The following is a 70644-nucleotide window of genomic DNA, read 5'->3' as shown; positions in this document are numbered from 1 at the left end:
ACCCTCCATGGCCTCTGCACCAGTTCCTGCCTCCAGATTTCCCCCCTGCGTGAGTTCCTGTCCTGACTTCCCTCAGTGATGGAGTGTGTCCTGTTGTAAAATGAACTAATCTATTTCCTCCCCAAGCTGCTTTTGGTCATGGTGTTTTATCACAGCCATAGAAAAGTAACGACAACAGTGACTGAACAAGGACTGTAGAGGGGCTGGAAATGCCGCCTGGCCCGGGTGTATCATAGATTGCATTCCTAGGGTGTTCCATGGTCAAATTAAAATGTTGGTGTCTTTGGAAAACCCTGCAGGTCTGTTCTGAATAGCTTAATGCACTGTTGAAACCATGTAGTAAAGACTGTCCCATGGGCTGATCTACCTAGAAACTGCTGCAGACACAGCCTTGGCCCCAGAGAGTGTCAGCAAATTAAAGAAGGGGAAAGAGGAAGGGCAAGTGACAGAAACACTCGACGGAAAGACAGGAAGTCTGAGGTTTGTCAGTTGTTGAGTACTAACACCCAAGGGTGGCTAGTGCATTCCTGTACACACACACACACACACACACACACACACACACACACACACACACACACACGAGGAGGGGGAGGCACATCATAGCAGGCTTTAAACATTAATCCATAGCTGGTCAGTGGCGTTGCACACCTTTGATCCCAGAACACAGGAGGCAAAGGCAAGCAGATCCCTGTGAGTTTGAGGCCAACGTGATCTACAGAGCGAGTTCCAGGACAACCAGGGCTACACAGAGAAACCCTGTCTGGAAACTGTTCCCCCCCCCCCCCCCCCCGAAAAAATATTTCATTTCCAATGTGTTCTCTTTTTTGTTCATTTGCTTTGTTTTGAAACAAGGTCTCACTATGTAGTCCTAACTGGCCTGCTATCCAAACCAAACTAGGGGCTGGAGAGATGGCTCAGTGGTTAAGAGCACTGGCTGCTCTTTCTGAGGACCTGGGTTCAATTCCCAACACCCACATGGCAGCTCACAATTGTCTGTAACTCCAGTTCCAGTGGATCTGAAACCCTCATGCCAATGTACATAAAATCAAATTTAAAAAATAAATAAATAAACCAAGCTGGACTCACACTGTGTAGCTTTGTGCTTTTCCTGGAACTCACTCTGTAGACCAGGCTGACCTCGAACTCACAGAGATCCGCCTGCCTCTGCCTCCCAAGTGCTGGGATTAAAGGCGTGCACCACCACTGCCTGGCCTAATCTACATTTTATAGCATGGTGTTACCTTTCTTGCACCTCCTATTTCTTCTCCTGTCTCCTGTGCATTCCTAGATTCCTCCTCCTCTTCTTTTCTCTCCCTGGAAATCCCACCCACACCTTCTTCCTAGCTATTGGCCATTCAGCCTTTTATTATACCAACCACAATACACCTTCACATAGTGTACAAATATCCCACAACAAAAGATATATGTCTGGAGTTTATGTCACTTTGTACAAGTGCCTCCAGAAGCCACAACAAGACACGGAATTCCTGGGAGCTGGAGTTCCAGGCACTTGCTTCCTCTGTAAGAATAGTTGCACACTCTTAACCTCAGAGCAGTCTTTACAGTCCTATTAACTGATTTTTGCTGTTGTTTTGATTTTTGTGTTTTGTTTTGTTTGGTTTTGTTTGGTCTTGAACTCACAGAGATCCCCTTGCCTCTGCCTCCTAGTGCTGTGATTAAAGGTGTGTACCACCATGCCTGGCCCTGATCTTAACAGTTTTTAACTATTTTGTTTTATTGACTTAGAGATAGAGACTCTTTTGCTCTGTAGCCAAGGCTGGCTTACAGAGATTCACCTGCCTCTGCCTCCAAGTGCTATGATTAAAAGTATGCGCCACTACATCCAACTGTTGTTTTGAGCCAGGGTCTCATGGACTCTCAGTTGGCCTGGAAATCAATATTCTTTCCACCTGGACTTCTCCACTGCTCTACTGCGTAGACCTCTAAGCTCAGCTTGCTATGTTACTTTTAAAATGTTTTGTTGCTGTCGCTGTTTTTACAATTTTGCAGTTTAACTGCACAGCAAAACCTCAGTAGCTGATTTCCCCACTGGGGCCTATGACCTCCTGGTCCTGGTATTCCTTCCTGCGGAGTGGGTTTCAAATCTGAACAGAAAGTGGTTGGCTATCTGAATAACACTCATGATATTACTGTGGCAGTGGGCATTTTTTTTTTTTTGTTTTTTTGTTTTTCGAGACAGGGTTTCTCTGTGTAGCTTTGCGCCTTTCCTGGAACTCATTTGGTAGCCCAGGCTGGCCTCGAACTCACAGAGATCCGCCTGGCTCTGCCTCCCGAGTGCTGGGATTAAAGGCGTGCGCCACCACGCCCGGCGCTACAGTGGGCATTTTTAAAAGACATGTCTGTCTGTTTGTTTGTTTGTTTGTTTGTTTGTTTGTTTGTTTGTTTTTTGAGACAGGGTTTCTCTGTGTAATAACTCTGGCTGTCCTAGAACTCAATTTGTAGACTAGGCTGGCCTTGAACTCGGAGACATCTGCCTGCCTCTGTCTCCCGAGTACTGGGATTAAAGGCATTCGCCACCACAGCCGGGCCTCTTTTTTCTTTTTAAGATTTATCATTGATTCCTGTGTGTGTACACTTGTGTATTGCTGAATGTGAGAGTAGCTTGCTCACTTACATCAAACCTCTCTTCAAATGACTCTGAGGATAGTGGTCAGCAAGTATTTTCCATCAATATTCTAGGGGTTTTGTTTTTGTGGCATCTACTCAATTCTGTGATAGCAAAATCAAGTGGAAAAAATAAGTAAATGCAGAACCAAGGCAGCTGTTTTAACATAACTTAATGTTTGGATACTAAGTGGGACCTTATATAATGTTGCAAAATTTACTTTCTTTTGATTTCCTTCCTCAAAATACAAAGCCTTTCTTTTTCTTTCTTTCTTTCTTTCTTTCTTTCTTTCTTTCTTTCTTTCTTTCTTTCTTTCTTTCTTTCTTTCTTTCTTCCTTTCCTTCTTCCTTCCTTCCTTCCTTCCTTCCTTCCTTCCTTCCTTCCTTTCTTTCTTCTTGTTTATAATTTTTCAAGACAGGTTTCTCTGTGTAGCTCTGGCTATCCTGGAACTCACTCTGTAGACCAGGCTGGCCTTGAACTCTGAGATCCCCCTGCCTCTGTCCCCCAAGTGCTGGGGTTGACGGCTTCATCACCATTCCCGCCATCAAGTCATTCTTAGTGGCGCTATAGAAAGCAGCAGTAGGACTGGAAGGTGTAGATCAGTCAGTAGAGTGCTTTGCCTGGAGACCCTGGGTTCGATTTCTTCTCCGGTGTAGATGAAGAATCGTGGCTGGAGCCGGCCATCCCTGAACTCAGAAGGCAGATCAGAAGGAGGATCACTAAGTTCTCTGGTTTTTTTAAAGGTTATTATTTTTTTGTGTGTGTGGCTGAGTGAACGTGTGTAGTCCTGGAAGAGTCCAGAAGAAGGTGTTGGATCCTCTAGAGCTGGAGAACTGAACTCAGGTCCTCTGGAAAAACAGCAAATGTTCTTAACTGATGAGCCATCTCTCCAGCCCCTGCTTCGAGTTCTAGGCCAGCCTGGTCTATCTAGTGAGACCCCGACTCAAAAGTGAAGGAAGGGAGGGAAGGAAAGACAGACAGACAGACACACACACACCCCAAGTGTGTGGGGGACAGAGACAGAGAAAGTTCTCACTAAGGATACAGTTCAGCAGTAATGCTTTGTCTAGCATGTGGGAGGCCTTGCATTCAACACACAGTACTAGACAAACAACAACAACAAACAAAAAAACAATAACATGAACTGGAGGTGTGGCTCGGGTAAGAGTGCCTGCCTAGCCTGTGTGAAGCTCTACCTAAAATCTAGGCTTGGTGGCATTCCCTTATAGTCCTAGCATTGGGGAGTCAGAGGCAGGAGGATCAGGAGTTCAAAGTCATCCTCAGCTACATAGTGAGATTGGCCTACATGAGACCTTTTCACACAAACAGAGGTCTGGGGAGATGGCTCAGCAGTTAAGAGCAATTATAGATTGTGATCCAGCCAGTGGATCCTTTGGAAGAACATTCAGTGTACTTAACCATTGAGCTATCTCTCCAGCCCTGGTATTTCTTTAAAGATTTATTTGTTTAATCTTTAATTATGTTTATGTGTATGTCCACATGTGAGTATTCTCAAGTGAGTGTAGGTACCAGAGGGAGCCAGAAGAGGGCATCAGATTCCCTGAAGTAAGAGTAACAGGCAGTTGTGAACTGCCCTCTGTGGATGCTGGAACCTGAACTCCCTTCCTCTGGAAGAGCAGCCAGTGCTCATCACTGCTGAGCCATCTCTCCAGCGCTGTACTGATATTTATAAATAGAAGATCACCATTATAAAAGATGAAAATGTCATTACAGTTTTTACTTACTTGCTTTTGGAAAAGGTTTCTATCCCTCTAACCTTGGATGATCTTGAACGCACTACACTGCACTGTAGCCCAGGATACCCCCATTCCTGAGTGCTGGGATTACAGGAATGGACCAGTTCGTGCCGTGCTTGGGAGGAACTCAGGGCTCTGTGCACATCAGGCAAGCATCTAGCAATAGAGCTACAGCCCCGGCACTCAGTCTATCTGTGTTTCCACTTTTCTCACGGTGGTGACTAAATGCCTGACATGGGAAACTCAAGGAAGAAAGGAAGGAGGATTTGTTTTGACTCGCGGCTTGAGGGGTCCAGTCCATCGTGACAGGGAAGCCATGGCAGCCAGCTGCATTGCGTTTTCAAGAGTCAGGAAGCAGAGAGAGATGAATGCTGGTTCTCAGCTTCGTTTCTTCTTTTTGGTGGTCCCTGCATCCCAGCCCACAGGAAGATGACACCCCCATGCACGGTGGATCTTCTCCCATAAGCCTTTGTGTCTAGCAACCCCCTCCTGGGCACGCCCAGAGGTCTGCCTACCAGGAGACTGGCCATACCATGGATGGAGAGCAGTGCTTTTGCAAACCTCACAGCTGGGACATGCTTTACCAATATGATGGTTAGTGTTAGCTGTCAGCTGGGCAGGAGAGATGGCCTCTAGGCATGCGTGGATGGGACTATGTAGCTTGGGTTAGCCTTGGGGCCCGTGAGGAGGGACTGTTTTGATTAGGTTAATTCATCTCAACTATGGGCAGCACTATTCCCTAGGCTGGGATTCGGGACTGTTTGGAGAAATCAGCACATGTTTGCCGTTCTCTGTTCCTGGGTGTGGGTGCAATGTGATCAGCTGGCTCAGGTTCCTGCCTCCTGGATGTTCCCTCTAGAATCAACTGTTCTATTGAACTGTGAGCTGAAATAAATCCTTTGTCCCTTGAATTGCCTTTGCCAGGATTTTTTGTGTGTTTGTTTTGTTTTTGTTTTTCAAGACAGAGTTTCTCTGTGTAGCCCTGGCTGTCCTAAAACTTCCTTTGTAGACCAGGCTGGCCTTGAACTCAGAGATCTTCCTGCCTCTGCCTCCCAAGTGCTAAGATTAAAGGTGTCTGCCACCACCACCTGGCTTGCCAGGATATTTTATCACAGCAACAGGAAAAGAAACCAAGACATCAACTTCTCTTGGGAAAAGAAGCCCAGCTGGGGAGGACTGAGAAGTGAAGAAAATCTCTTTCAGAAGATCTGGGTTCGGTTCCCAGCACCCACATGGGAGCTCACAACCCACTGTAACTCCAGACCCAGGAGCCCTGATTCCCTCTTCTGGCCTCTGCAGGCACCAGGCACATACAAGGTATGCAGATGTACATCCGAGCAAAATTCCCATAAACATAAAATCAATAAACAAGAATTTTAATGAGGGTTCCATAGTGTAGTGGTCATCATGTCTGCTTTACACGCAGAAGGTCCTGGGTTCAAGTCCCAGTGGAACCACAGTAGCGACTTGAACATTGCCGGGCGGCAGTGGTGCATGCCTTTAATCCCAGCACTCGGGAGGCAGAGGCAGGTGGATCTCTGTGAGTTCAAGGCCAGCCTGGTCTACAAAGTGAGTTCCAGGAAAGGCACAAAAGCTACACAGAGAAACCCTGTCTTGAAAAACAAACAAACAAAAACAAAAAACAAAAAACAAAAAAAAAAGAATTTTAAAAAGAAGCCCAACATCCCACATGGTGGTATACACCTTTAATCCCAGCACTCAGAAGGTAGACACAGGACTACACCAGGGATAGTTAAACATTATCTAAAAAAAAAGGGGGGGGGGGATGGTGGTGGTGGTGCACACCTTTAATCCCAGCACTCAGGAGGCAGAAGCAGGCAGACCTCTGTGAGTGCAAGGTCAGCCTGGTTTACAGAGCAAGTTCCCGGATAGCCAGGGCTACACAAAGAAACTCTGTCTCAGAAAAAAAAAAAAAAAAAAAAAAAAAAAAAAAAAAAAAAAAAAAAAAAAAAAAAAAAACCTCTTAATATATTTAGAATCATTTGAAAGTCTGAAGCCTGTGAAATGGCTCAGTTGGTAAAGGCACTTCCTGCTAAGACTGACGATCTGAAGTTGATCCCTGGAGCCCACATAAGTGAAGGAAAAAAACAAACGCCCAGAAGTTGTCCTCTGACCTCCACATGCTCTCTCCCTCCCCCTGCCCCCATACACACTAACCAAGTAAATGATTTTTAGAAGGCTTTCAAGAATCTTCCAAATGACGGTGCCAGTGGCGACAACATGATTGTATTAATTCCTATTTTTCCACATTATGACGAAATGCTTGACAGAAACAGCTTAGGAGAGGAAGGATGTGTTTGCTCTGCTTCTCGCAGTTTCCTGGGTCATGGGTGGGGTGGGGTGGGGCGAGGGGGTGGAGCAGAGGACTTCCCATCATGGAGACAGGAAGGAACCAGGGTTTGCTATAGGCAGGGAGGCGGGCCACTGCCTCCCAGTAATTTCTTCAGATGAATCTGCCTGTGGATTGAAGTGTTCATCAAGTGGAGTACTCGCTGTCACACCCAGAGGTGTGTTTACACTAATCTTCCAGGCATTTCCCAATCCAGTCTGGTTGACAATCAAGACTCACCAATACAAATGTTCAGGCTCATGGCAAGCCTCGCGTTCAGAGACGCCCAAGGAGAGGGAACAGATGTGGCTCACTTGATAGAGTGTGCAGAGCATTCATGAGGCCCTGGGTTTCATCCCAGCACCCCATAAATCAAGTGTGGTCCATGCTAGTAAGTCCCTTACTCAAGATGTGAAGGCAGGAAATTCGGAAGCTCTAAGTCATCTTCTGGCTCCAGAGTGAGTCCAAAGTCAAGCTGGGCTAATTGAGATCCTGTCTTAAAAAAATTATACAAGCCAAACAAAAGACCAAGGAACCTGTAGGACCCAGAAGCTGGTTTCCTCCATATGAAGAAACATATTGAATATTTTCTGCTTTTTCAGAAGTCATCCCTAAAACCTAACACATGAGTGAACAAGAAAGGAAATGATCACAAACATTTTAAAAATAATTAACAGGCCAGATGTAGGGGTGACACACGCCTTTAATCCCAGCACTCAAGAGGCAGAGGTAGGCAGATCTTTGAGTTTGAGGCCAGCCTGGTCTACATAGTAAGTTCCAGAACAGCCAAGTCTGTCCTGTGAGACTATATATAGATAGATAGACAGATAGACAGACAGACAGACAGACAGATAGATAAACAAATAAAAAGAGCTGAGTACAATAGAGTGAACAAGAAATTCCAGCACTTAGAAGGCTGAGGCAGAACAATGGCAGTTTGAGGCAAGCCTGGGCTACAGATTGAAAGTCTATCACAGATAAAGAAAGAAAAATGGAAAGACAGACAGACATGGTACCTCCCACCTCAAATCCTAGCACGCAGGAGGGTGAAGCAGCAGGATTACCTCCAGTGTGAGACACTGTCCCAAAACAAACAAGAAACAAGCAGGCTGGGGAGAAGGTTGAGTTGGTACGGTGTGTTGGCCTTTCAAGCATGAGGAGCTGAGTTCAGATTCCCAAAACACAGACAGACAGACAGACAGACAAACACACACACACACACACACACACACACACACACACGCTTCCAGTTCTGGTAAAGTAGAGACAGGAGGATCCTGGAGTGTGATGACTGGCCAGTCTGACCTATTCAGTGAGCGACCCAAAAATAAGGTACATAGTTCCTGAAGAAAGTTAAATATCCAAGGTTGACCTTTGACCTCCACTCATACGGGCATACACACTTATAAACATACACACGTGCTCACACTTATCCACACACATATCCACAAACACACATACATGCATCCACTCTAGAAAAAAAGAAAAACAGACAGGCTATGGTGGTGCACTCAGGAGGCAGAGGCAGGTGGATCTCTGTGATTTCGAGGCCAGCCTGGTCTGCAGTGAGTTCCAGGCCCACCAGGGCTACAAAGAGAAACCCTGCCTGGAAAAAAAGAAAAGAAAAGAAAAACAAACTATAATAACAATTAGTAGTAGTAATAATGTCTAAAAATAGTACAGACACAGCCTTTGAAGTTAGATGAAATAAATAACTTCTGAAAGATTAGTGTCCTTTTGGAAGAAAGCTAGAAATGAGGGAAAAGTACAAAGCAAAAAACTCCACCTACCGACCCCCCAGAAGCCAAACTGGACCGGTTTCTCCCAGTCTGCTGCTTCTCCTCACCCACCTCCCTTGCTGTTTTTATTTATTTTTTAATCTCCACATACAGCTGGGCTGGCAAGACAGCTCAGTGGTTAAGAGTACTTGTTCTTGCAGAGACCTGGGTTCAGTTCTTAGTATTTATGTGACGACTTACACCAATTCTTTTTTTTTTTTTTTTTTTTTTTTTTTTTTGGTTTTTCGAGACAGGGTTTCTCTGTGTAGCTTTGCGCCTTTCCTGGAACTCACTTGGTAGCCCAGGCTGGTCTCGAACTCACAGAGATCCGCCTGGCTCTGCCTCCCGAGTGCTGGGATTAAAGGCGTGCGCCACCACCGCCCGGCTGACTTACACCAATTCTTAACTCTAGTTCCAGGGGGTCCGAAGAGCACCAGGCATGCATATAATACACATACATACATACATGCAGGAAAAGCAGTTGTAAGGATTCTGACCTTAATACGTCATCAGCCTGCGACGGCGTCCCAGCCTAATAAGCGGGTGGGCCCTCTGTGCGTCCCTCTCTTTCCTTTCTGCGCCTTCCTTTGTCTGTCCTCTCTCTCTCCCTCTCCCTCTCCCCCTTTCTTCTCTTTCCACTCTCTCCTTCCGTCTGCACCCCCCTCTCTCCCGCCCCCTCTCTTCCAATAAAGCTCTAAAAAGGTAACCATGGCTGTGATTCTTCTGATCAGCACTCTCCTCCACCAGCATGCCAGCCGCGAGCAGCAACGCAGATTTAACCAACAGCAGTCACACATAAAAATAAAATAAATAAATCTGTTAAATCTGAGGGGAAAACATTTAAATTATCATTATAAAAAAATTGCACTAGCCAGGTAGTGGTGGTGTACATCTTTAATCCCAGCACTTGAGAGGCATAGGCAATTGGATCTTGGTGAGTTCAATGCCAGCCTATTCTACTGAGCCAGTTCCAAGACAGCCAAGGCTACAGAAAGAAACCCTGTCTCAAAAAAAAAAAAAAAAAAAAAAGCAAAACAAAACAATTGCAATGTTATTTCATATAGTGGGTGCTTTGCTTTTTTAAACGTGTGTAGTAGGGTACATATCTTTAAACATAGCACTCAGGAGGCAGAGATAGGTGGATCTCTGTGAGTCTGAGGCCAGCCTGGTGAATTTGAAGCCAGTCAGGCTACACAGGACACCATCTCAAGGAAAGAAAAAAACAAGTATGTGAGGAAAGCCTACACACAGAAAGTTGTGGTGTAGCTTAGTGGCAGACTGTTTATAAAGATCAAGGCTGTGGGCTTATCCCCAGAACCACAGAACAACAAAAACAAAATAAACAAAAGAAGAAAGATTTAAAAGAACAGGAAAGAGTGTTTGTCTGTGTAAAAGGGAACCTTTTGTTACTCCCTTCCTCTTCAGAGTAGGTGGGGATAAATCGCCAGAAGAGAAGTGATAGTGAGGATAGAATAAGAAGCTTCCGGAACACTATCAAGTCCGTGTGTGTGTGTGTGTGTGTGTGTGTGTGTGTGTGTGTGTGTGTTTCCTCCTGGACTTCGTCCACCAGGACCAATTGCATGGATTCAGAATGAGAACACTACAGGCTTGTAAAGTCTCCACGAAAAATGAAATGTCGATCTGCCTGCAGCTTAGTTGGTTAGCCTCTGACCTCACCTCATAACAAAGAACATTGTTACCATACTGTGGATATTTAAAGATTGAAAAACATTTCTTGTATACTGAAAATGGATGAGAAATATTTACATGGACATGCGAATATACTTTAATATGTCTAAATGTATGAAAAACTAAACAAAACTTTTACAAATTATTTATTTATTTGTTTTCCTGTGTATGTATGTCTGTGTACCACATGTCTGGTGCCCAATGGGGGTGTTATATCCCTTGGGACTGGAGTTACAGGTGGCCGTGAGCCACCACGTGGCTGCTAGGAATCAAACCTACAAGCTTGGTCCTCTGGGTCCTCTACAAGAGCAGCCAGTACTCTTGACCACAGAGCCAATCATCTCTCCAGCCCCTAGTTCCCCATCCTCCCCCCCCCCCAAAAAAAAACCCGCCTTTTTGTTAGTGGCTGAGTGAATAGAAGCTATGATTAAGAGAAACATCTTAATGTTTCTCTGTGTGGCTTTGTGCCTTTCCTGGAACTTGCTTTGTAGACCAGGCTGGCCTCGAACTCAGAGATCCGCCTGCCTCTGCCTCCTGAGTGCTGGGATTAAAGGTGTGTGCCACCACTGCCCGGCTTATTTTATTTTTTTCTATTATCAGTACAAATTCTTATCCTAGTAGTGAAATGTTTCACTGAAGCTTGCCCAGTGATTGAGCAAACCAAAACTTATTCTAAGCCACAGTCATCCTAGGGTCCCCCCTGCCATATAGCCTCCCTGGTTCTGTGGGTTGCAGTCTGATTGTTCTTTGCTTTATATCTAGAATCCACTTATAAGTGAGTACATACCATGTTTGTCCTTCTGGGTTTGGGTTACCTCACTCAGGATGATTTTTTCTAGTTCCATCCATTTGCCTGCAAATTTCCTGCTGTCATTGTTTTTCTCTGCTGAGTAGTACTCCATTGTGTATATGTACCACATTTTCTTAATTCAGTCTTCAGTTGACAGGCTAGGTTGTTTCTAGGTTCTGGCTATTATGAATAATGCTGCTATGAACATAGTTGAGCATGTATCTTTGTGGTATGATTGAGCATTCCTTGGGTATATGTCCAAGAGTGGTATGGCTGGGTCTTGAAGTAGATCGATTCCCAATTTTCTGAGAAACCGCCATACTGATTTCCACAGTGGTTATACAAGTTTGCTGCTTTAAAAATATACTTTACAACTGGGTGTGGTGGTGCACGCCTTTAATCCCAGCACTCGGGAGGCATAGGCAGGCAGATCTCTGTGAGTTCGAGGCCACCCTGGTCTACAAAGTGAGTTCCAGGAAAGGCGCAAAGCTACACAGAAAATCCCTGTCTCAAAAAACCAAATATATATATACTTTACAACTGGGTGTGGTGGTGCCTTTAATCCCAGCACTTGGGAGGCAGAGAAATATAGAGCTCTGTGAGTTCGAGGCCAGCTTGATCTAGGTAGTAAGAGCTCCACGACAGCCAGGACTTCGTAGCCAGAGTCCCTGTCTCAAACAAACACTCATTTCACATTTTTGAAAAGCTTATTTTCTGTTTACGTGAGTGGCTCAAGTGTGTAGGTCAGGGGATGACTTGGGGAGTCAGTTCCCTCCTCCACCGTGTGGATGTGGGTTCTGGGGATGGAACTTAGGTTGTCAGGCAAGTGTCCGGTCCCCGTCCCCACTGTCCCAGCCATCTTGCTGGGCCTCTGTCCTGTTTCTTAATAGAGGATATATAGCTTCTTTTCCGGCTGATCTGACCTGGCTAGAGAACCACGTGAACGTGTGACACAACCAGCTATGGAGTCAACCTTAAAAGAAGAAGAGAAGTTCCGTTCAGGTAGGTTCCAATTCCGTGTTCAGCCTATTTTAGAGTTGACTCTCCCTGACTTCCTCCTACATTCCTGTGAGACTGGGGGAGGGGAAAAAGGAGAAGAGGGGAGAATGATAGATCGATTCTGCCTTTGGGATAAGAATGGAGTGGCAATCCCAGCCTGGAGAAGTCAATGAGTTGAATACAGCAAAGCTTAGCTGTGTGACCCTGGTCCTCTCCTTTGCCATTCCTGGGCCTTGGATTTTCCTCATTGCATTTTTTGTTGTTGTTGTTGTTTGTTTGTTTGTTTGTTTTGTTTTTCAAGACAGGGTTTTTCTGTGTTGTTTTGGTGCCTGTCCTGGAGCTCACTATGTAGACCAGGCTGGCCTCCACCTCAGAGATCCACTTGGCTCTCCCTCCTGAGTGCTGGGATTAAAGGTGTGCACCCTCACTGCCTGGCAAACTGATTAACTTTTTTTTTTTTGGTTTGGTTTGGTTTTTTGAGACAGGGTTTCTCTGTGTAGCTTTGCGCCTTTCCTGGATCTCGATCTGTAGACCAGGCTGGCCTCGAACTCACAAAGATCCGCCTGCCCCTGCCTCCCAAGTGCTGGGATTAAAGGCATGCGCCACCACCTCCTGGCATTTTTTGTTTTTTTGAGACAGGGTTTCTCTGTGTAGCTTTGGAGCCTGTCCTGGATCTCGTTCTGTGATTGAGGACATTCATAGTTTCTGTCCCACTTAGGGTTGTATTTAGGATTAACTAAAGCGTACAAGTGATGCTCAGAAGGTGGCACCAGGAATAAAGAAGTGCCTCTAAGCCGTGTGGTTGGTGACAGTCCTTTTTCTCCCCCAAATGGCCAGTGCTCAGCAAATGGGACCCAGAGAAACCCAGCTCTACAGGGAGGGGTCTGCATCTCAGAGAGGAGCATCATACACCAGAGAATAGGTTTTCTTTCACATGGTTTGAAAATGAAATTGAACAGCCAAACCCCAGGTGGAGCTCCAGGAATCCAACTGGCGAGAGAGAGGAGGGATTGTATGAGCGAGAGATATCGACACCATGATTGGAAAAAGCACAGGGACAAATAGCCAAACTAGTGAAACATATGAATTATGAACCAATAGCTGAGGAGCCACCATGGAACTGGACCAGGCCCTCTGGATAAGTGAGACAGTTGATGAGCTTGCACTGTTTGGGAGCCCCCCCCACCCCCCGCCCCCCACCCCCGACAGTGGGACCGGGACCTGTCCTTGGTGCATGAGCTGGCTTTTTGGAACCTAGGGCCTATGCTGGGACACTTTGCTCAGCCTTGGTGCAGGGAGGAGGGGACTGGACCTGCCTCAGCTGAATGTGCCAGGCTGGGCTGACTCCCCAGGGGAGACCTTGCCTTGGAGGAGGTGGGAATGGGTGGTGGATTGGGGGGGAAAGCTGGGGGTGGGAGGACAGGGGAATCCGTGGCTGATATGTAAAATTAAATTAATTATAAAATAAAAATATTTATAATGAAAAAAAAAAGAAAATGAAATTGAACTGGAAGACAGTCCAATAGAATGCCAGGGGGAGAGGGAAAGGCTGACCCCGCCCAGCCCAGCCCAGCTCAGCCCAGCAGGAGGGCAGGGCACAGGGACTTTTAGCTGAGTAATACAGCAGAGTTCCTCCGCACATAGCCTTCCTCCTTCTTCCCAAGATTGTAAAAACTACAACAAAAATGTCCGGTCTCCCAGGTGTTCTATATACCCACGTGAGATACACCTGCCCCCCACCCCCACCCCCTCCTTGATTGTCATCCTAAGCATTAGCCTGAGTTTGTCCGAGAGCTCTACAGTGTGTTTCCCATGGTGTCAGTACAGCCACCCACTGGGGGAATTACTACAATAATGATCGGAGTTGAAAAGAACAAAATTCTCCCTAAATGATAGGGGAAAAGCTGAAGTCTTACATCATTGTTAAAAATGTGAACTTGGACACACAGCTACCCACACTAAGGAAATTAAAACTCAGTGGGGATCATTAATAAGATGTTCGTGGATGACAAGGATGGAATAGAGAGAGGGTCTCAAGGGGGAGGAGCTGGGATAAAATAATACCAGAATGCACTCAGGGAGAAAAAAGAAAGAGGACGCCATTTCACAGGAAACCCTTACTCTAGGCCACTTCCTCCTCTTACAGGTGATCTGTCTGATGTAAGGGAGAGAGAGAGGGAGAGAAGAGAGAGAACAAGAGACACAGAGGGAGGGAGGAGAGGGAGGGGAACAGGAAGCTTCAAGGCAGAGAGGAAACCGGCAGAAACCTTCCTTGTGGATTCCGGAAGTTACAAACACAGGTTTCATAGGAAAGCAAGACACACAGTCTCCTAGGTTTCCCTTGCAAGATGAGAATATGCAAATTTTGGGAAAGACAAGACCTGAGTCCTGGAATCCTATAGGGCTGATTTTGTCTCTTCTGAGCCACTGTTTGTCGGTCTATCAAGTGGGGCATTCTCCTTCCCTCTCTGCCTTGAAGTCATCTGTGAAATCCTCTTAACACTGTGATGCAAACAGAAGGTGCCATTCAAAGGAGGGATTTTACAGTCCTTCTTGCTAGAAACAGAATACGGAAGCTTCTAGCAGTAGCTATTCAGAAACTTCTGCTGCTTAACTATGCTGGATCAGCCCCACCCCCAGCTACTGATTTTACATAAATTTATGTGGTAGAGGTTTGTTTTAGTCTTGCTGCATAGCCCTGGCTGGCCTGGAATTGCCTCTACCTACCAGTTTCTGGGATTAGAGGTCCATGCCATCATGCCTAGCTAAAATTATATTCTAAGAATAAGTGAGACCTGGCACCTGGGTCTGGTTCCCAGCACCCACACGTTGGCTCACAACTATCTAGAATTCCATTTCCAGTGTTCTGATGCCCTCTGACCTCCCCAGGCACCAAAATGTGCATGAAGGCAAAACATTCAAACACATAAAATAAAAATAATTTTTTGCCGGGCGGTGGTGGCGCACGCCTTTAATCCCAGCACTCGGGAGGCAGAGCCAGGTGGATCTCTGTGAGTTCGAGGCCAACCTGGGCTACTAAGTGAGTCCCAGGAAAGGCGCAAAGCTACACAGAGAAACCCTGTCTCGAAAAACAAAAAACAAAAAACAAAATAAATAAAAATAAAAAAAATAATAATAATAATAATTTTTTTTTTTCGAGACAGGGTTTCTCTGTGTAGCTTTGCGCCTTTCCTGGGACTCACTTGGTAGTCCAGGCTGGCCTCGAACTCACAGAGATCCACCTGGCTCTGCCTCCCGAGTGCTGGGATTAAAGGCGTGCGCCACCACCGCCCGGCAATAATTTTTTTTTTTTTTTTTTTTTTTTTTTTTTTTTTTTTTTTTTTGGTTTTTCGAGACAGGGTTTCTCTGTGTAGCTTTGCGCCTTTCCTGGAACTCACTTGGTAGCCCAGGCTGGCCTCGAACTCACAGAGATCCGCCTGGCTCTGCCTCCCGAGTGCTGGGATTAAAGGCGTGCGCCACCACCGCCCGGCAATAATTTTTTAAAGAATGGACATTGAGGGCTGTATGTGATGGCGCACACCTTTAGTCCCAGCACTCCAGAAGCAGAGGCAGGAGAATCCCTGAATTCGATGCCAGTCTGGTCTACAAAGTGAGTTCTGGGCAGCCAGGACTACACAGAGAGACCCTGTCTCAAATATATATATATACATAAATAAACAATGTTAGGAATACAGCTTAGTTAGGAGAGTACTTCCTCAGCATGTGAGAAAACCTGGGCTCCACTGCCTAGCATAACATAAACCCCCAACGATGGTGCACCTGTGTTCTAAGAAGGGAAGACAGAAGGATCAGGAGTTCAAAGCCTGTCTCAGCTACAAAGCAAATTATAGGTGGCAGCCTGTGCTTTCACAGCAGTTCATCTAAAAAAATAAGTAAATATAAATAATTATTTAAAATTAAGTATCCCCAAACACTCTTCCCTTTAAAAAAAAAAAAAAGACAGGATAAAGCTGTTTCAAGCTAAAAACCACCTTTCTCACATTTATTCCTGACACAAATATTTGTTGACCATCCTTTGGTCAAGATGTGCTAGCCTGAGCTCACACAGTAGTGAGAAACAGATCAAGAAGATGGTACTCCCTAGCCAAACACTCTGTAACCCATCTCTGGACAAATCCTGCAGGGCTGAGGCTGTATGTAAGGCTTCCTGAGAACACAGGCCAGCCTATGTGGGGGCCACGCCCATTTACAGTTCTACATGAAACTTGGAGGCTGGCCAGGAGTATGGCCAAATAGTTACTGCACCAGAGTTAGTTAATCACAGGCCCCGGGGAGATAGCGATAAGCCCCTCCACGGTGGACCAGCAGGCTAAGGAGGGGTTTTGAGCTCCTGCCTTAGCGGAACACCTCACCCACCCTCAGCCACCCCCACTCTGCCAAAACACCCAGTCCTAAGCAAATCTGGTACAGCCTTTCCAGGTTTGGGCTACTGTCTGCTTTTGGCATAGGTAGGAAAGAAAGAGAGGGAGAGAAAAAAAAAAATGGTGTAAGCAGGTTTCGAAAGCTTGATGATTTCATGAGCGACTCAGTGTTTCCCTTCAGAAAAGCGCTGTAATTGGGGCTGGAGAAGACCTGGCTTTGAGAAGCTTTTTAAATATCCAGGAGCTTCTGGAGCAGCCAGGCATCCCCGGCTGCATGTTTACATCCTGCAGAGGGAGTTCATTCACCTGATAACGCGGGCTCGTTGAAAAATAAACTGTCACATACTCTCCTTCAGACTTCCTGCTCCCTCTGACAAGCGCCTTGACGTTGTCCTCCTTTTTCTTTTCTGTTATTTCATGTATTTATTATTTTTCTGTTTTCTTGTCAAAAATTTATTCACTGATTTGTCTTTTTAATTGGCATATGTTAATTATTTATAAGAACGAGTTGCATTAGGACCTTTTCAGACACGAATGTAATGAATGCATTTGGTCCTGGTCACTCACTCCTCCCATCTCCGCCCCTCCCCCACCCCACCCCCTCACCTTCCAAACAGTCCCCCTTTTACTTTTAAAGGTCCATTCTGTTTTGTTTATTACCCAATAGGTTTAATTAGGGTTGTTTGCAGGAGTTTGGGCGAGGGGTGTTTTTCCATCTTCAACTATTCAGCATAGAAAAGTATACTTTTTCCCCAAAAAAACTCGAGTTTTTAACCCCCAAAGAAGAATAGCTGTATTTATGGGAATGGCACACTGTATGCTTCTTTAAACATATAAACTACATGAATAAAACTATTTCAAATGTTACCTTTAAGTCATGTGTCCACATTACCATTTTATATTTTTAAATTTAATGAATCTATTCTTGTGGCAAACAAGGCCAGCACTCTGCTGCTGAGGCACATCCCCCTCCAATCCTCACTTCAATTTTAAAACCTCCTTAAATATCCCCGAACCAATAAGAACTAAATGTCATGACACTGGAAAATGAAAATGCCACAAGGAAACCCATTACTTTCTTTGCTAATCTAGAAAGATTCGTTTTTAAAATGCAAAAATAAAGAAAAATTTAAAAATTCCTTTCTCTTTTGTGTCCCTCCATATAAACAGTCTTACGCTGACACAGAGGACGCCCATTTCCCCTTTGGTGTGGTTGAAAGCAGCCTCGAAGTGATAAATCCAGAGCCATCCTCAGTGACTCAGACATGGAATATTGGTAATGTTATAGGCATGCAAATAAAAATTAGTCTGGTCGCAGGAAGACTCTGTAACTCAGCAAATAAGGTTGAGGACGTCTCTGAGGTTACCCGGAATCTATTTGCATACGGGCTTATCTTGTTTTTAAGGCAGAAGAGGGGTGGAGAGAGGAGGAGGAAGAAGGAAAAAAAAAATCCCAATTTCTACCACATGTTCTCAAAATACAGTCGCCTAAGACGACGGTCACAGGCCCTAAGTGCTGAGTGTGGAGAATCCAAAACACACCAGAAACAGTCTCCAGTGTGACCGGCAAGCATGCCGCTGGCCTCGGGTCATCTTACTGAGAAAATTGCACAACCCCACTTTTGTCCCTAGGGACTGCCGGGTTAAGTCGGGACTGGTTCGGTTTCCACTCGTGAGCTTTGCCTCTGCGTGGAGCCAAGGTCGAAGAGGGTCGTAGCATCTTTCTGCAATTCAGACGCGTGCAGGCGGATGGACACCCGGAAGGGAGGACTCTCGGGAGCCCGCCCCTGTGCGTTTCCCTTTTCACCCACGGCTCCTTTAATCCCGGCAAGGGAAACCGGAATCGCTGGTAGTATGAGAAAAGAAAAAAAACCAAACCAAAACAAAAAAACAAACAAAGCCACAAAAAACATGAAATTGTCGTGTGTGCGTTAGAAATAGTTCAAGGACACACCAGGGTAAGCAAGGGCCATACTTATTCAGGAAGAGAATACATTTAATTTAAACAGCATTTTAAGTTATTCCTATTTATTTATTATTTATTTGTTTGTTTTTACAAAGTGACAAACTGTATTCAAAGCAGAGGCACACACCAGCCTGGTCTACAAATTGAATTATGTAGCAGCCAGGGCTACATAGTGAGACCCTGTCTCAAAAACAAAATAGAAATGAAAGAAAGAAAAAACCTTACCCAAAAGCAAAGCTACAGTACAGATCGGTTATCCGGACTTAGACCCAGCAAGGACTGGCTGGTCTTAGGGCTCAGTGCTCAGGGGGCTTCTCAGGAAGGCAAATGAAGTGCACCCTGGCATCCACATAGCGGAGGGAAAGGGAAGACCTCTGACCCCCAGAGGCTGTGGCACCAGCACCTCCCGCTAAGGGCTTATTTATATTTTAACTTTTGCTGTGTTAGGAATTGAACCTGGGGCCTCATGCAGAGGAGGCTTTGAACTTCTCACTCTCCTGTCTCACCTTCAGAGTGGTAGGATTACAGACTTTCACCACCATACCTGTGTTTTGTTTGTTTGTTTTGTTTATGAGCTTAGGGAGGTCAGGAAGTATGAGAATGGATTGTTTATAGACAGTCTACCGAGTGCTAGGAACATCTCTGATCAGCTTGATAATTCATTTCCACTGTCAAAGCAGTTTTCAATTCTGTGCCTGTGTGTGCTTTAAAACATTCTAAAATAAGTGGGGAGAAAAGACATTTTAATTGCTCTCAAATGTTCCAATAAAGTCAGACCCAGATACTGTTGCTCAGCACTTCCTTGCCAGATTATGACAGGTTTGTTTGCCAAATCTCCCTAAGCTTTCTCCTCCTTTTTCTAATCTTAGGAAGTGTCGAAGATATTAAGTGCTGCTGGCTGGTCAGAAATGTAAATGTTTGCAGAAGACTTAAACCTTCAGATGTCCTGGGAAAGATGCAAAGAACAGATCACTATTCTGAAAACCACCTAAAATTTAAGGAACAGAAAAAAAAAAATCATAGGTTCCCCCCCAAAGATAGAGTGCATATAAACTCCGTGTTCTTGTTCAAATAATTTGTTTATCTTCATAGTTCCTATTGACAGCCTCGCAAATAACTGCCAGTCTGTGACTAAGGAAATAACCCCAACCAATGAAGATTGGTGAAGAAATATCAGCACAGCCAGGAGGCCGGAGGTTGCTATCTAACACTCCCGACAACATCTGCAGTTTCTGCTGCCCGGCGAAGGATCAGGGCTTGAGCCCAAAGCGTGGCGGAGCTGCTGAGAGCCTCAGTGAAGGACTGCAAATGAGCACCCTTCCCACCGGATTCTAGATGAACAGAACGGAAGCTACCAGCAGTGGTAGGTGTTCTTGTGTCCGAGACAGTACAGCTTAGAACTAATTACTTAATTTGGGCGACAAGATCTCAAGTAGCCCAGGCTGGCTTCAAATACTCTATAAAGCAGAGAGTGACCTTGAACTTCTAAATCTCTGGCTTTCAAATCCCTAGCACTGGGATTCAAGGCTTGGATTATTAACAGGCCCCATTTATGTGGTTGGTGCTAAGGGTAGAACCCAGGGCTTTGTGCATGGTAAGCAATAATTCCCCAGCCCCAGACTGCATATTATTATTTATTATTATTGTTTTGCATCGCTTTAGATGGAACCCAGGGATATGAAAGTCTCAAAGCTCTGATTCATAACTGCTATGCTGGCACACACCTTTAATCCCAGCACTCAGGAGGCAGAGGAAGGTGGATCTCTGTGAGTTCGAGGCCAGCCTGGTCTACAAAGCGAGTTCCAGGAAAGGTGCAAAGCTACACAGAGAAACCCTGTCTCGAAAAACCAAAAACAACAAAAAAAAAAACCAAAACAAAACAAAAAAGCTTTGACTGTTTATTATAGGACAGGTCTAAATTTTAGTGCCTCCCTGATGGTTGACATATTCTACCAAGCTTGGAAGTGAAGAGAGCTGTGGAAGTTTTTTAGTAGTTAAGAAAACATAAAGAATAGGGTAAAAATTGCTTTCTGGCTCTTCTCTCTTAAGGAGTCTGTACCCACACTTCTGAGCCACCCCTTTTCTCCTAACCCTCATCCTTAGGTTTACATTAAAATAATTCTAATAAAATCCCTAACTACTTCATTAAAAAAAAAATGAAATGCTTTCTAATCCACAGGGTGGAAGGAGCCTAGTTCTGAGAGTTAAACTAGCCCCTATCATGTTGGTGTTTCTCTGTAGCTCCGGCCCCTCGCTGGGCAGACCAGGCCAGCCTTGAACTCAGAGATCTGCCTGCCTCTACCTCCCAAATGCTGGGATGACAGGCTGTGCCACCACCAACACAGTCTTCTTGCTGTTGCTGTTGTTGTTTTAGATGAGCAAAACTTCTGTTAGATGCAAGTATTATCCCCCGAATATTGATTAGATCAGTTCCACTTCAAGCTGGATTTCTTTGACCTTGAAAGATTTCACTTCTTTGGTTAAGGATTCTGTCCAACAATGTGCTGTATTTTCCAGTGTTTTTATTTTGTTTTTGGTATTTGAACTCAAGGCCCTTCCTGTGTCCTACAGGTACTCTGCCCTTTGCCACCCTCCCAGGACCTGTAGTATATTAAATATGTAAGGTCTATGCAAGGAGTCTGCTTACAAAAATTAATAAGTGATGTAAAAACCCAAGTCTGTGACTTAATGCTTCTACAAAGGTGATAGCTTAGTGGTGGGATGCTTCTTGAGCCTGTCGGAGGGCTGGGATACAGGCATAAACCGCCATGTTTGGCCTGTGATAGTGTCTTATAAGGGAAACTGAGTTAGGGCATGTGACAAACCATGGGTTTTTCACGATCACCTAATATCAAAATTCCAGGATCTGCCGGGCAGTGGTGGTGCACGCCTTTAATCCCAGCACTCAGGAAGCAAAGGCAGGCAGATCTCTGGGAGTTCGAGGCCAGCCTGGTCTCCAAAGCAAGTTCCAGGAAAGGCATAAAGCAACACAGAGAAACCCTGTCTCAAAAAACAAAAAACAAACAAACAAAATTCCAGAATCCATCCATCCATCCATCCATCCATTTATTCATCTATATACCTATTTATTTATTTTGGTGCTGGAGGTTGAACCAGGACCTTGGACGTTCTAAACTGACATTCAGCTACTAACTTACTTCCTAATTCAAGGCCTATTCGACCCACCGAGGTCATTGGCTCTACACAGTTATGTCTGTTAAAGCTTACATAGTTCTTATGTTGAGTACACGTATTTCAGAGGGGCATGGGAGCTCACACCTATAATCCCAGCACCAGGGAGGTCGAGGCAGGACAATTGTTGAGTTCCAGGTCATCCTGGGTTACAGTGTGAAACTCTGTCTCAAAATATATTAAAAGAAAAACAGATAAAATAAAATAAATTAAATGTGTTTCAAATATGTATGTGAAGTATACACATATAAAACACACACATACACATATATGTGCATATAAAATATTTTATTTTTTTGAGATTTGGCCTCACTACCTAGCTTTAGCCTGAAACCTGCTGTGTGGAAGATCCACCTGCCACTGCTGAGATTAAAGGCTCGTTTCACCACACCCAACCTAAAGGTTTTTGTTCTGAGGCAAGATCATCCAATATTTCCCAGATGGCTGGCTTTATTCAGTCCTGTGTTCCTCCTCACCAATAGGCATGTACTTCAATGCCTGGCTTAAACGTTTGTGTGTGTGTATGTGTGCGTGTGTGTGTGTGTACGTGCTTACGTTCTGAGATGTGGTCTTCCTGTGTAGTCCTGGCTGGCTTCCTCCTGCCTCTGTCATTTAAGTGTGGAGATAACAGTAACAAGTCATTCTGTCTTATTCACAGTTAAAACAAATAGAAATCTATCAAGAGGAAAACACACAGTTTGAGGAAGAACAGATCGAAGTGAGGAAACAGGCAATTATGAAGGAGCACACTGTGAGGCAGAGGGGTCACAAGGTCCAGACCAGCCTGAGGGAAACCCTATCTCTAAATAAACAGACAAACAGGCACGGACCATGGAACACAATATGTTGGGGAATTGGGCTCCATCAATGTACAAAATGATATTTTTCAAAATAGTTTATCAGTAAAATATTTTGTCAAGTCTGTTGATTTTCTCCTTAGGGCCATTCTCTATTACTTAAAAAGCTGTAGCCTGAGCCGGGCGGTGGTGGCGCACGCCTTTAATCCCAGCACTCGGGAAGCAGAGCCAGGTGGATCTCTGTGAGTTTGAGGCCAGCCTGGGCTACCAAGTGAGTTCCAGGAAAGGTGCAAAGCTACACAGAGAAACCCTGTCTCAAAAAAACCAAAAAAAAACCAAAAAAAAAAAAAAAAAAAAAAAAAGCTGAAAAGCTGTAGCCTGCCTGGGTATGGTGGCACACTCCTTTGTGCCCAGCACTCTGAGATTAAAGAAACTCTGTCTTGAAAAACAAAAACAAATAAACAAAGAAAAACTCAAACAAAACTCTGGCCAGGAGTTGTGATCCTTTCCTTGAAATACTAGTATAATACTAGTATTTTTGAGGTTGACTGTAATTCCATTTTAGGGGGTGAAGCAGGAGAATTGCCATGAGTTCCACCAGCTGGGGCTACACAGTGATACACTGTTTTTGTTGTTGTTTGTTTAACAAGCCCTCTGAACTCTCTGAAGTAACCGTTGCTGTATTCAAATCCAATATTTACAAGGAAAAAAATGTTCTGTGAGAATGTGATATTTTTTTAGGCTGCAATGGTTTTACCACCTACCTTCCCAATCTGATCACATATGCCACTTTGGATGGTCATGTAATCGCTCTTGGAAATCTTCCTCAAGGCTTTCTCTTCAGAAGACAGATCATAAACTTGATTCCAGTAACTGGTACTAAAACAGAAACTTCTGGACACCACACTTTAGAATAATTTGCCTATGAATAGCTGAGGAAGCTCTTTTGTTGTTGTTTGTTTTTAAATATTAATATTATATTATTGCTATTATTATTATTACTATTATTACTATTACTATTGACTGTGTCTCACTATGTAGCCCTGGCTGGCCTGGAACTCACTAGACTACACTGGCTTCAAACTCACAGAAATCCCCTTGCCTCTGCCTCTGGAGTACTGGAATTAAAGGCGTGCAGCACCACACCCTGCCAAGACAGCTATATTTTCAAATTGGTCGAATGTTTATCTGTTTCTTACTGTGATCTCTAGATACATGGGGTAAGTCTGAAGTCTTGAAGCTCAGATATCTTCATCCGGTAAGCACTAGGAACGAGAGAGTGGTGTGGAACAGAATAGAGCAGAACACAGTAAATTAAGCAGCGCCATCACCGTCCTGTCTGTGGACCTGTAGGGTGTTGAGCGTGCTGTGTGTCGGGCGAAATGGGAACCGCGCTGACGGAAGTGGAGTGCTTCTGATACTGCTAATTAAGGAATGTGGAACCCTTCCTTTCTGAGTCAGCTCCGAGGTATGTAGAACTCTGCCCAGCTCTCTGCTTGCTGCATGGAGGGTTAGAAATAAAACCACAGTGTCTTGCCATTTAACATTTAAGAAGCAGGAAGGCGGTGCAGCGTGTGTGTGTGTGTGTGTGTGTGTGTGTGTGTGTGTGTGTGTGTGTGTGGTTTAAATGGTTCCTGGTCTTTGGAAAGGTTCGCCGGCAGCTTGCCCTTTTATCGTCTGATTGTCTTTACAGCATAGATTCTGATGGCACATGCTGTCCCAAAAGAACATTGCATGCACTGGTAACAAGCACCGGTTTTCAGTCACTCGAGTTTCATAACAAGGAAAACATCTCACTAGGTTGTTAGATTTGAGTTTTAAATTTCTTTTTGGGCAAAGACTTCTTTCGTTTCAAAGGTTGTTACCAGAAGGTTTGTGGAAAATAATTAGAGAAAGACAGGAAGTAGAGAAAAGGTCATTCATATCCCATTATTTAAAAAAAAAAATGACTAGAAGTTTTTTAGAAGTATTCTGAGCAAATTTGGAGCGTGTGTAAATAAGATAGTAAAAATAGTAGAATGGTCTTTCCCAAACCCAATACCTGCTTCTGTAATTTCAATGTGTTAGCAACTGTTTCAATTCTCTTCTTTTATAATTTGGGAGAGTATTATAAATTCTTATTTATCATGTCAGTTTTCTATAGATTTCTGTATATATCTCTAAATACACACACATGTATATAGTTAAGCATGAATTATTAGGGAATTTCCCATGTGCTATATATTTTACACAGAGTTTGTTGGTATCACATATTTAATCTGTACTAAAAATTTCCATAATAAGAAAATGTCTTGAATTACTTTTTTGTTCATCACATTGACTTCTTCATCGGTATGTACATACCATGGGACACATGTGGAGGTCAGAGGACAACTTTTGGGAGTGAGTTTTTTTTTTTTTTTTTTTTTTTTTGGAGACAGGGTTTCTCTGTGTAGCTTTGTGCCTTTCCTGGAACTTGCTTTGTAGACCAGGCTGGCCTCAAACTCACAGAGATCCGCCTGCCTCTGGCTCCTGAGTGCTGGGATTAAAGGCGTGTGCCACCATCGCATGGCTGGGAGTGAGTTTTTTCTTTTTACCTTGTAGGTCCTGGGAATTGAACGTAGGATATGCAGCTTGGCACCCAATGTCTTTACCAGCTGAGCCATCTCCCCAGCCTGATTTATTTATTTATTTTTTTCTTTTTTAGCGGTGGGGGAGGTGTTTCCAGACAGGATTTCTTTATGTAGTCCTGACTGTCCTGGAACTAGCTCTGTAGACCAGGCTGACCTCGAACTCACAGATCCACCTGCCTCTGCCTCCTTAGGGCTGGGATTAAAGGTATGCACTACTACTGGTAGCTGATTTAAATTTCTTGTTTCTTTATTTTGGTTTTCTCTCTGAAACAGAGTCATGTTATGAAGCCAGGGCTGATCCTCCTGCTTCAGGCTCCCAAAGGCTGGGGTTTCAGACTTGCATGGTGGATTTCAACATTTTCATGTGTGCCAACATTCTTTTTTGTTTGTTTGTTTGATTGGTTTGCTTTCTAAGAAAACGATTTGTAGGTTTTTTTTGTTTTGCTATGCTTTTTTGAGACTCAGAGATCCTGCCTCTGCCTCCCAAATTCTGGGATTAAAAGTGTGTGCTACCATGCCTCGCTTAATTCGTATTATTTATTTATTTATTTATATTTTTTTGAGACAGGGTTTCTCTGTGTAGCCTTGACTGTCCTGAAACTCACTCTGTAGACTGGTCTGGCCTCGAACTCACAGAGATGCACCTATCTTTGCCTCCCGAGTGCTGGGATTAAAGGTGTGCGCCACCGCTGCCGGGCTTTGATTTGTAAAACTTAAATAGTGTGATTGCATTTTTGATTTTCCAAATAGTTTTGCTATCAAAACTATTTCCCAGTGGACTATTAAAAATTAAGATAAAGTTTCAGTTAATTAACTTATTAATTAATTTGAGAAAAGGTTTCCTGTAGCTCAAACTGTCCTGGTACTTTCTGTGTAGCCAAGGATGACCTGAAACTTGGGATAGCTTTGCCTCTTGTCTCCTAAATATTGGGATTATGTAAAGTTCTGATTTCATCTTTAAAGATTTACCTCATTTTTATTTATGGGGATGTGTGTGTCTCTGTGTGTATGTGCACAGGTATGCAGGTACCAGATGAGGCCAGAAGATCATGGGATCCCATGTTGCTAGAATGACAGGCGGGGTATGAGTGGTCATTGGTGGGTTTTGGCATCTGAACCCGGGACCTCTGCAAGAGTTGCAAGTTTCCTACTGGCTGAGCCTTTGAGTCCGAGTTTTGACTGGAAAATGGCTATGTACTAGTGTAGGTTAACTCCTTTGACTTGGGGAAGAGTGCATTCCCCCCCCCCCCCCCAGCCATTGTTGCTGGGAATATCTTGTCTCCTAAGAACTCTTCTCCCTTGGGGTCTGTGTTGTTAGCCTCCATCCCAGCATTGTTACTGCTGAATCCAGATGTATGAATAGGTCTGTCTCCCCGTTATGTGTACAAAGGACTGTACCAATTTACCCTTCCATCTACCAAGGCTGAGGGAGGCCCTAGGAAGATGCTTGCAGGCGGAGCCTTTCGGAGTTCCTATAAATCACTGGCTGCAGGAGGCTGGCTCGTGTTAGTCACGTGACCGTGCTCTTCTGAAAGTAAATACACATTTTCTTTGGCTATAAAAACATGGGCTTCTAGCACTGCCAAACAACCACAAAGTAACTTGGATTAAAAGGGGAAACCGGAGGACTTGTTGAAAATGTGGTAATGAAATGCTTTCCACCTGGGTCTGGGAGGGTAGGAGAGATGACCCTGGGGTACACAGGCCACTCAGCAGTGTGACCAGGCCTGCAATACATGGTCCAGCGCCCTCTCCATTTACTTTATTATTACACACACACACACACACACACACACACACACACACACACACACACAGTGAATATCGTATTTGTTCCCATGTGGCTGAGCTCATGATACATCAACACTGCCGAACACTTTTACACCCTTCTGAAAGGAGGCTTCCTCTCCAGCCCCACTGTGCTGGCTAGCAGAGGATTAAGCCAGAGCCATTTAGACAAATTCTCGTTTGTTTTCTTGGGGACACACTGTTTTTATTTGTGGACTTCCAATCACACTGTTTATTCTGTTCCTAGCATTCTTGTTTCCTTCGAGGGATATGTGGCTGGCTTACAAGGTCTTGTAGGAAAGTCAGCTCTATTGGTTTGGAGGTTTATGACTGCACCCCTCCCCCCACCCCTTTGAGGAAGAGAAAGAAAACTCCTCATTAGTGTGGTGTTTATGTGAGGGGGTGGGAAGAGCAATGATAACATACCAAGGCAGTAGTTCTTTGTTAAAAAATATTTTTTAAATCTTTGACATTTTCCTACATATGTATCATTCCTACTTCTCAAAAACCCAGTATCTGAATTTTTAAATTCCCTTTTCTTAAACCGGGCAGTGGTGGCGCACACTTTTAATCCCAGCAGAGGCAGAGGCAGGTGATTTGAGTTCAAGGCCAACCTTGTCTAACAGTTCAGGAAAGTTGGTCCAATGATCAGGTGTTTTGACCCTTCCAGGAAGTACAACAAAACCCAATCTCTTAAAATATTTTTCCAGAAGACGCCCTGGCTTAGTCTTTGTAAAAATGTATCTCCGAGCGGTTGTTGGCGTAGGCCTTTAATCCCAGCACTCGGGAGGCAGAGCCAGGCCGATCTCTGTGAGTTCGAGGCCAGCCTGGGCTACAGAGTGAGCTCCAGGAAAGGCGCAAAGCTACACAGAAAAACCCTGTCTGGAAAAAACAAAAAACAAAAAACACACCAAAAACAACAACAAAATCTCATCCCTCGGGCTGGAGAAATGGCTCAGAGGTTAAGAGCACTGGCTGTTCTTCCAGAGGTCCTGAGTTCAAGACCCAGAAACCACATGGTGGCTCATAACCATCTATAATGAGATCTGGGGCCCTCTTCTGAGCTGCTGTCATACATAATAAAATAAATAAATCTTAAAAATAAATAAATGAATAAATAAATACATAAATAAATAATGGGGTTGGGGATTTAGCTCAGTGGTAGAGCGCTTGCCTTGCAAGCACAAGGCCTTGGGTTCAGTCCTCAGCTCCAAAAAAAAGTAAAAATATATCAACAATTATTTATTTATGTATTTATTTATTTGTTTAGTCAGAGGGATTGAACCAGAAAGTTCTTTGGGTACTGGGCAAGAGGCAGAGATTCATGGCTGACGTTATTTTGCTGGTCGTCATTGCAGGCCCCATCTTATGAGATTTCAGGGCTTGCTGGGAATGTTGCTCAGTGGTAAGCGCTTTTGCCGTCCTGGGTCCCCCACCCCCACCCCGCAGGCCTACAGAAGCTGAGGTATCCACACAGGGCAGTCTCAGTTACACAGTGACGAGGAGGCCAGCCTGGGCGACCTAAGACATTGCCTTAACCTCGCAGTCACCAAAGGTCTCCACCCTCAGTGCCCACCCGTTACCCCTGTTCTTCCAACTAGAGCAAACGGCCAGGCTGAGCAGCAAAGGCAGGATTGAGTTCCGGAAGTCCATGAGAACGGTCGGGCTCATTTCCGGTTGCCTGATCCTAGGGAGGAGCGTGCGGACCCCACCCTAATCTCGCTCTGGGGGTTGGCTCAAACCGTGTTCCTGCAGGCCCATTGGGTAGCAGGTTTGCGGGCCCGCCCTCCTGTTCATATATAAGCTGGGCTCGCTTCTCCCGGGTCCTAATTGCGGAGGTGGTCCTTGGTGCTCCCGAGCGACCGGTGCATCGAAGATTGCCCACACCGAGGCATCGAAGATTGCCCACACCGAGGCATCGAAGATTGCCCACACCGAGGCATCGAAGATTGCCCACACTGAAGCATAGAAGATTGCCCACACTGAGGTATGTGCTGCGGACAGTGGCACCTGCGTTCTTCTTACCGGGCATCTAGCTGAGGACTGTCTGAGTAAGCCAATCTAGGCTCACACCTGACGCTGACCCCCCCCCCCCCCGACACCCTCACCCCTACCCCCGCACACCTCCCCACCCTCCACAACAGTGAACAAGAAGGAGTCGGTGGGCGTCTGCCCCGGTTTGATGTTCTGGTGGAGTCAGTGGTATTCTGTGTCAGTTTGAGTATTGGGGGCAGTGAACCCAATGTCTCCCCGGGTCTGTGTTCATTTTCTACTTTAAGATGGGCTATACTATAAGAGGGTTGGCGTTGAACTAATTCCCAGGCAGGCCTTGAATTTGAAATCACCCTGTCTCTGCCTCTGAGTGGCGGGATTACAGGTCTGAACCACCAGGCCTAGAGTCAGTGGTCTTTACGGTAATGGTGTGTGCCAAAACCCCGATACAGGATATGAGTGTCTCCAAGCACCCTTTCCTTCATCTGTAAAATGGGCGAAACAGAGGCAGCGAGCTCTCCAGATGGTGAAGGTGGCCCAGCTGGGCAGTGAAGTCTTAGTTTGGACCTCAGAAGTTTGAGTCAATATCAAGGGCATGCAAAGGAGGTGTTCTCATAGCGGTGAGCCCATTCTGACTTTGCCTCAAACTGTGTTTGATTGGACCGGGAAGACCTCTTTAGGAAGTGTTTGCTGACTGTGATTGATGCTTTAATGGGGTCTGAAATGCCATACGCCTTCATTTCAGCCAGAGAGGCTTAAATAAGAGAAGTTAGTATATTGGAAAGTTTGGTCATCTTGGATCGCCTCTTTTCTTTTCTATATAAGGTTATTTATTATTATTTTTTTTAAGACAGAGTTTCATGGAGTTCACTTGCTATGATGCAGTCAAAGGTGACCATGAACTCTTTTTTTCTGAGTCAGGTTCTCACTGTGTAGCCTCAACTGTCCTGGAACACTCTCTGTAGACTAGGCTGGCTTGGAACTCACAGAGATCCACCTGCTGTATATGAACCCTTAATCCTGCTCCCACCTCCCTGTGCTGGGATTACAGGTGTGTGCCACCAGGCCTGGCTGGAGAAGGATTTACAGACATCAGTTACTCAGAGAACTGAGCCTGTAGCCCAGGCAAGTGTGAGATTTTCTATCCTCCTGCCTCAGTCTCTTCTAGGATTTTAAGTGTACCCAAGTCACGGAGTTAGCACTGGCTCAGAGTGTGGCCCCAGTACATGCTTTCCTGTTTTCTCTTTTTCTTTTCCCAGGACAGGATGTCTCTGTGTCACAGCCCTGGCTGTCCTGGAACTCACTCTGTAGACCAGGCTGGTATCCAACTCACAGAGACCACCTACCATTGCCTCCTGAGTGCTGGGATTAAAGGCATGCTTCACCACACCCAGCCCTTTTTTTGTTTGTTTGTTTGTTTATTACTAGTTATTGTAGTTGCTGTAAAAGTGACCTGAAAATTGGACACACTTACTTATCTGAGTGGTTGTTAGTGAGTGGTCTGTGTTACTGTCTGAGGAAATGGGTCACTTAATAACTGAGCCAGTTTGTTACTGTGTCCGTACCATGGCCAGGAGGCTCCAGGCAGCTGATACACATAGGTCAGTTTTTCAATGGGTTTCCATGCCAGGCTGGACTTGTCCCTGGAGCTTTTGGTCCTGAAGCCTGGAGTGATCTAACTTCTGGGGCTCCCACTATCATCTTCCAACCTCTGTAGAAAGAAAGAAGACTATAGGCATTCCACCTGTCCCTGGAGGTCCTCTCCAGACTCTGCCTTCAGGCCTTCCCCTGCTTCAGAGCTTTCCTGCCATTCTCTAGAGTGCTATTTCCCTGGCTGTGTGGACTAACCCAATCCTCCGATTAGAAGGTGGGTCTTGAAGGGGAGATCTGTTTACTCCATGTTGTGGACTTTTGGATCTTCTATGTAATTACATAAATATGTCACTCATGCAGGTTCTTCCTACTTAATATGAATGTTAAAGGCCAGGTGTGGCGGCACACACCTTTAATCCTAATGCTAGAGAGGCAGAGGCAGGTGGATCTGAGTTCCAGGACAGCCAGGGCGATATAGTGAGTCCCTTAAAAAAAAGTCACAGGAGGTTGGACCCAGGACCTTTGTATATGCTACACAAGTACTCTAAACACCTACTGTGTGCCACACACTCTTCTAGGTGCTGGAGACCAGCAAGAAACCAGAAATAACAAAGTGCCTATCCCCACACATATTGGACTTTGGCCTCGAACTCACAGAGATCCACCTGGCTCTGTCTCCCAAGTGCTGGGATTAAAGGGATGTGCCACTGCTGCCCGGCTTGGGTTTTTTTTTTTTCCTTTCTTCTTTCTTCCTTTCTTGAAGACAGGGTTTCTTTGTGTAGCTCTGTCCTGGAACTCACTGTGTAGACTAGGTTGGCCTTGAACTCACAGAGATCCACTTGCCCAATGGACATTTGATATGAAGTGTTAGATCCTAACTTGTATTGAGGGAAGAATGGGGGCACTGAAGGGGCCAGGGCCAGTGCTATGCTAAGCAGCCCAGAAACACTTCACTTTTCTTAGGGGCTGGAATTAAACTCAGGATCTTATACAAGCCCTAACCACTGAGCTGCCGAAGCCCTGCACATTGCTTTGTGCATGTATGGGGTACTTGGCGTGTTAGGGGAACTTGGAAGCCGGGGAAGGAGTGAATGCAATGCTCATCAAGTGTTTATAAAATTATATTTCTAGGGCTGGGGTGTACCTCAGTGTCAGAGTACTTGTCTAGTATGTACAAGGCCCTGGATGCAAAGCCAAAAAAAAAAAAAAAGGTATTCTAGGTCTTTTCTAGATATGTGGTGTGTGTGAGCATATTTATGAACATATATACATGTATACACATACACATTTAGAGACAGGGTGTCACTGTAGCCCAGGCTGTTTTCAAACTGGGGATTTTTGCAAACTTAACTACTTTTTGATTGACCTATGATAATTGTGTTTATCTGTGGGGTCCAATGTCATGTTATTTACAGGTATATGCAGTAGAATGAGAAACTGAAGCTGATTAATGTATACATTATCATATATATTTATTTTGGTGTGTTGAAATTTTTCTTTTTTTTAAATTTGATTTTCTTTTCTTTTTCTTTTTTTTTTGAGACATGGTTTCTCTGTGTAGTCCTAGTTGTCCTGGAACTAGCTCTGTAGTGTGAGTTCTGAATTCAGAGATCTGCCTGCCTCTGCCTCCCAAGTGGTGGGATTAAAGGCGTGCGCCACCACTGCCCGGCCCAAAAATTTTTTCTTAAAATAATATATATATATATGTATATATTTAGACAAGGTTTTGCTATGTCGCCCAGCCTGGCCTGGAATTTACTAGATAGTTTAGGTTTGGCTGGAACATCTGGTAATCCTCCTGCCTCAGCTTCGTATTGAGATTACATGCCAGTACTACCATGCTTGGCTTGCTTTTAGAATATTTAAAATCTCTTAATACATCACACACAGACACACACCATATATATATACATATATATAATATATTAGTGTTGAAAGACAGGATCTCTATTATGTATGTAACCTTGGCTGTCCCAGAACTTGCTGAATAGACCAGGCTGGTCTTAGACTCACAGAGACTCACAGAGATCTGCTTCCTTCCACTTAGAGTGCTGGGATTAAAGGTGTGTACTATCAAACCCAACCATGATATTACTTTACACATTAATTCATAATCATCTCCATTCATGCTATTTGGTAGATTCCCAGGAATGTTCTCCAGTCTAACTCACTTTTCTATCCTTTGACACCCCTTACCCCCATTCTGATATCTTTTTTGTGTGTGTTTGTTTTGAGACAGGGTCTCTCTGTGTAGCCCTGGCTGTCCTGGAACTCTCTGTAGACCAGGCTGGTACTTTTCCTTTTTGAGACAGTTTGTCAAATAGTCCAGGCTGGCCTCAAGGTTGTGCTCTACCCTAGGATGACCTTGAACTTTTGATCCTCTAATCTCCAATCTGTATGATGGGTGTGTCCTACCACACCTGATTTAGTTATTTATTTGTATTCTGCTCTGAATTCAATTTTTCAGATGATACAATTTGAGGACAGAGTGTTGATCTTTTTGTGTTTGGCTTATGACATGCAATTATATGTCTTATAGGCTGCATGCCTTTAATCCCAGCACTCGGGAGGCAGAGACAGATGGATCTCTGAGTTCGAGGCCAGCCTGGTCTACAGAGTGAGTTCCAGGACAGCCAGAGCTACACAGAGAAACCCTGTCTTGGAAAAAAAAAAAAAAAAGAAAGAAAAAGAAATGAAAACATTTACCATCAACTGTTTTGATTTTTCATTCAAGATTTAGTAACTTTTGTTGTCTCATGATCTTTGTGGTGGTCTGTTTCGGAAGGGGTACCTGTTTGTTGACACCCATCCATACACAAAGCTGTTTTTGTAAAGGAACTTGGCAGACTTTTGTAGATTATTGTGTCAGTTCTTGCCTTGGTGATGCAGCTGCCTGAGTACTCTGATTCTTTTATTGCTAATAATATAAACTGCTGTTTATATTCTGAAGTTTGTATTCAGCATTTCAAGATTTGTCCTGTTACAATGAAGCTCTGGACCCCTTTGTATTTGCCTCTGGTATACATGAGCTATGACCTGTCCCGGGTAGATACCATGTTTATACACCGTTCTGCTTATTTATGTTTAAATGTGGTGACCATCTACTTCTGTAAAATAGAAGCCTCTGGAAGGCAGGGCTACTGTAATTACCACCTAGCTTAGTTGCTCGGGAGAAAGGAATGGATTGTAAATATTTACTAAGTGAATCAGGCTGCAAGGTTGGCTGGGGCCACGATAGTTTTGCATCCTGGTGTCCAGAGAGTGAACTGAGTCATGTTCTGGAAAATAGATTTTCCTATAGGGACAGAAGTCCCATGGTCTTTGTGTGGCTGGAAGGAAGATGGGGTCAGGAGGGTGAGAACCAGGTGACACAGATTGAACGAATCAAGGATGATGGGAATAAGAAGGAAAGGACCCTGAGAGAGAAGTGGCCTAGGAGGCAAGCAAGTAGCTTTGAGGGACAAGGTGAAGGAGGTATAGGGGGAAGTTGGTCCCTGTATTGGGAATTTTTATTTTGGAGGCAGGGTCTCATGTGGGCCAGGTTGCTCTTGAAGTTGCTGTGGCTGAGGTTGGCCTGAAACTCTGGACTCCTATTTCCAGCTGTCGGTGCTGGTATTATAGGCATGGGCTACCATGGGCTACCAGGCCCAGCTTTTGTTTTTGTCTTTCTTCATAGCTCAGGCCAGCCATCAACCCCCTCTGTATCTCAGGCTGGTTTCAAATTTACAGTCCTGCCTCAGCTTCCTGAGCGCTGAGATTACTGAGATTCAAGGCCTGCATTGAAACACCAGCTCTGGGCAGTTGATTAGTTTATTGAGATAGGGTCTCAAGGAGTCAAGGTTGTTGTGATTTCTTCCTGCCTCTCTTCTCCAAGTGCTGGACTGGACTAACATACATGTCTGCCTGGGATTTTTTTTTTTTTTTTGAAAAAAATTAAATTACATTTCTCTCTCTCTCTCTCTCTCTCTCTCTCTCTCTCTCTCTCTCTCTCTCTCTCTCTCTCTGTGGTTTATATACTAGCATGCATAAGTGGCATGGTACACACATGGAGGTCAGAGGACAATCTTTGGGAGTCAGATCTCTTCTTCCACCATGTGGGTCCTGGGGAATCTGACTCAGGTGGTCTAGTCTGGTTTGGCAACAAGTATTTTATCTGCTGAGCCATCTCCCAGGCTTTTGTTGTTGTTGTTTGTTTTTCAAGACAAGAGTTTCTCTGTGTAGCCCTGACTGTCCTGGAACTCAGAGATCCACCTGCCTCAGCAGGGTTCTCCCCCCGCCCCCATGTTATTTATTTGTTTATTTTACCTTTTTTAAACAAACATTTATATTCATTATTTTATACAGATATAGATATGTAAATACAACACTGAGTTCTGTGGTCCTTCAGCATTTTCCACTTAAATGTTTTGTTTTGTTTTTTTGAACATAAAAACAGGTTATAATTCCAAAATCCAGAGTTATTTGAAACTGGAAAATATTTTCTCTATAGAAATATAGTAAAACTGATAACATTTCCCAATAAGCCCTTTTAAGCCAAATAATAGCTGAATTATACATATAAATATTAATTAGATTCTGGGATAGAAGAAACCTATCTTCATCTGTTAAGAGAGCTATGTTTTACTTAAGTTGTGTGAGATTTCTATTCATCTTCCTCTTCACTGTTTGATTTATGGCAGACATTTTTCTATAGGCTAATCCGTAATCTAAACAGATTTTAGCCTCCCCTCCTGAAAGTATAGCCAGCATATCCTTTCATTAACTTGATATGGTACAAATTCTTATCCTAATAGTGAAATGTTTCACTAAAGCATGCCCAGTGATTGGGCAAAACCAAAACCTATTATAAGCTACAGTCATCCTAGGGTCCCCCCTGCTAGGTAGCCTCCCTGGATCTGTGGGTTACAGTCTCAGCAGGGTTCTTAGCCACTGAGCCATCTCTGTAGTGGGCTAAGGACTGAGCTCTTAACAGTCCACCTGGTCGCACAGCCTTTGTAGATTTTACTGTTATTCTGAGACACTGGGGACTTGAGGCCGGTCTGTGATGGCACCAGGCTTGAATATTGAACCAATTGGAGGTGGAACTATTGGAGATAGTTTTTTGAGCTGTTGGAATGGGGGAGATTACCTGAACAGGAAAAGGGGTACCAGGGACATGTGGAGACCAGGATAGAGGGTTGAGGGGAATCAGGAGGGTGTGGGGGCCACAGACTAAGAGGGGTAACACACTAACAGCTCTGTGGAGTGCTGTTGATGTGCTGAATGAGAAAAGAGAATTGACCTTTGATAGCCTACTGTAATGGACTCAAACCAAGGCTTTGCCATGGCCTTGTTAACGCATTAATATATATACTAATTTTTATTTTTTTGGTTTTTCAAGACAGGGTTTCCCTGTGCAGCTCTGGGTGTCCTGAGCATCACTCTGTAGACCAGGCTGGCCTTGAACTCAGAGATCCACTTCTGCCTCCAAGTGCTGGGACTAAAGGTGTGGGCCACCATCACCCAGCCATATCTTTTGTTCTTCTTTTTTTCATTTTTTTGAGAGTAGTAGAGTTTGACTTTAAACCAGTGGTCTTTCTGACTCCACCTCTGAAATGCCAGGATTACAGGCATGAGCAACCACATCCTGTGCAGTCCATGCCAGGGACCAGACCCAGGGCTTTGTGTATGCTAGGCAAGCATTTTCCTGATTTGGTTATAGCCCGAGTGCTTGCTTATTTATTTATTTATTTATTTATTTATTTATTTATTTATTTATTTATTTATAAGTGTGTGTGTGTGTGTGTGTGTGTGTGTGTGTGTGTGTGTGTGTGAGAGAGAGAGAGAGAGAGAGAGAGAGAGAGAGAGAGAGAGAGAGAGAGAGGGAGAGAGAGGGAGGGAGGGAGGGAGGGAGGGAGAGAGATGAGGCAGTGTCTCTTGCTGGGTAGCATAGGGTGGTGGGGAATTCCTTAATCTCCTGGCTTAACTCTCCCCAGTTCTGAGCTCACAGAGCAATACGACCACACCTGGCCATAATGACCATGGCTTGCTTTCCTTCCCGGAAGGGAATCTCTACTTCTCTCCAGTTTCCTTCTCTGTCTCAGGAGATGAGCCCAGAAAGGATGAGGACTCATTGTTTTCCTACCACTCTGCCTCCTTTCAGGGTACCCAGAAGCCTGGGTGGTTAGGGTTTGCTCAACAGGTCTCATTAAGCCTCCAGAGTCCTAGAGAGATGTGTATTATTATTTCTGCAGGCAATCTGAATAATTGCATTACCATTATATTTCTTGTCATACTCATCTGCCTTTGCATATTTATTTATTTATTTATTTATTTATTTATTTATTTATTTATTTATTTATTTATTTCTTTCTTTTCAGTCCTGGGGATGCAATCTAGGGCCTCATGCATGTACTCTGCCTTTGAGCTACATCCCAGCCTTGTTTTGTTTTGAGACAGGGTCTTGCCTCAGCCTCCTGAGTGTTTAGGATTTTGGGCATCCAGCATCATGATTAGTTTATTTTGTTAATATTTTTGAGACAGCAATCTTATGGAGCCCAGGCTAGCCTAGAACTTAATATGTAACCTAGGTCAACCTTAAACTCCAGATCCTCCTGCCTCTACCTCTGGAATGCTGAGGTTACAGCATTGTACTATCACAACTTTAGTTAACTAATTGAGTCACTATAAACCAGGGTAGCCACAGAATTACCGAGATTCTCCTGTCTGTCTCCTTAATGGCATGTGCCTTTACATCCTTTATTTAGTTTTTATTATTTTGAGACAGGGTTTCAGGTTGCCCAGGCTGGTCTTGAACTTGTGACCCTCCTGCCTCAGGTTTCTGAGCAGCTGGAGTTACTGAGCTACTAGGCCAGGCTTACCACACCCTTTTCTAGGTAAGGAAATTGAACCTTAACAGACAGAGATTAAATGATGGTCTAGGATTATGTAACTCTTAAATGGTGGTGCCTGGGTATTTGAGCCCCAGTGAAGGGAGAAAATGTGCCTGCCCAGGCCACCATGTCAGATCCCTTGGAAGAGAAGGAGAAGTAGGTGTTTTTTTTTTATTTTTTTGTGGAGTGGGAAGTGATGGCAGCAGAGCAGAGGCTGGGCAGTGGAAAGCTCTGCTCTAAGAAGACTGCTGGTTGATGTGTGTAGGATTTGAAGTGAGGACCCTGTCCAGACTTGAGACTACAAGAGTTAGATCTGACCCAGAGGCTAGCCAGGCTGGCCAGGAAGCTGTTCTTGCCCTGGGCGATAGGAAAGCCCCAAGCAGGGTGGTGACAGGCTCTGCTCTCCACTGTGAAGGATGTCCTTTGTTATGGATGGAGAAGGCATGAAGGCCAAGCTAGATGGATCTGAGAAGCATGTATGAGGTCACCGTGTGTGACCGGAGGAGGGACCTGGGTGCTCCACACCAGGCTGGGGTTAAAGACACAGGTAAATGAACAGAAGTGAGATTCAAAATATTGTCCAGGTGCTTGGGAATTGAACCTGGGGCCCCCTGCATGTCTGGTGAGTGCACTACCACTCAGCAGTATTCCCAGCTCCAAAGTTGAAAATAGGGGAGAAGCTGGGCGGGGCACACCTTTAATCCCAGCACTTGGGAGGCAGAGCCAGGCGGATCTCTGTGAGTTCAAGGCCAGCCTGGGCTACAGAGCGAGTTCCAGGACAGGCTCCAAAGCTACACAGAGAAATTCTGTCTCAAAAAAAAAAAAAAAAAAAAAAAAAAAAAAAAAGCAGAAAATATAGGATTTGCTGGAAAATGTAGGATTTGCTGGAAAATGTATGTATATATAATTTAATGGAGCTATTCGTGGGGAAGAAAAGTTTACTGATTATAATATAAGGTGGCAGCAGACTGAGCAGTAGCTATAATATTCCTGTAGCTCTAAATTTTTAATAATAATATTAAAATTTAAAATAATAATGTTCTTTAATTTTTCTTTTTTTCTTCTTTTGGAGACAGGGTTTCTCTGTAGCTTTGGAGCCTGTCCTGGATCTTGCTCTGTAGACCAGGCTGGCTTCGAACTCACAGAGATCTACTTGGCTCTGCTTCCCAAGTGCTGGGATTAAAGGCGTACGCCACCACCACCCGGCTAATAATGTTCTTTGAGACAGGGTTTCTCTACATAGCCCTGGCTGTCCTGGAACTCACTCTGTAGACCAGGCTGCTCTCAGTGATCTGTCACCTCTGCCTCTACTTCCAGAGTTCTGGGATTAAAGGGCATGCATCATCATGCCCTGCTGTTATTATTATTATTTTGAGACAAGGACTTACGATACAGCCCAAGCTGGGCTCAAACTCACGGGCTGAGAATGACTTTGACCTTCTGATCCTTCTGCTTCCCTGTGCCCAGTGCTGGGGTTCCAGCCATGGCTACCATGCCGTTTATGCAGTGCTAGAGACAGATCCAGGCTTCCTTTCTGTGGGCAAGCTCTCCTCCACCTGAACTATATTCCCAATCCTGTTTTTTTTTTTCTCCCCGAGACAGGATCTCATGTATTCAGTCTAACTTGGAATGCCTTGATCTGCCTGCTTCTAAAAAGTTTTGGTTTGAGTGTGTGAATAGAAAATGGTTCTCTCGATTGAGACTGGTGGCCATGATTGGATTTCAATAATTTTTACTTTTCTCTCTCTCTCTCTCTTCCCTTGTCCCATTGGGAAAACGTGTTGAGTGGAAAAAGTTTTGAAAGGGGCTTCTTTGGAACATTACATGTATAAGTCTGTAAGGCAGTTTTCAGGAATATTTTGAGAGAAGGCAACCTTGGGACACAGCAGTATTAGAAGAACAAACAGTTGTGCCTGTAAAGGGGTTAACAAAGTTGCCAAAGGGACAGATGTTCTTAGAATCAAATGGTGTTCTTAACCCAATCAAGGTTGATTTAAGTCAATCAAGTCGGATTATATCTCAGCCTCTATTTAAATTGAGCTTTACTTAGCCCCTCCCTTTTTGGTTTGCTGTAAAAACCAGCAATCACCTCTCCTCCTGTATTGTTCTGGGCCAGGTGGACTGGCAGGCTTCAGCTCCGCCTTCTCTCCTGAAAGGTAACTTCTGCCGTCTACTTTTCCTTAACTTACTGAGCGTTTTCAAAATGATGACTTCCATTGGGTGGAAATCCAGGAAGGGAAAAATGGAGTGCCCTCCCTTGGCTTTGTTATCTCTCCTTAACTTAGTGCTTTCAGTCTTGGGAAGAGGGCTGCCCTGCCTCCCTCTCAGAGTCCTTTGTAGTTTGTAAATGCAGGTCCGGCTAACTTTTTCTGTTTCCTGCTGCCTGCAGTTTTTCTGGTTTTCCTGCCCTGCACACTGAGTTCTTTGGAGCGTGTGTTTCTGCTGCAGCTCCAGGGATTTCGTTTCCAAGTTGTTTCTCTGTAATCTGTTCCACAGTGAAATAAATACTTAGGAAAGATTATATTCCATCTGCACTTCTAATTAGGACTTAGTCTCAAAAAGATAATTCCTGTAGATAGTATATACAGCAAACCACGCTTGCCCTTGTTTTTGTAAGATTTTCGTATACAGGCAGGATCTGGATAGAAAATCAGATGTTAGTTCAAGGAAAGAGGCCTGCTAGCACTAAGATGAAATCAGAGATAATGGTGTGATTTTTTTTTTTTTTTTTTTATAAGCGCACATTGGAAGTGTGTCTTGGGGCTGGGGGGTGGTGGCTGTTTTGGAACTGTGAAAAGGACGAGACATGGCTGAGGTTTGTCGGGTTCAGGAGGAGGTAGGATGGAGCCTGAGTTTGGGTACACGTGTAGATCCCAGCAGCAGGGACGGAAAAGCCGGCTCCCACTCTCGGTGGCTGTGTCCTCCAGCACCTGATTCCTTTGGAGGTAGCGCAGCCTGGGAAGTGAGTGAGTGATGGCGAAGCTGGGTTCCGCGTGGGCGGGGCCAAGGCCGTGGAGACCAACGTTCGATTTTTCAGTTTCCACTTCGCCCAGGAGTGGGGAGTTCTTAGCTGCTTATTACGAAACCAAACGTCCCTCGGATTCTCCTGTGACTTTCTGACTTTTAATTGTGTCTAAGGACCCACGCTTCCCAAATCAACGCGAGGCACGAGCCTCCGCACTCTAAGGCAGGAATTCGATCCCTCCACGTCCCTTAGAAAACACGGTGTGTGTGTGTGTGTGTGTGTGTGTGTGTGTGTGTGTGTGTGTGTGTGTGTGTGTGTGTGTGTGTGTGTGTGTGTGTGTGTGTGTGTGTGTGTGTGTGTGTGTGTGTGTGTGTGTTTGCAAGCCCAGCCGTCACTGGCAGAATTTTGCAACGATTTCCCAGTTTTGTTGGCACATCTCCAGGAGGGAAGGTTCTTTGTAATTCTTTGCTCAGACATCAGGATCACATACAAATCTCTAGCAGATAGAGCAGGGAAGGCAATTCTCTTTCAATTTTAAAGGCTACAACATAGTAAGTTTTTTTTTATTGTCCCTTTTATTTGTGGTGGTGGGAGGAGGGGGAGGAGAAACAGTAACAGACCATCTGATGCCAAAATGGCTTAGAGAGGTGGCTTTGTGAGGGCATGGAGGAAACCCCCCCCCTTTTTCTTGCTCTGAAAATAACTCAGTAGCTACAAGGTCTGAGAGACCGAGTCTCATTGTTCTTAGCCAAACGATTATTTGTCAAAATATTTGACTGTTTCCCTATTGCTGCTGCGAAGTTTGGACTTCTCTTTATGCTCCATCTCCACACTAAGATTTTTAAGTCTAAGCACTATTGTGTTTACAGTCTTCAAGGCTTCAGAGTGCAAAGGTTATCCATTAACATGTAGACTGAGGCTACACTTCGGTTTAGCCTCAATCTCCATCCACTTTACTTGCTCAGAGTTTTCTTTGTTTGTGTCAAAGCTTCTCCCCCCCCCCCCATCGTTTTTTGGGACAAAGTTAAATGAAGTCTACTGCTTATGAATGTTTGAGCTGTTGCGTGTAGAGTGTGAATATTTATATGGCTTTAACCAATACTTTAAAGAAAGATAATAATTTGTCGTGAGAGAAGGAACCGTAGTACTAAAAATGATCGATATCTTATGGACTTGAATGAGAATCAGGGCTGGCTTAAGGATCTACTTCCAGCGCTGCTAATTAATTGTGAGTAAGTAATTGATTCACTTCCTTTGAAAAAAAGACTAACGAGACCATATGTGGGTTGGTAGTTATGTAAAACGACAGCAAAAACATTTTACAAGGCAGATTCTTGTCCCTTGATAAGCTGGCTTCTTGAATTCTTCCTATTTATTAAGGACTGCCTTGCTTACCAGTTCCGGTCTTTTTTCCCCGCCCCCCCCCCCTCCGTTCTTTTGATTTAGAAAATGGGTATCAATGCTTTATTGATGTTTTCCCAATTTTTGACACACGGAGGGCCAGCTTGAAAAAGAAACAAACAAGTTGGCCTTTCTGTGTGAAGCAATAGATCTATTCTATATTTGAATTCATTTGCATTTTGGAGCAGAAAAATTATTGGATGTGATTTATGGCCGCCATAGTTCCTCCCTGGGGCTTCCTTAAAACAGGGGGCATCTGTCCCAGGCCTTTGGAGTCATAACCTTTTCCTGTTTTCTTTCATCTTTTCTATAAGTCGGGAACAAAACGGTAGGGAGACGTCTTAAGTGAGTTGGGCGTAAAGCGGGGGTGGGGGTGGGGGGTGCTGTCTTCTTTTTTGTTTTGACCCCACTTTTAAGCCTAGTTTCACCCAAGTGAATTTCTATGCAAACTCAGTAGATTTGTGGTACCAAATCCAAATTCAGACGTCAAATTATAATAGAAACGCAAGCCCAGGGTCTTAAGGAAAAAGACAATTAGCTTTATGAAGATACTAATTTGGAGAAATTTAATCCTCTTATCTCATATTGAATCTCTGGAAAGTGTTTTCCTTTTCCTGAGCACCGCTATCCTGTAAGCTCCCCAAAACCAGTGGCAAGTTTTTTGTTTTTTTTTTTTTTTTTTTTTGTTCCTGATTCTGGGCGACCCGGGAGTTGGGCAACCGGCTCCTCCCCTCCCCTCCCGGGCGCACCTTGCGAGGGGGGGGGGAGGCAGCGAGGGAGGATTGGCTGTGCGCCTGCGCAGCTGTGCTCGCAGCCCCCCCCCCCCCCTCCAGGATACCTGTCACTGGAACCGCCCGGGCGCGAGCGCGCCACGTTAGGCCGGATGGCGGGAGGTGGAGCGGGGCGCGCGTGCGCGGGAGCCCGTGGGGCGGCTGCGGGGTGCGCGCGCCGCTCTGCGGGGCTCGCGCCTCGGGGGGCCCGTGGGGGGCGTGGCCGGCACCGGTGGGCGGGGCAGGGGCGCGCTTGCGCACACGCGCGGGCGCTGAGGGGGCGTGACAGGCGCGGCTGGGGGCGGGGCGTCGGGCGGCGCGGCCGGGGGGGAGGGCGCAACAGCTGCTGCGAGCACTTTCTGCCCCAACAGTCCCCCCGCCGGACGCCGGCCGCCCGCGCAGGGACCCCGCGCCTGCACTGTCCCCGCGCGGACGAGTAGGGGGCGCCCGCGCCGCTCCCTCGCCCCGCGCCGGAGGTGAGCCCGGCCCCCCGGAGCCGCTGTGTGGGTGGGGGTCCCGGCGCCCGCGGCCGTGGGAGGCGGGCATGGCGCGGCCCGGTCCGGGGCCCCGCGCCGTCGGGGCCCCGCGGCGGACGCACAAAGGCCGCGCCGCCCTTGCCGCTCGTTCAGCCCGCGGCCGGGGCGGTGCAGCCGGACGGCCGCAGGTAAAGGGGCGCCGGGGCCGCATCCCCACGGCCGGGGCCGCGCGTGGGGCTGGGAGGGACGGCCGAGAGACAATGGCCCGCCCGGCGCGGCGTGGCCGTCGGGGGGTCCGCGCCCCCTCCGGGACCCGCGTCCCGCAAGTGAGGGAAGGTGTTCGGTTTCACGCCCAAACTTAGAACGCCCCGCAAACTCCCGTGGGAAGTTCGTGCGGGGCGGCGGGAGGCGGAACCGCACGCTGGAGGGCGCGGCCCCGAGCGCCTCAGTTTAGCCCCGACGCGAGCGGGCGCACGGGGAAGGGCGCCCCCGCCGCGGACCCTCGGAGCACGGGAAACGCATTCTTGGGCGGGGAGAGTGGGGGTGGGGACAGCAGGCGGGGATTTTTCCCAAAAGGTTTGCTTCCTGAAGTGAGCCGAAGCCTTGGGGGCCCCCATCTGGGACCCCCAGTGGGTGCTGGTCCGCATTCGGGCAGTAGAAACTTCTTAACTTTTTATTGTTTAGTGGGGGGGGGGTTTCTCCCCAGACAGAAGGTTTGTGTCCTTGAGCCTTAGTTTCTCTTTCTGAGAAACAGGCATTCCTGAGCACGCGTTAGATTAAGGGGAGCCAGCCTGGGGCCCCTGGTTGTGGAGTACCATGTGTACCACAGGATCCCGTGGCCGGTTTCCTGGTTTGAGGATGGGTTGGAGCCATTAAGCTGTATGTTTTAAGAGGCCTAGGTCTGATTTAGTTCAGGTTGATTCAATTATGTCTTCATCGCTTTTGAGTTGGTTGAATAACTTGACATGAGATTAAGGCCAACAAAAGAAGAGGCAGGGTAGCCACAGCTGCTTGCCAGGCCTGGAGACTTAGGTAGGGGCCTCAGGGGGCCTTTCACCTCGCTTTGTAAGTGAAGGACGTCCAGAGCCTTCTTCTTGACTACTTTCCCCCAAGTGGATCGACTGCCTTGATCGGTACCAAATCAGATTTCAGACGCCTAATTTTTGCTTCGAGAAGGATGAACAACAGGTCTAGGTCCCCCCCCCCCCCCAAAGCTGTTTTCTGTAGTGACAAGTGCAGAGAACTAACCTAATTGCCGTCTGAAAAATAGAACCGTCAGACCACTAGTCTGTGCTTACTTAGTTAATGTACCGAGAACTTTTTAAGGTGTGTCCTTAATGATAGATGACTTTTTTTCTTCCCGAGAAATCCTATTTATTTTAGATACTTTTTTTTAGATTTTTGGGGTCCAACGGTGAAGTTTTGCTTCTTGGTTATTTAGATTTTCACTTTGAATCCTGATCTTGTATTGGGAGTCACCCTCAAGGCCCCCTACCCATCCTGCCACTTTGCCAGTTATGTAAGTATAAAATCCAAGAGACCTCTAAAAAGATTCTGCCCTCCTATGCATACAGAAGGAAGTGGAGGGGAAGCATGCATTTCTTTAGTTTCCAGCTTTTAGTCCTTTTACTTCTCAGCCTCCTCTCCCACTCTGCAGTCTGATCTCGTCTTTTTCAGTGAAATAATTCGTGAGATTGAAGTTTAGTAATTGTCTTGGCTTCGTATTATTCCCTTTCACTTCTTACTTTAAAAAAGGAACTAAGATACCACTTAGAAAAATTTTCCCCTTTATGCTGAAGAATCTATTTTAATAATAGCTCTCTTTCTTTTCCCCCAGGTGGTAGGGGAGGAAGAGGGGGAGAGAAAGTTCAGACTCTGGCTTTGGGGGGATTGTTTGCATTTGTTTTGTAATCCTCCAATTTTGGCAGAGGAACTTGGGGGTGACTAGGCGCCCCTAATCCTTTTCCAGTGAGCTTGTTTTAGAGGAAATTTGAAAATAAGACTTAATCATCGAGTCTCTTCCAAATTGATGAAATAATTAAGTCACACAATGGCCCTCGATGACTCAGTCTATCTCCTCCTGGCAGATAAGTGCTAATCACCTTTTCTCTCTCTTAACATCACTTTAGTATGAAATGATGTTTTGCCACAGCAGGGCTGCCATCCTCCGTCTAGGAGCCCTCTTAATTCTGAACTGCCTGATTAGAGCCTCGGGGGTTCCGAAAGATGAGCTCTTTCCACTTTATTAAATGACATTCTTTTTTCTCAGTTGTTCTAAACATGATACTGGTTGATAAGAACTTTGAAGTAGTTTTAATGACCCTTGACTGCCTTAAAAACAGAACTTCATGAAGGATCTGCTCTCTGACTGCTGGGAAAACATGGCTGGGGCCTTAAAAATACTGTGTAGGAAGCTGTGCTTCCAATCGCTCAGAAAACAGTTTGAGATTGTCCTATCTCATACTGTGTGGCTTCCATTGTGGATTTTTGAGGTCACTGGCTATAATTTTTAAGTGGCTGGTTCCTGATTTCCCATTTCAGTTTAATCCCGTGGCAGTATGTGTAATTAATAATTTGGGAAGTTGAAGCTGAGTTATCAAGAAGTGGATTTCCCAGCTTTCGAATTAAAAGGAACAACACGAGGCAGTTGGGGTAAACTGTCTGGTATTGTAGTGTCAAAATGTGCCATTTTAAGTTGAATGATCACAGCTGAGCGTATGGAATAGTTTTTAATTCACCAGGGTTATTAAAAAATAACCTGGAAGATGTGTGTGGAACAGCTACCAAAATTGAATTAAAAGATTCCAGTCCTATTAAATATTCTGAACCAGGAAGGGCTTAGCTACAAGGCATGTAAATTGAAGCCGTGACAGGAGGCGCCTCAGTTCACACACCTCAGCTCCAGGTTTCGCAGGGGGAGCGTGTTAACTAGTTTAAATGCATGTGGAAGAAAGTGGATTATTACACAAAGACTTGGGGAAGTGTCTTCCCTCTGCTCTGTGGGGAAGTGTGGTTGAATATCACTTGATGGCCTTGTTGTGGGGGCACTGTGAAAGTGCTGGAAAGCTGGCCTTTCAGTTAGGTGATCTGGATTAAGGTTCTTGGCCAGCCAGTAGTATAGACAGACAGATTTGCAATGGTATGTGGGCCAAAGGGTTTTGAATTCAGACCACGAGGGCAGATAGCAATCTTGCCTTTAAGGAAGTTGTGTGTGTGTGTGTAGGGAGTGGGGGCACACACCACCATTTTCTCCTAAAAATCTTTATCTCCTCATGAGTGAGTTCAATTCCTGGACATGTCTAGCTTCCAAATAATTGGGGGAGCCCCTGTTAGCCAGCTGCTACCACAGATTTCCCTTTTATGTTGCACTCCCTAGAGAACTTTACATGTGAACGTTTGTTGACTGCAACCTCTGAAGAGCCAGTGCTTCCTGCCCAGGCTATCAACATTATTGAGTTACTGGAAATTTGGGGCCAGTTTGGTAATTTTATGCTAAAGTTGAGAAATACAATTACTAACCCTGAAAAGACAGCTGAGCAGAGGTGAGCAAGGGGATGAGTTGACCCCTGGCTTTTGTTCTTCAGCTTTTCCAAGGTTTTTTTTTTTTTTTTTGGCCTACACTACCCTCAAGTCAGCTGCCTTTTTAATGGGTGATTGTGATCTCTCAAGTTGAAGACAGTGCTGAATGGTGAGGTGGTGTTTTACTTTACTTTTCTAATGTCCCTTAGAGCAGGATAATGTAAAACATTTAGTTTTGTCAAAAGAAATGGTTTGTTTGACACTGCTTATGTGAATATTTAAAAAGGGCAAAATTCAGTGTTGGTGGTAGTTTTTATTTCCTAGTAGCTACAGATTAAAACTCTTGACATGTAAATCTCTCCAACAGTGGTTGGTCTTGTTCACTGAAAGGAAATTTTATTTTTATTTACTTTGAGATGCAAACAGGTAACTATGAAAGAGCTAGACACAATGTTAGCATTTATTCAGCTTTATGTATTATGTAGGAAGGGGGGCGTTCTGTGAGGTTGAGGAATACTGGATTTTAAGGGCATTGCTCCAGGTTGTGTTTTACCTGGTTAGTTAAATTGAGTCTTGATTTAGACCCTGCCCATTTAACCTTCTGAAAAAAAAAAAGTGGCCTAGTGTATAATTCCTTGTGCCACATAATGGGCGTACTGTTTGTTGATGTCAAAGTATTGTGTTGTGTGTACACGGACGTGCTGTGCACAGACACTGAGTCAGTGGAGCTGATGAACCTAGGTAAATGTGAGTTTGCTGCTGCATTTTCCTGAAACCCATTCCTCTGTGCAGCTGGCCCCAGCAGATCTCAGAGCAGATGTGAGGGAGGTTGCCCTCGATAGGCAGGGTTACTGTGAGAAAGTTGGAACACCAGTGTCCCATCCTGCCTGATGGAAAATTAGCAAGGAAATAATTCCCCATAAGCTGCTTTGCAGATCAACATGGAGTGTTGGAAAGCCAGTTTACAGAGCTCAGTATCTTTTAGTATTGACAATATTGAAAGTAAAACTGGCTCCCTCAGCACACCTGAACTGTTTGGGGCTGAATCAGGCAGTGTCTAGTTAAAGGGCCAGGATCTCATTCCTGCTGTCAGGCCTTGGGTCTCCTGCTGTTTGGAGTGAAGTGTTCTCAGAATTTTCCGGAACTGGGATTGTTTTGCCCAGGAGTTTCTCACCTTGCCTTACAGCAGTGTTTTGCCTGTGATAGTTGGATTATAATGTTGAATTTAAACTGAGAATTTACACTTAAATCAGTTTCTCTGAACTTTTAAGTGCTTTTTCACTCACCTGCTAGGGAAAAGTTGATCTGGTCACTGAAAGATCAAAAGTTACTTTGCTTCTTCCCATTCTCATGTGGTCTTCATTTATCATGGTCTCTTATTCCTTGTTCTCCCTCTCTGTTCTTAATCCAGCTGGGATCTCCCGCTCCCCTAAGCTCTCTTTCCCTGGACCCTTGCCCTTCATTACCCCCACTCACGTCCAGGTTGTTCATGTAGATCTCATCCATTTCTCTGTCACTGGGCGATCCCTGTGTCTTTCTTGGCCCCCCCCCTTTTTTTTTGTAAGATCAAAAGTTACAAGTTTATGCACCAGGGTGTTCGTGGGGGTGGGGTGGTGGCAGTGGTGGTGGCAGTGGTGGTGGCAGTGGTGGCGGCAGTGGTGGCGCACGCCTTGAATCCTAGTGCTTGGGAGGCAGAAGTAGGCGGATCTCTTTGAGTTTGAAGCCAGCCAGGTCTAGAGAGCGAGTTCCAGGACAGTCTAGGCTACACACAGAGAAACCCTGTCTTAGAAAAAGAAAAGAGAGAAAGTTAAAGGTTTAGGAGCTGTAGAGGTAGCTCAGACAGTAAGGCCCCTTGCCACCAAGCCTGATGAACCTGCATTTTGATTCTTGGGACACACATGTTGGAAGGAGAGAACTGGCTTCCAAAAATTGTCTGCCCTTTGATCTTCACATATGTGGTGTGGTATGCATCCCCCCATTATAGACAAAAAATGCAGTTTTTAAAGAAGTGGTAGGTTTTGTTACTGTAGACTGATGGAGAAGTTAGTCCTGTTGCAGGGTTAAGAAAAAGAAATGTAGTGGTCTGGTGAGATGGCTCAGCAGCTGGTTAAGAGCCCTTGTCGTGCCCGGCGGTGGTGGCGCACACCTTTAATCCCAGCACTCGGGAGGAGGATCTCTGAGTTCAAGGCCAGCCTGTTCTCCAAAGCGAGTTCTAGGAAAGGCGCAAAGCTACACAGAGAAACCCCGTCTCTCTAAAAACCAAAAAAAAAAAAAAAAAACCAAACCAAACCAAACCAAAACACCTTGTTGCTTTTGCAGAGAACTTGAGTTCGGTTCCCAGCATCCACATGTTGGCTCTTCAGTTCCAGGGGCTCAGGACACCTTTCCTAAACTCTGGGTACTGCATGTAGATGTTTCACACACATATACACAGGCAGAACACTTAATAAATAAATCTTAACCATCTTCCTACAAACTATCTACTGATGGATGTTTGGCCTGCATGTACTTCTGGGCACTGTGTGTTTGTGCCTTTCAGAGGCCACCATTGGATCCCCTGGAACTGGAGTTAAAGCCATAAGCTGCCATGTGGGTGCTGGGAGTTGAAGCTAGGTTCTCTGGAGGAGTAACCAACCAGTTCCTTTAACCACTGAGCCATGTCTCTAGCCCTAATTTTGTAGTTTTAAAGATAGAAATACATTGGTCAGAGTGAGTTGAGTGTCTTCACGTATCTGTTAGGACACCTCTAACCTGGGGGAAGCAGTTGGAAGACAGGCAGAATGCTGCCTATGAGAGGAGTAAATGTCCTCAGTGCCTTCCTGATCCTCAGTGGGAGATAGCCCTTACCTAGAATGTGAGAGAAGGGATTCATGGGAAGCACACACACAGATGTGTTATCTGAAGGCTCTGTGGCTATGAGTATTTCTGTGTACAGTGGTGTTCCCAAGTCCAAGTATAGTAGTCCTCACGAGTGGCAGTTCCCCTGGTTATGTTGCTTTGAGCAGTTTCTTTTCACTGTCTTGTGTAATTGGTAATTTTACAGTCAGGTACTGGGGAGAGATTCATGGTTGATTTAGTCACACATCAATGTCTAGTTAGGGACTTAAAGGATATCAAACACACTTGAGCAGTTAAAGCAAAGCCATATGGTTCTTACTGAAAACTGAGTAATCTTTTTCTTGGGGGGAGTTGGGCAGGTGGTTTCTCAAGACATGAGTTTCTCTGTATAATAGCCTTGGCTATCCTAGAACTTGCTTTGTACATCAGGCTGGCCTCGAACTCACAGAGATCTCCCTGCTGGGATTCAAGGTGTGCGCCACCACCGCCTGGTGAAACTGAGTAATCTTACTGTGCATTAAGCTCTAGTGTGTTCTGTAAAAGTGAGGGCATATTGAGTGCGGTGCCTGGAGCGTGGGACTGAAGGTTCAGTGGTGCCTTGACATGAGTGAAGATTTAAAAAGGTTTTTAAACAGACCTTTGTTTTTTTTATTTTTTTCAGAGTTCTTTTTAACAAGCTTGGTATGGTTAGAATACTTGCTTTCCTGGCAACCAAACAAACTTACATTGCAGTGATGTCCCTTTCCCTTCACTTGTCTGTCATAGTCCGTGAAGGACTGGGATGATTCTGTTGCTTTCTGCACTCCAGCTTCTGGGAGAGCTGCGTCTGCCTGCACTCTTCAGGCAGAGAGAGGGGCCATGTTAGGTAGCAGTTAGAGGAGAGCAGCTGCTTGGATGGGTTCCGATCCTAAGGCTGTTGAGTGCTTTAAAGATTGTAGCGCAGCAAATCGATTTTAACACCTTAAGAAGTATTCTGCCGCTTTACAGTTGAGTGAAAGACTTGGGGCTTCTCTGTGAGGAAGAGGGAGCACCTGCTGTCATGTTTTGATGGACCACGGGAGGGGACACACTCAAGGGGGGCAGTGTTATTGTTCAGTTCAGACCTACCATGGCAGGCCAGGGCTCTGCAACTGACCACACTCTGGCCTCAACTCAGGGCACAGCTGTTTGTGCTGGTCAGCTTTATAAGTGTGAGGGGTGTGTGTGTGTGAGTGAGTAAGTGAGTGAGTGAGTGAATGATGGGGGTGGTGGTGGGGAATCTGGGAAATGCCTTTAATACCAGTATTTGGGAGGCAGTTTCTGAGTTCGAAGCTAAGTCTAGTCTACACAGTGAATTTCAGGATAGCCAGGGCTATGTAGAGAGACCCAGTCTCAAATAAAAATATCCAAAACAAAAAATCTTGGAGGGATGGAGAGATGATTCACTTGTCAACAGCTCTTGCTGCTCTCCAGACTGTCCTTGTTCAGTCCCAGCACCCACCCCAGGTGGCCACAACCACCTGTGTAGCTCCAGCTCCAAGGGCATCTGGTACCCTGCTTCTCCTCTGCCCCCCGCTTCTGGCCTCTGCAGGCACCTGCACACCCACTTAGAAATAACCATTGTTAGTCTTGGTTGCAGGGAGTGGTCATGGGGAGTGGCCTTTTGACTCTCAGGAAGAAAATCTTGTGAACACTTGGGTTCATTTTAGCATCATTTCAGGAGTGGCAGGCACTGTAACCCAGCGAATGGCAAAATCCAGTGCCAGGTCCCAGAGAAACAGCAGTGAACCAGCCAGCCACTCTGTCCTTAGGATCTTAGGATGCTACTTTTTATATTTTAAAACCTTAAAATCTTTAAAATGATGGTAGAGAAAGACGATTTATCTTTAATTTTAAATTTATATTTCCTCAGAGGATGATTTTAGATTGAACTAAAGTCCTGAGAGTATGTCACAGCTGAACTGTAGTGGGTGGTGGTAGGCAGTTGTGGGACAGGCTTGCCCCTGAGTCTTGAGATGCTGTAACTCAGGCTGTCCAGGGCTGTACCATGGGCATAGTTGTGACCATTAGAGTCTGTTCTGGAAGCTTCTTAAGAGGAAGTGCTCCCAGCTTTGCTCTTCCCTTGTCTACCTCTCAGCCAGATGAGGCCCTGCTTCTCTGGCCACCGGCCGGCCAGTGTGCCTCTTGTCCTTTAGTGGGCATGTCTCAGGTTGCCATCTTTAGAGCATCTTTACCTTGAGCTGCAGCCTCTTCCCTTAGGCAGCTGAGGAGTTCAGAGATGGAAATTGGAACCATTCTTTTTCCCCGAAGTAGCAGGAATCTTTATTCAAAACATAGGAGAATGCAGATTTGAACAGAATGCACCATCCAGGAAGCAGGCTCTATGAGTGAAGGTACTCAGATAACACTTGGGATTATAAGTTACCCTGACCCCTGGGTTAGTGGTCATGGTTTGGACCAAGGGATGGTAACCTTTCAGAAAGGGAGCCTGTAGAGAAGTGGGCTTCTTCCAAAAGCTTAGGCTTCACAGATGAGCGGTGCTGTCCTCTCCTGTTACCCCAGCTCAAGCAGGTTTGCTGTTAGCTTTTTGAGATAGGGTTTCACACGCTAGCCCAGTTTGGCCTGGAATTCACTATTTGATACAACAATTGCTTCTCTGCCATTTTAAAATAGTTATTTTAGAGCTTCAAAGAGGAAAGGGCGTCTAGTAACTAGGTGACTGTGCCCGAACTGCAGTTAACCCTGTGAAGTGGGTGGGCAGGGTGAGAGAGATTTCCAGAGGCTGTGCTTAATACTCTAGTGAGCGTACTGCCTGGGTTGTGGGTGTCAGGTCAGTGAATGTGTAGCCATCTAAAATCGGTCCCAAGCTTCGTTTGCGGCCAGTGCTTTGGTTGTGTGGATCTATCAGCCATAGACAGAGTTCAGTGCTTGTGAGCCTTGCTCTAGTTTTAACTACAAGAAGTGCCTGGGTTGGGTTAGCTTTGCTGTGTGTGACACCTTGAAGGTCCTAACTTGGGCTAGAACTTAGGTCTCTGTTAGGTCACAGGGTGGTAACCACTCCAGGTCCTTGTCCTCCATTGTGATTGTAATAAAGGCAGGCATGAAGATAAGCGCTGCCAGTGGCCTGCTCTTCCCCCCTCTGTGCTCTTCACAGCCCTAGTGTGAAGAAGGGGAAGAGCCAGCTTCATGAATGTGCAGTGGGTGGGACACAGAAGGAGAAGGACAGAACTGTGGCAGGTGGCCTGGTGCCCTTTGGTTCCTTTGGAATTAACCAACTTGTTAGGATGAGGAGGCAGGGCTGTAAAAACAAGCCCTCTGTGCCATGAAGGACACTGACTTTTTTAGGGGTTAATCCTTCAGGAGTGAAAGACCAGCCTCCAAAGCAGATTCCATAGAGTGCTAAGTCAAGTCCTCCTTCCACCTGGCCAGTGCCCAAGTGAAAGGTGGAGTACAAGGTGAGAGGTATGTTCTCTGATGGAAAGATGGGCCACACGGAGCCAGGTCTGTGGAGGCCTGTTAGAAATGTGGACACTTGCAAAGTAAGTGGCTTCTGCATCTGATAGGTCATTTGCCTTCTGAAGCCCTACCCTTCCTGGCAGTCTCCAGTGCCCCAAACACATCAGTCCTGGGCCAAGGCGAATGCCCATTCTGAGGTGTGTCTGAATGGGGACCCGAGGAAGGTCCTGTGTTGTGCGCTGAGGCTTGGACCTCTATGTGACTGAGATGGAGACCTCATGTGTCTCGTGTAGGTAACCGTTTTGAGTACAGGCTGTAGGGTATTACCTGAAGCTGTCTCATTTTGTCAGCTCATTTCCTAACTTTTTTCTTTGGAGACAGGGTCTCCCTATGTAGCTCTAGCTGTTCTGGAACTTGCTATATTGACTGGGCTGGCTTCAAACTCTCAGAGATCCACCTACCTCTTCCTCCTGGGCACTGGGATTAAAGCCCCACCATACTGGGGCTTTTGTATAGTCTGTATGGAGGAGGCACATGTGTATCTTGGTGGTGTCTGAGACAGCAGAATTGTAACAGTTCTATCCTAAAGTGTGACTTCTTATTTATGATAGTTATTACATTAATTTTTTAGACTGTCTTTTATGTTGACGAGGCTTACTTTGAACTCACTATGTTGCTTAGTCTGGCTGGCCTGTCATAGCCATTCCCTGTTTAAACTTGGCTTTTATATTTTAGTGAGCAGAGGTCTGGATTAAACTCTCCTTACTGGTTGAATTTCTACTCATTTAGTAAGTGTATTGGCTGGGAAATATGCTAGTGATTTAATTAACAAACGTGTTTAGCAGGATGCATTATGGATTAGTTAAAGGTGTGGCAATTGAGTCTAGTATCCTTTTGTGGGAAAGACCACGTGACTCATGGTCCGAACCCTCTCTTTCTGAGCCTTCCTCACCGTGTCTTGTTTTTTCCTTTCAGAGTTTGGAAGTCCCTTGTCTTCACATTGCCGGGATCAACGTCTTGCTCAACTGAGCCACTCACCCAATGGAGACAGACAGAACTAGTGTCCTTGTGCTGACTCACATCTGAATCACAGCACAGGGCAGCCATCAGACTTGGTTTGTGCAAAGACCCATCTCCATCACCAAGTTTGTCCTAAACTCCGGAATACACGTGCCCCTCTGAACTTTAGTTACAAGCCCAGGGCTCCTGGAGGTTTGAGTGACGTCTCACAAGTGGCCTTATTCTAACTCCAGAGGTTCCCCAGCAGACGGCTGGACTGTCCCTTCTATCTGACCCTGAAGTGGCAGGCAGCATGCCAACTCAGTCACTCCTCGCGTACATGGATGGGCCGGAAGTCATTGGCAGCTCTCTAGGCACCCAGGTGGAGGTGGATGATGCTGTGTCCATCAAAGGGCCAGCTGCAGTCCCCTTCCGAGCTGCACAGGAGAGGAGCATTACCCCAGCTGAAGGGCACATGCCCCTGGACTGCATGTTCTGCAGCCAAGTTTTTTCCCATGCAGAAGACCTCAGTCAGCATGTACTCATGCAGCACCGGCCCATCGTCTGCGAGCCAGCCGTCCTGCGTGTGGAGGCTGAGTACCTAAGTCCTCTTGACAAAGGTCAGGTGCCGACAGAACCACCGAAGGAGAAGAACTGCAAAGAGAAGGAAGAGTTGAGCTGCGATGTGTGTGGGCAGACATTCCCAGGGGCTTTTGACGTTGAGAGCCACATGAAGAAACACAAGGACTCCTTCACATACGGGTGCAACATGTGCGGGAGAAGGTTCAAGGAGCCGTGGTTCCTGAAGAACCACATGCGGACACACAATGGCAAGTCTGGTACCAGGAGCAAGTCGCAGCAGGGCCTGGAGAGTCCTGTCACCATCAATGAAGTGGTTCAGGTACATGTAGCTGGGAGCATCTCCACCCCCTACAAGATCTGCATGGTTTGTGGCTTCATCTTCCCGAATAAGCAGAGCCTCATTGAGCACAGTAAGGTTCATGCCAAAGAATCTGCCTCCAGTGCCAGTAGCACAGCCCCTGATGCCCAGCCAGAGGGGGAACCCACATCTCCGAGGGACGAGCTGCTGCAGTGTTTGAACTTGAGACCCAGATCCCACCCGGAGACTGCAGTGAAGCCCGTCACCTGTATACCTCAGCTTGACCCGTTCACCACCTACCAGGCGTGGCAGCTGGCCACCAAAGGAAAAGTGGCCGTTGCCCAAGAAGAGGTGAAAGAGTCAGGCCAAGAAGGAAGCACGGACAATGAGGATTCGTGTTCAGAGAAAGAGGAACTTGGAGAAATTTGGATTGGGGCTAAGTCGGAAGGTTCTGGAAAGTCCAAAACAAATAGAAGCAGTTGTCCAGGTCTCTCACAAGACAAAGAGAAACCTAGACATGCCAACAGTGAAGTGCCTTCTGGGGATGGCGATCCCAAGTTGCCCAGCAGCAAGGAGAAGCCCACACACTGCTCGGAATGCAGTAAAGCCTTCAGAACCTACCACCAGCTTGTCCTGCACTCGAGGGTGCACAGGAAGGACAGGAGGGCCGATGCCCCATCCCCCACCATGCCTGTGGATGGAAGGCAGCCTGGGACTTGCTCCCCAGACCTTGCTGCCACTGTGGAAGATGGTGGGGCTGTGGACCGAGAAGGCGGCTCTGAAGACGGGTCTGAAGATGGACTCCCTGAAGGGCTCCATCTGGGTGAGTACTCTGCTGCCTCCCAGGCAGTGCTGGAGCATGGGAGTCAAGTTGGAATCTCAGTCCTTTGTGCTTAAATTCCCTGTAGTCAGCATCTCAGCCCTTCTTTCCTTTCTGCAGCAAGGGGGTGGAGTTAAAAGGCCTGTCCAAAATCCTGTCTTGTTCTGAAAGGCTCTGCACATTCTGCTCCCAAAGGACTCAGGTTTTTATAGTTGGTGCACAGTGGGTAGAGACTGGGAATGCTGCTTGCCTCCTCAGGCACTGGAGTGACCTGGTGCAGGATACTAAGAGTTCTGGGACTGAGACCCAGGACTTGGTATCCATTCTCTGCCATTCCTGTTCTTAACTTGTAAGACCAGGACTGTCTATCAAGACCCTGTTTTTGTGTACGTTCAGATGGGTTTCTAGTGGTCCCAGAAGGAGTGGGGGAGGCTTCCCAACCAGTTAGCTCATCCTGCTGTGGGAATCACCTGCTGCATTCTGATCACTTTGGTGTTTGTGAGGCCAGTGTTGATGAGTGAGCTTCTGAAATGGTCTGTAGGTGAAATCCAGGCATGTGGGCCCACTTCAGTCCCACTCCATGAATTTGGTGTGCTGTAATGGTGTTTATAGAAACAAGCTGTTGCCCAGGTTCACAGGATTGGGTGTGAGCCTTGAGCAGTGGAGCCCACCTGTGTTTCTGGACTTGCTGCCCACCCACACTTGAACCATTGTTACAGAATATGGGGCTCTGCTGCTTAAAGTAGTGAACACCCCTGATGTGTGGGGGCACGAGCCACAGGTTAATGATAACAGTGCAGATGTGTCTGTGGCCCTGCATGGTGTGTTGGAAGTCTTTGTGAGACCAGGGTGAGGCCAACAAACAATTATGTCTGTCTGGCCTGTCAACCACTGTGCATTTGAACCAGTACCTAGTTCTTTTTCTGGCTACTGATTGAGGATCTTCAGTCAGTAGACTTTCTCTGGGAGCACGTGGGCATCTCCAGTGCTGACCTGCACTCACTGCAGAGGCACAGAGGCCATCTATGAGGTCATTCTTATGACCTCATGGGCACTATTGTGGGGTCCTAAGGGAGGCTCCCTGGCCTGGCTTGTCACAAGTGGGAGTGCCAGGGTCTGGCTTTGGTTCCTGGTGACCCATTACACATTGCCCAACCTTTCCTTGCGATTTCCCTGTTTGCAAAATCGGCTTATCCACCTCTGTCGCCCCTCCCTAGGATGAGTTTGACATTAGTTGTAAAAGTTTACAACCCTGTGCAGAACGGCATAGTCCAGTCAAGTTCCAGGCTGGAAGGTAGGCCCAGATGTTGAGAGGCCACAGCCTGTGTGTGTCAGAGGTGTTTCCTAGCCTCTTGCGTGTGATGTCAGGAAGCCTGCACCCTGAGGACACAGCTGCATGCAGGCTAGCTGTGAGCCTGGCTGTGATGCAGTGGAACTGTAAGGGCAGCATCCACTGTGCAGTCAGCCAGTTGGCTTTAGGGCTGCTTTCAAGAAGTTCACAAAGTGCTGAATTTCCAAAGCCTCGGCTACCATTGTAAGCTAGGAGTTGTGTTTTATGGATCCCTTTCCCTAGTGGGGATTTGGTGTAATGGAGATAGCCTAGGTCCATTCATTACACCTGCTCTTGCCCGGGTATATGGATCAGCTGTCTTTGCAAATTAGTAAGAAGGCAGCATGTGGCAGAACAGGGAAGAGGCCTGTAATTGGAAATCAGTTTCGTAAGGCAAAACGACTAGTTGAAATATGCCTTTTTGAACCCAGGAGGGACCTGTGTCCTTGGGATCAACCACTGCCTGCATCATGGCTGATGACTAGACTTGCAGAGATGGCTGTGGTGGGTCATTTTACCTTCCTGCTAGAGCTGACACTAGGGGGCAGTCTTAACAGTCCTGGGCAGGTTGGTGGGCTGGTGAGAGTGAAGAAGCCTCAGCGGCTTTAGTTGCCCGTCTCCAGTGGGCCTTCGCATCAGGCACTTCAGTCTTGCCTTTGGTGTAGATTCTGATGAGCCAGGTCTGTTTTTGCCCATGAGATTGCTTGGAAACCATAAACTCCACCTTCCCAAACTTGGCTAAATTTTGTTCAGCTTTCTCTAGGTGCTTGCCCAAAGCCAAGCCAGGGTTGCTGTTGAAGTTACTTTGTGCTTGCTGCCCTCTAGTGGTCACTTTCTTCATCCCAAGCTGTTTTCGGCTGGTGGCTAGGAGGTTTTATATTGATTGCCTCCAAATAAAATTGCTGGTTCTGTGTAAGGTGGTCTCTCTGGCCAGTAAGCCAGGTTTAGTACATGCCAGGCTCCACCATGAAATGGTCATTCTGGTGATGAAGGTGCAAACCCTGAGTACCTAGGGCACTAGGCTGTACTCGATCACAGAGGAGCACAGTTTAGTGCTGGGCATGGTGGCACACCCCTTGAATCCCAGCAGAAGGGTGGCAGGCAGGTGGATTCCTGAGTCCCAAGCTAGTCAGGGCTACACAGGTGAGCCCTCGTCTCCAAAACAGCACAAAACAAAAGCACACGGTCTAAGGCATGAAACACTGCCTTATGGCATTTGGTATGTTATTTTAGCCTTTGAAACTTCTACCCAGAACTAAAATAAAAAATCATTTCATGGTTTCTCCAAATGTTTTGTGTCAAGAATACTGGAGTCCGCATGCCTGAATCATGTGCTTCGTCTGACTTACACAAATATTTTTGTTTCTGCTTTAAGATAAAAATGATGATGGAGGAAAAGCAAAGCCCCTCACGTCCTCGAGAGAGTGTAGTTACTGTGGCAAGTTTTTCCGTTCAAACTATTACCTCAATATTCATCTCAGAACGCATACAGGTAAAGGACTTGTTTCTTAAAGCATGTGTTAGCTAAAATGATGATGATGATGATGTGCTGCTGGTCTGTGGTTCAGTGGCTTATGTGTCCTAAACTTGAACAGTGGGGTCCTGTTTTGAGGCTGGTTTACGGCTGCCATATTCTGGTTCTCATCTGAAGACAAACCACTTTATGATTTTGGAGTGAAGCAAGGGTATATTGGCTGCTTTGTTTGGATGCAGTGCGGCAGCAGTATGGGTTAGGAAGTCATGAGCCTGCCTTGGCTTGGGAGCACCGTGTCGTTCCCTGTGCTCCCATTTCCTTAGCTGAAAAAGTGCACAGACTGCCACAGGGCAGCAGGGGAGGCCAGGTCAGTAAAGCGTGCAGTGGGCTTTTTCTGGGAAAGACGGGTCTAAGTAAGTGTTCAGTGCACTGGGCCCTTGAGATGTCCTAGATAGGGAGATTGGCAGATAGGGGACAACCCGTGTTTTGTGTCATGGCTTATCTGGCTTGCAGAGTTGTATTGGCGCTTTTCCCTAAACGTGGCGTATCTCGTTCTAGGTGAAAAACCGTACAAATGTGAATTCTGTGAGTATGCCGCAGCCCAGAAGACGTCTCTGAGGTACCACTTGGAGAGACATCACAAGGACAAACAGCTGGCGGACGCTGCGGCCGAGGCTAAAAGCGAAGGTCGGAGCCAGGAGCCGCAGGAAGCACTACTAACTGCCGACAGTGCACAGACCAAAAATTTAAAGCGATTTCTCGATGGTGCCAAAGATGCTAAGGGCAGCCCACCTGCCAAGCAGCTTAAGGAGACACCGCCGCCGCCTTCTGTCTTCCCGAGTGTTCTGGGCAGCGCCCGCCTCTCACCAGCACACAACAAGGATACTCAGGATTTCCATAAAAATGCAGCCGATAGTGGCGAGAAAGTGCGAAAGAGTCCGGCCCCTGCTTACCTGGACATGCCGAAAAAGAGAGCAGCGGGCGAGCCTCAGGCCAGCAGCATCCCTGCCTGCAAACTAGAGGGGAGTGGGCCGCTGGCCCGGGAAGGTGGCCATAGGGAGAAGATGGAGTGGGAGGCCGACGGCAAATACAAGCCGGGTGCTGACTGCCAAGACAGGCCTTTGAATCTGTCCCTTGGGGCGCTCCACACCTCTCCTGCTCTCTCTCTGAGCAAGTGTCTCATCCCTACCATCGCCTGCCCCTTTTGTACCTTTAAGACTTTTTACCCGGAAGTTCTGCTGATGCACCAGAGACTGGAGCACAGGTACAATCCCGACACTCACAAGAGCTGCAGCAGCAAGTCTGTGCTGAGGAGCAGGCGGACAGGATGTCCTCCTGCCTTGCTAGGCAAAGATGTGCCTCCCTTGTCCGGCCTGCACAAGCCCAAGACTAAGCTTGCCTTCTCATCACAGGCCAAGTCCTTGTTCCTGGAGAAGGCCCGGCAGGGCACCTCCGGGCCAAGCAAAGCTCCCCAGACATCAGGGCCAGACAACAGCACTTTAGCCCCGAGTAACCTGAAGTCACACAGATCACAGCCCAGTGCCGGGGGTCCCGGGGCCACCAGACAGCAGCAGGCAGAGCTGTTGCCCAAAGGTGGTGTCTCTGCTGCTACGGATAAAGTGAAAAGACCCGAGCTGAAGCATAAGACCCTGCCAGCTGCCCAGTCTCAGTCCCCCCTCGGCAGTAGTAACGGCAATGGTTCCCTCGAGTATCCCATGAAGGTTGACGGCCCGTGGGGGCCGCCAGGGAGAGACTACTACTGCCATCGGAATGCTGGCAGCGCCGCAGCCGAGTTCTGTGAGCCGCTTCCCAAAAGACTCAAGTCCAGCGTGGTGGCCCTGGACCCAGAACATCCTGGACCCAACGGCAGAAGGGGCTTCGAGCTACCCAAGTACCATGTGGTCAGGAGCATCACCTCGCTGTTACCAGAGTGTGTGTGCCCATCGCCTGTGATGGCCCCGAAAGCCCGTTTCCTGAGCCCTGGGGAGGTGGAGTCCCCCAGTGTGTTGACTGTGCAGAAGCCCTACAACGCCTCCGGACCTCTGTACACCTGTGGACCTGTGGGACACACAGGAGCCAGCCCAGCCCTTGAAGGTACTACCCAGGCACTAGGTTGGCACTGAGTTTAGGCATACATGCCATGGGAGCCCAAGCAAGCATTCTTCCATACCCAACACGCAGCAATGGATTATGGGCCTTCAGAGCTTAACTTTAAAGGATTAAGTCTTGAATTTCTCTTAAGGAAATAATATAGAATAAAACAAAAATAAAAACAAGTTAAAAGTAGTTTCTTTCCTTACTGTTGAAGTCAAGGTACCTGGGCATGGTGGTGCATGTCTGTCATCTCAGCACTGGGTGACTGAGGCTTTTGAGATTAGCCTGGGCTATATAGACCTGTTCCCAAGGGAAAACCAAAAAAAAAAAAAAAAAAAAAAAAACCCAAACAACAAAATATGGGTGCCATTGAGATCCTGCTTAGGCCTCTGTCACAACCCTCTTCTCCTTTCCACAAGTCATGGCCGACACTCTAAACCTCTGGTGGGATTTGGGATTTTTCTGTTCCTGTGCTGAAGAGACTGTGTGTGGCATTGGTACACTGGTCTGCTGAGGAGGTCGCCTTGTGGGGGGGGAGTGGTCCTCTTGTGGATGACTTTGGAGTTCCCATAGGGAAATAGTTTCTTTTCCAGAGTTTCATGGAGCTTTCTGGTGCTTTCCAGTGCTTGGAGGACAGTAGTCCATGTGTCTCTCTTGCAGACTTGTCTGCATCATGGGGTTGTGGGTCTGTGCTGCTCCACAGACAGCCACAGTCAGCAGACCTTGTAGGCTTGGCCCGGGAGAGGCAGTCTAGTCTAGGTTTGGAAGTCCAGATTGTGTAGACCTGTACACCACTTCACTTGTGTTGTGAAGCCCTGAGAACTGCTCTCAGTGTGGTGTGTTCTGGGCACTTCCTGCTGGAGAGAAAACCAGGAGATCTCCTCTGCTTCAGTGGATTGCATTAAAGTGGTGATGAAGTGGTAACGTGCCTTTGTGGGTGTGGGCTATCAAACCCGGGGCCTGGTGCGTGCTTTCGGCACACTGAACCAGCTGAGCTGCATCCCTACTCCTGAAGGAAGCGATAGGTTTTGCTCCCTGTGGATAGGTGTCGAGTATTCCATGGTCTTTCACGTAAGTCTGACCTTTTTCCTGTTGCAGAGAGTTTTGTTTATGGTCTGTGTCGGCTTAAGTACATTGCTTGTTTCGTTATGGTGTGTGTGATGTGGGTAGACACTGGGGTTGTTTTCTTGCTCCATCCTCAGTCTCCGGTCTTCTGCAGCCTTAAGTGCCTTCACTGACTGAGCCATCGTGTTGGTGCCCAGTTTAAGTGTGTGTGCCTGCCTGCCTGCCTTCCCACCTAACTACCTCTCCCTCCCTCCCTCCCTCCCTACTTCGGGACAGGATCTCATATGTAGCCCTGGCTGTCTGGAACTGGCTGTGTAGACCAGGCTAGCCTCAGTCTTGTAGACATCCCTCTTGCTCTGCCTCTAAGTGCTGAGATTAAGCGTGAGTGCCACTAGTTCTGGCATGTTTCTTTTTAAGAGACGGTCTGATTTTTGTAGCTCTGGCTGGCCTTGAACTCACTTTGTAGACTAGGCTGGCCTGTCTCCACCTCAGCCTCTGGATTAAAGGTGTGCACCACTGTTGTCCTAAACAGACAGCTGTAGACACTTGCTTCTTGGACTGAGAGCCTGCATGTCCTGTTGAGGTGCTGGGGGCAGACTCCGGGTGACCTCTTCCTTCTCTTCACTTAGGAAAGAGGCCTGTGTCCTATCAGCACCTGTCCAGCAGCATGCTGCAGAAGAGAGGCCATGAGAACTGTGCTGGAAATACACATTATCGACCAAATGACAAAAAAACTTGATTTCTGATGGTTTCGGGGGGAAAAGGTGAGTGTTAGTATCTTTAAATAGATTGTATTGGTTAATTTTCTTTTTAAAAGTTTAGAAATATTATCTTTAAGTTACATGTGTTGGTGATTTGTGTACTGTGGAGGGGGGTGGGTGTAGCATGTCTTAGGGAGTCGTTTTCTCTTACCACGGGTGACATTGCTCAGATTGTCAGCTCGGCAGCAAGTGCCTGTACCCGGTGAACCACCTGAGTGGCCCCGTCTTTGTTTGTTAAAATTTACAGTACTCAGGAACTACAGGTGTCTGGCAGTAGTTAGATAGCCCGTGAAATGTATTGAGTCTTTACCATGTAGGGAGCATCTAATGAATCAAGCTTTAATCCTCACTGTAGGTTAGGGCTCAGCAGGCTACACTCCAGCTCCTGCTGCTGAGAAAAGGGGTTGGATTGGGATGTGCCACACCCATTTGTTTACTCATAGTTCCATAGCTGCCCTCCTGCTATAGCACAAAATTGGGCGTGTAACCCAGTAACCAAGGGTTACCATAGTTCTGCTGGAGATGGACAAGGTTCCTGACCTGAGGCTGGAAGACAGACTCCAAGCCAGCCTGAGGAGATAGGCTTGGCCTGTGTGGCTTCCCAGAGTCCAACTGCTTCTGCCTGGCATTGTCTTGGGTCTACAGAGTTGAACCTGTGCCTGCCTTCTTGGTTCAGAGCTGATCAGAGCATTCTGAAGTCCTTATCTGTTCTGGGAAGGGAACTGGGGATGGGTAAGCAGAGGTGTGTTTTGACTTTCAGCTTAACAGTTCCGTTGTGTATGAGTGGCAGCTTCCTGAGCTCAGGGGGGCATTGTTAGCACTGCATGGCTGTCCGTTTAGATGTCACAGCCTGGGCAGCTGCCATGCCAGGCTGACTCTTAGGCTGAGGACTTATTACCTGAGCACTGCAGTTAAATGGCTTAGATGGTGCTCCTGGACAGAGGAGGCTGCCTCTCAGGTGAGTCCCATGAAACCGTCCCATGTGCATGTGGATGGAGCTGTGATGTAGAGGTGAGAAGATGCTCCAGCTTCAGGGAATAGGGGCTTTTGCTCAGCATCAGTTTGATTTTCCTTTTTGCAAGTAGGGAACAGGGTCTTGCTGTACAGCGTAGGCCAGCTTTGAACTTGGGGATCCTGTTTCAGTTTCCTCAGTCCTGGTATTACAGAAGTGAGCCATTAACACTGGGTAACCCTTCTTGAGTACTGGGTTCTGGTTCTTGGTGTAATTATCTCATCCCTCGTAGTAGTCCATCAACACATAACGTAGTCTCTAGCTGTGTTGATTGGGAAATTGGAGCTTAAGTGGAATCCTTTACTTGTAGTATCCCATAGTTGACTCAATGTATGTTGAAAATAGTATTACTTTTGTTGATGTGTGCATCTGTGAGTGAATGCCATGTGAGTGCAGGTGCTCTTCCTGTCCAGAAGAGGGTATTTGATCCCTTGGAGCTGGAACTAGACATTGTGAGCTGCCTGGCGTGGGTCCTCTGGAAGAGCCAGTCCTGGCGACTAACTGTAGGGCCATTTCTCCAGCTTATTTCTTCGGATCCTCAACCGGTGTGCTTTGTCCTAATGGCTTTCAACCGTTTCTTTCCCCTTAGGTCTCGCTGAATGCAAGTTCACACTTTCCACGGAATCACACTTTGGTTCATCTTCTGAGAGCACGTGATGAGAGCTACTGAACAAGCTGTGACTGTATTGTACATAGACTCGCAGAGCAGAGAAGAACACTACATTCTCCTAAGTTCTATTAACTTTTGTACCAAATAGCAATAAAAACTAGTGGGAGCAGTTGGGCTGTACACGAATGGATGGGGACTGCAAATCTATTTTGTCCCTAAATATTTTTTTAAATAATTGACCAAATAAGTTTTTGCATACTTGAGCGCTGCTGAAAAGAAATCATTTGGGTGGGGTGGGGTGGGGTGGGGTGGGGACGGGTGGGGACTGTTGTAAGGCTCGCACCTCAGGTAAATGTAAATACCTACGTTGTAAACTTGCTGAAGTACTGTGTGTATTTCTTTTCCTCATGGAGCTCAGTGACTTGAGCAGTTTCTGCTTCTTTATGCTTTCTCATTTAAAGTGTGTTTTAAAGCAAGTCCTCCCTGTCCTGTATTATGTTGTCCTCCACAGTCTATTGTTTGTCCTCACACAATTGCCGATGGAAGTGTTGGCACTCTGAGGATGGCTGTGCATCTCAAGTCAGCAGGACTGAACCTGGCACCTTTAGTCAGCTGTTATCAGGTAGTCAATGAGGAAGATAAAACATTGTCTTCCTGTGGACAGGTTGTCCTGGAACCCCAGCATCCTGCCCTGGGTGGCCTGTGACGCTTCTGAGCAAATGTGCCTACAGAGAAGCCATCGCTCTGTAGGGGGCAGAGCCAGGCTCCATGGGGGCCATCTCAGTCCTTCATTTCTGTTGTGAGAGTCAGTTTCTTGGAGAGTTGTCTGGGTTAAGTCTAGACAAATATGCCAAATTTCCTTGTGTGAATTGCATGCTGGGAAGCAATTTTAAAGGGAGTGAAAGGTTTGGGGAGATTTTTAGTTTGTATCTGGAGTCTTGGTGTGTCTGGTGTGAATTGTGAACACCTTGAGTGCTGACTGAGCCTCCTGGCAGGCAGGGAGAGAAGAGCTGCTGTAGTCCCCTCGTCTCCTTTTCTTTGTTTCTTGGCCAGGGTGATGTCCTCAGTGCACAGGCAGCTTGGGCTTGAGGGAAGACAGCCACCAGCTGGCTTGCTGGACGTTTTAAACTTGAGTTCCTTTGATGCCTTGAGTTTCTCCAACAGTTTTTGGGTTTAGCAAACCCAAAGTATTTTATTAAGAAACTGTTTCAAAGGTGAATTTGCACTGCTCCCTTTCCTTACCCCTCCCCCTCGGTAGGACAGAAGGGTGAAGAGCTCAAAGAACCCCGGCTCTTCCCACTCTGATTATGTGACATGGGGGTCCTTGGGAGGCCTGTGGACGGTCCCTAAGGGAGACTAGACCTCCTGTGTTGAAGGGAGACCCGGGTTGAGATGTGTCTGCTCTTGCAGAAAGTGCTTTTGTATCAAGAACATGTACACGAGGCCCTGTTCCCGTCCACAAGCTGAGCCATATGTACATAATCTAGACTGTTTTCTTAGGTTCTGCACTTTTATAGCCTATTTTTGAAGATTAACACATTTGCAAGATGATTGACTCAATCTTTGCCTAAATCCAGCGAGTATCCAGGAAGCTCGCAGAGATGATAAATGTAAATCTTGAGGGGGGAGGTTATATACAATGGGGGGCAAAATTAAACCTGTATTAAAAAAAAATCACCAAATCTATTAGAAAACAAGTCAATGTGTGTAATGCTGAAATTTTGGGGGCTTTCAGATTTCTCTAGTTATATTTTCTGAATGCATAAAAATTCCAGGTTTTGTTTGTTTGTTTGTTTATAAACAGCCCTTGTACTTCACAGTGTGTTCTTATCATCAGTATTAACTCTCGGGACACTACTGGCTTCCTGCGTCTCTCCTTTGCGGCAACAGTACATGTGGTAGAGGTACAGTTCGTTGGGTTTTGTTAATGTATTTATTTATTCCGGTTTGAGTTATTTTAATTGTTGGTACTTAAGCTGTCAGACCGTAGACCTGCCTTATTTATGATATATTTCAGCTTAAAGTTGTGTTATATGTGGATGTAAATATAGATTTGGTGTTTTACAGCTCTGGTGTTCTGGTTTTTATTGTGTCCCTGGTTCGTTCTCTCTCCCTCTCTTCTTCTCTCCTTCCCCCCCCCCCCCCCCCCCCCGTGTGTGTGTGTGTGTGTGTGTGTGTGTGTGTGTGTGTGTGTGTGTGTGTGTGTGTGTGAACTTCTGAGGGTTGGTTTTCTCCTTCCCTGTGGGGCCCTGAAGGAGAAAATGACCTGAACTCAGGTAGGTCATTAGGCTTGCCTGCAGATGGCTTTACCCACTGAGCCATCTTGCTGGCTTTGGGCCCTGGTTCCTGTTTTAAATTTAACTTTTGCTTGTTTTATTTACTTAAAAAAAAATTAAACTTTTTGTCTGTGCCCATGGACGCTAGAAGAGGGTGTTGCATTCCCTGGAACTGATGTTATGAATGGTTGTGAGGCCACCACATAAGTGCCGGGTACAGAGCCCTGTCCTCAGAGTCCTGGCCAGAGCAGCCAGTGCTCCGTGCCCTGTGCTCCGGGGCCAGCCGGCTCTCCCACTTGTTCTTTTTTTAAGTCTTATTTTTATTTTGTGTCGGGGTACATGCAACATGGTATGCATGTGGAGGTTGGAAGACAACCTTCAAGGGTTGGTTCTTTATTTCCACCACGTAGAAGGGCTTGGGGACCCGACCTGTATGCCAGGTAGTGAGTGCCTTTTACATACTGAGCTGGAGGTTTAGTTGTGTTGTTAGGGGTGGGGGTTTGGGAGCATTTAGTGCTTTCCACCCTCCGATCCTGGATTTATTTGAGACCGGCTCTGTACACTGGACAGCCCAGACCCACCACTCCTGGGTTTATTTGAGACCGGCTCTGTACACTGGACAGCCCAGACCCGTCAGACTTCGCTTGTGGCTCAGGTTGGCTTCAGACTTGCTCTCTTGCCGCTGCTTTCCAAGTCCTGAGATGACGTGTTCGGTTTTTCCTAGGTTTTTGGGGAGCAAACCTCAGACAATTTTATTTCTGAACTATGTGAATGTGCATTCCTAGCAGATACAGACTAAAATGTTTTAGGTTTATTATATTTGAGTGTTTTGCCTGCATGTATGTGTATGTACCACATGTGTGCCTGCTGTGTGAGCTGCCACATGGGTGCTAGGAATTGAAACTGGGTCACAGCCCCTGTGGGACCAGTGTCACTCACTATCAACCTCTTCCAGTCTGTGTATTTTATGGCATTTCAAAAGTATCTCTGATGGAAGGCCCATTACTGTTTAGTCAAAGGAGCCAGGAGCTACATTAGTAAATCAGGTGGTGGGTTTCTTGAGCTACATGCCCCCCCCCCCAACCCCTCTCCTGTGCACTGACTGACACTCATTATTGAAGAGCCCTTGCCCTGGGTAAGATTTGCTTCTGTAGCTTGGGGCTTATTGCCCTTGTCTCTGATCCATGTTACTGAACTGAGTTAAAACCTTAAGGTGGATTTGGGTTCAGTTTTTCTGGAATAAGGGTGAATTCCTCCTGCTATTTCTGGCCAGTAGGGATACCAAGCCGAATAGTGGGTTAGGGCGAGTTAGAATGATGCCTTTATAAAGTTGCCCCACCTTTCTGCTTAAGCTTTCAATGGCTAAAAATCAAAGCTGGGAGTGTGGAAAAGATGTTTATAAAAGTTCCATGGGGCCGGTGAGGTGGGTCTGTGGATAAAGGCAGCTTCCTGCTGTGCTTGAACCGGTAATGGTGGAAGGAGAGAACCAGTGCCTGCAAGTTGTCCTCTGGCTTCAACACACACACACACACACACACACACACACACAATTATTTACAGAAAGCTTTGTGGGGGACCAATGAGATGGTTCAATGGTAAAAACATTTATCCTCCAAACCTGATTACCTGAGTTCAGTCCCTGAAACCCACATCCATACTTACACAGACACATAAATAGAATTAATAAATACAAGTGTAATAGGGTATTTAAAAGTTAAAAGATTCCATTGTTCCTTCGTCATCTATTGAAACTATAAAGGAGACCATTCCCTGGTGGTTGGGAACTCAGGCCTATAATCCCAGCACTGGGGAGGCTGAAGCAGGAGGATTGTGAATTACAGGTCAGTTTGGGTTACTCAAGGAGAGCCTGTCTGTAAGTAACAAAAGCAGGACCCCCAGACTTGTTTTGTGGCTCTGAAATACGGTTTGAACAAAGACTACATTCCTGGCTGCTGCCTCCTGACTTAGCAGAGACCCAGGAATGAATGTGTTACTGTGTGTGACACATGCTTTAGGCAACTAGCCATGCTGAAGTCGAGTTTCCTGGTTGGCCAGTGGCAGTATCGCCTGCTGGTCCAGGCTTTGTTGGGAGTGTTGTGGAATCATCACCCCTTTGCTGTGACCAGACCTGATTTCATCTTGGGTTCTTTGTATTTATAAAGGTAAACAATTTTGAAGTATGTATATGTACCTGTGTGGACACCCACAGGGGCCAGAAGAGGACCCCAGATCCACCGGGGCTAGAGTGGTAGGATGTTCTCAGCTACCCTGTGTGTGTGCAAGTGCTCATGACCACTGAGCCTTTCAGCCAACCTTTTTAAAAAAGATTTGTTTGGCGTTATGTGTATGTGAACACACTACCCAAGGGCGCCAGGGTCATTGGCTCCTTAGAGGCATAGCTGTGATCTGCCTGAGGTGACTACTGGCATTTGAACCTCAGGTCCTCTGAAAGAACAGCTAGTACTTTTAACCACTGAGCTCTTTCTCCAGGCCTCAATTTTTTTTTTCATTTTTATTACTAAGAAATTTTCTATTCATTTTATATACCAACCACAGATCCCCCTCTTCTCCCTCCTGCTCCCCAGCCTTCCCTCCTCACAACTTACCCCCCATTCCCACCTCCTCCAAGGCCAAGGTTTCCCATGGGGAGTCAGCAGAGCCTGGTACATTCAGTTGAGGCAGGTCCAAGCCCCTCCCCCATGTACCAAGGCTGTGAAAGGTGTCTCACCATAGGCACTGGGCTCCAAAAAGCCCGCTCATGCACCAGGGATGGATCCCAATCCCACTGCCTGGGAGCCCCCTAACCAGTTCAAGCTAAACAACTGTCTCGCCTATCCAGAGGGCCTAGTCCAGTCCCACAGAGGCTCCACTGCTATTGGTACACAGTTCATGAGTTTCCAATAGTTTGGCTGGCTGTCTCTACATTTTCCCATCATGATCTCGATGTCACTTGCTCATAGAATCCCTCCTCTCTCTCATCGATTGGACTCCAGGAGCTCGACCTGTCACCTGGCCGTGGATCTCTGCATCTGCTTCCATCAGTTACTGGATGAAGGCTCTATGATGACAGGGTATTTACTAATTTGATTACCAGAATAGGCCAGTTCAGGCACCCTCTCGACTATTGCTAGTAGTCTAAGGTGGGGTCTTCCTTGTGGATTCCTGGGAACTTCCCTAGCACCCTGTTTTTCTGTATTCCCATGTCTTCATTTATCATAGTATCTCTTTCCTTGCTCTCTACACTGTCCCTGTTCCAGCTCGAACCTCCTGTTCTCTTATGTTCTCATCCCCCATTCCTTGCCCTCCATTACCCCCTCCTCACCTCTAGTTTGCTCATGTAGATCTCATCTATTTCTCCTTTGCTGGGTGATCTATGTGTCCCTCTTAGGGTTCTCCTTGTTAGCTAGCTTCTCTGGAGCTGTGGGTAGTCTGGTTATCTTTTGCTTTACATCTACTATCCACTTATGAGTGAGTACATATCATGTTTGTCCTTCTGAGTCTGGGTTACCTCACTCAGGATGGTATTTTCTAGTTCCATCCATTTGCCTGCAGATTTCATGATATCACTTTTTTACTGCTGAGTAGTACTCCATTGTGTATATGTGTCACATTTTCTTTATCCATTCTTTGGTTGAGGGGCACCTAGGTTTTTCCAGGTTCTGGCTATTACAAATAGTGCTGCTATGAACATAGTTGAGCATGTGTCCTTGTGTTGTGATTGAGCATTCCTTGGGTATATGCCCAAGAGTGGTATAGCTGGGTCTTGAGGTAGATTGATTCCCAATTTTCTGAGAAACTGCCATACTGATTTCCAAAGTGGCTGTACCAGTTTGCATTCCCACCAACAGTGGAGGAGTGTTCCCCTTGCTCTGCATAAGCTGTCATCAGTGTTTTTGATCATAGCCATTCTGACAGGTGTAAGATGGAATCTCAGAGTCATTTTGATTTGCATTTCCCTGATGACTAAGAATGTTGAGCAATTCTTTAAATGTCTTTCAGCCATTTAGGATTCTTCTGTTGAGAATTCTCTGTTTAGCTCTGAAGCCCATTTTTTAATTGAATTGTTCGGTATTTTGATGTCTAATTTCTTGAATTTTTTTTTTTAAAATATATTTTGGAGATCAGCCCTCTGTCAGATGTGGGGTTGGTGAAGATCTTTTCCCATTCTATAGGCTGTCATTTTGTTTTATTGAGTGTGTCCTTTGCCCTACAAAAGCTTCTCAGTTTCAGGAGGTGCCATTTTATTAATTGTTGCTCTCAGTGTCTGTGCTACTGGTGTTATATTTAGGAAGTGGTCTTCTCTGCCAGTGCATTCAAGACTACTTTCTCTTCTATCAAGTTCAGTGTAACCGGATTTATGTTGAGGTTTTTGATCCAGATAGGGATGTACAGTTTTGTCTTTTCAAAAATCAGGTGTTCACAGGTGTGCAGATTAATGTCAGGGTCTTCAATTAGATTCCATTGGTCCATATGTCGGTTTTTATGCCAGTACCAAGCTCTATAGTAGAACTTGAGGTCAGGGATGGTGATGCCTCCAGAGGTTGCTTTATTGTACAGGATTCTTTTAGCTATCCTGTTTTTTTTTTTTTTTTTTTTTTTTTTTTTTCCCACATGAAAGTTGAGTATTGTTTTTTCCAGGTCTGTGAAGAATTGTGTTGGGATTTTGATGGGAATTGCATTGAATCTGTAGATTGCTTTTGGTAAAGATTGCCATTTTTACTATGTTAATCCTA

General features: G+C 46.1%; 1 protein-coding gene and 1 non-coding gene across 12 annotated transcripts; both read left to right on the top strand.

The window, feature by feature from the left end:
• The first annotated feature begins 5770 nt into the window (after nt 1-5770).
• Trnav-uac (transfer RNA valine (anticodon UAC)) lies at nt 5771-5843 on the top strand. The gene has a single exon. It is a non-coding gene; the product is annotated as a tRNA-Val (tRNA).
• Nucleotides 5844-28182: 22339 nt separating this feature from the next.
• Znf217 (zinc finger protein 217) lies at nt 28183-63821 on the top strand. 11 transcript variants are annotated; one of them, XM_076571248.1, is made up of 7 exons: nt 40515-40702; nt 41261-41383; nt 53566-55292; nt 57995-58111; nt 58652-60187; nt 61882-62016; nt 63615-63821. In XM_076571248.1, exons 3-6 carry the CDS (start codon nt 53903-53905, stop codon nt 61989-61991), a joined length of 3153 nt encoding a protein of 1050 aa, XP_076427363.1. In that variant the 5' UTR covers nt 40515-40702; nt 41261-41383; nt 53566-53902; the 3' UTR covers nt 61992-62016; nt 63615-63821. The 11 variants fall into 11 exon arrangements, with proteins under 11 accessions (XP_076427365.1, XP_076427367.1, XP_076427363.1 ...); XM_076571250.1 differs by lacking the exons at nt 40515-40702; nt 41261-41383 and adding an exon at nt 28183-28716; XM_076571252.1 differs by lacking the exons at nt 40515-40702; nt 41261-41383 and adding an exon at nt 40321-40411.
• The last annotated feature ends 6823 nt before the right edge of the window (nt 63822-70644 follow it).

The sequence above is a fragment of the Peromyscus maniculatus genome, chromosome 4 (genome assembly GCF_049852395.1).
Source record: "Peromyscus maniculatus bairdii isolate BWxNUB_F1_BW_parent chromosome 4, HU_Pman_BW_mat_3.1, whole genome shotgun sequence".
Lineage (NCBI taxonomy): Eukaryota > Metazoa > Chordata > Mammalia > Rodentia > Cricetidae > Peromyscus > Peromyscus maniculatus.
The sequence above is the reverse complement of the archived record's forward strand: the minus strand, read 5'-3'. Positions and strand labels throughout refer to the sequence as shown.

Bases quoted from the DNA above. Each gene is read 5' to 3' on its own strand.
- Znf217 (XM_076571250.1), top strand. From the start codon at position 53,903: ATGCCAACTCAGTCACTCCTCGCGTACATGGATGGGCCGGAAGTCATT. The intron at 58,112-58,651 runs GTAAAGGACTTG...ATCTCGTTCTAG, and splicing joins TCATCTCAGAACGCATACAG to GTGAAAAACCGTACAAATGT. The intron at 60,188-61,881 runs GTACTACCCAGG...CTCTTCACTTAG, and splicing joins AGCCAGCCCAGCCCTTGAAG to GAAAGAGGCCTGTGTCCTAT.